The sequence below is a fragment of the Odontesthes bonariensis genome, chromosome 1, assembly GCF_027942865.1.
Source record: "Odontesthes bonariensis isolate fOdoBon6 chromosome 1, fOdoBon6.hap1, whole genome shotgun sequence".
NCBI lineage: Eukaryota > Metazoa > Chordata > Actinopteri > Atheriniformes > Atherinopsidae > Odontesthes > Odontesthes bonariensis.
The window spans coordinates 3765494-3837582 of NC_134506.1; the positions used below are offsets into that span (position 1 = coordinate 3765494).

The following is a 72089-nucleotide window of genomic DNA, read 5'->3' on the forward strand; positions in this document are numbered from 1 at the left end:
CACATATACTGGCCCTGCTCACTTTATTAATAACCCAATAATCAACACACATCATCAATTTTGTGACCATATTATCATGAGTGTGTGACCCAGATGTAGCATATGTATCACCAATACACACTTTTTACACTACTGGACCAGTTCTAGGTTCTAATGGATTGGGGTAACAAATAAAATTGAGCCAGAGACCAGGTACTTTAAATGCAATAACCTCTTTAGTGGAAATAAACAACAGTAAAACACATATGACATTTCAACAACCTGCAGGTATCAACAATAAATGTCTTTACTTTCATCTCTTTTTCCTCACCTCAGTTTTTTTCTAGGTTAGAGATAATTTAGTTCAGGTAAGCCACCGTAGTTAGATGGTTTATTTAGTTTAGATAGGTTAGTTATATTGGACCGGTCAGTAACTATCCTATTTGAGGTTAATCTATTTTAATTCAATATTCATCCTGAGTCAACTCTTCTCATTGACAAGAGAATGATCACACCTTAATCAATCAAATTGAAGCATAACTCTTATACTGCTAATCACAATCATGACAATCATGGAAAAACAAAATACAAAATGTAATACTTCAAGTTCAGTTCCTGAGTACTTCAGTTCAGAGTTCAGTTCAAAAGGAAAATATAATCCGACCATCGGCGGAGTTTGCGGGAGGGCAGGGAGCGCATTGCCCCCCCTGGTGGTCAAAGGAGTTAATTACTGTGTTCCCAAATTAATTTGAAAAAATACAATATAATGAAAAAATATATAAATATTTATAAGTGACATAAAGCACACACAGTGATAGTAAATATATCAGAATTCATTTGAACATTAAAAATATTAATTAATTTTTGGCGCTCAAGTCGTGACTATCGTCTTTCAATCATACGTCTCTCCTGCAGCCATTCTGCTAGCCTCGTCATAATGCAATAAGCAACTTCCTCTCAAGATGATCTCGGAGAAAAACAAGTTTCTCCCAAGCAGCCTGCTTTGTCCGAATTCCCCTCGAAACGTTTTGGTGACAATATCGAGTGGCTGTGCGTTTGTGTACAAGCATGTGTGTATGTGTGTGTGTGTGTGTGTGCGTACGTGCACGCAGTGCGCATGAGCGTGCGCTTGTGTTTAGATTAAGATTAAGATCCGATTTATTGGTCATGCATACACACAAAATTTGTCCTCCGCTTTTAACCCATCCAGGTTGGCACCTGTTTGACACACACATGCACATGCACATGCACATGCACAGGGTCACACACTCAGAGAGACAGATGCCAACCTGGAGCGGTGGGCAGCCATTCAGCGCCCGGGGAGCATGGGGGTACGGTGCCTTGCTCAAGGGCACCTCAGCTGTGACAAGGAGGTGGACGGACACCCCTCCAGCTATCAGTTCCACCAATCTTTTTTGAGTGACGAGAATGGGAATCGAACCGCCAACCTTCCGGTTATTGGACACAGAAATAAATCTGCACCATGATGTTACGCTATATATGAGTTGTAATGCCCTGCTATATATGCTTCACAGTGTGTGGTTGGCTCAGATCTCCAGACTGTCTATTGGACGGGTGTTTTTTTTGTTGTTGTTTTTTATGCCCTCCCTGGCAAGAATCTGAAACTCTGCCTATGAATCCGACACTCCTACCACTCTGGCAGAGTTTACCAACAGTCCTTCCCTGCGCAGTCTGGCTCGCCATCATGTGTCCTTGGCGCATGTGTAAGCCCCCTCACACATGCACGCACTCCACAGAAGAAACTCCAATCCCTGTTAGCTTCAACCGGGAACGATACCAAACAAAAAAACCTGACCAAAACCGTTGTGGTTTGATTAAATATGGCTCGTGGGAACTACCAACCACGTATCAAGTCTGAAATCGCTCTCTGGAAAAATATTCCTGCATTCATTTCTCTGCTTGTCTCTGCTTGCTTTTCTACTCTCCGATCTGCATACACGCTGTGTCAAAACAGGGCTACAGCGCAAACGACCATGGATCTCTTAAAGGGACGGTATTTTATATAGGCCCATTTTTAAACATTTCCATGAAATTATTATCACACCCTTTTTTAATTACTCTTATTTAATCAATTGTGACATTTTAACCATTTTACCTTATTTATGCATCTAATTTAATTGTTTGTATTTATTCATATTTTACTGTGGGTTACACACATATTAATTTTTCACTGTTACATCTCAACAGGAGCAATCTTACCAGCCGAAAGCGTACCTGGCAACAAGTGAAAGTAAAGTACAGGAACATATTTCAGAGTGGTAAGTAGCCTTTCAAGAAATGTGTTTGTCCAATAAAGAGACCAAGATAGCGAAACTCTTTTGGTCCATATCTGGCCCACACCTGACATGTTCATCCGGCCCACATACCACATGGAATGATGTCACTTGGGCGATCCGCTCCTGTTTGCCAAAAGTGGGCCACAATCAAGCCATCCCAATGCCAGATGTCACCAGAAACAGACCAAATAAACCAGCACTCAACCGATTGTGGGCAACTGCACATTTTTATTCTGGCCCACATACAACATGGAATGATGGTACTAGGGTGGTTAACAATTGTTTGCCAGAAGTGGGCCATAACTAAACCAACACACTGCCAAATGTCAGCCAAGAAGAGACCAAATAAACCAGCACTCACCCAAATGTGGGCCACTGTGCATTTTAATTCTGGCCCACCTACCAAATGGAATAATGACACTTGAGTGGGAGCCACAGTTAGCTCTCAGACTTACCCAGAACTGGTTTACACTCTATGACCTTGTCTAATCTGCACACTTAGGGAGTCACAACCATGATAAAATGGTATGTCAAATATGAAAACATAGAATAATGGTCTGAATTTGTGGCTACATGCCATTATGTTACTCCCAAATACTGTTTGAATGGTGGCATGTAGTGGTCCAGTCTTTTTGGGACTCATCTTGGGGTCTAAGATGAGGAAACCTACTGAAGAATTGAAGAAATGACCAAACACGAGAAACAGATGGTGAACAGTTTTTTATTTTTTGAACTTGTGCCTTAAAACAAAAGGCCAAACAAATTCAGGCCAAAGGAACACAGTAGTTGACCTACAAAAATGCAAACAAAATCCTGCCTGGCCCCAGCATCATGGCTCGTCTTGTGGCCCTTTAAGAAACGCACAACAGAACAAATGTAGTTGACTCAGTAAAGCATTACTGTGGTTACTGTATATGGTGGCAGTGAAGTGCAAAACACAAAACCTCATCAGGAGACCAAACAAAAAGGCCCTGTGAAATGATATAAAGTTATATATTATAATATTGTGTTTATCCATGGCACTACAGTATCAGTAACCTATTTGAGGTTTGGCAACTTGTGCAGCTCAGCAGCAGACTGTTATTCTGAAAAAGAAATAGGAGCAAGTATTAAACATTGATACATCATAGTATATCAGTACATGTATTTCACCAGAGCAGTTTACCTTTAATGTGTTCAATAATCTATATTTCCACCAGCAAATTTCTTAACAACAATAAGCACACTTATTGTAAAAATCATCATCATGACAATATAATACACTGTAATTGAAAAATACGGTTAGCTCTTGGAAGCTCTCACCCGTATGCACGGTTGGCTAATGTAGCCCTCACCCGTTGTTATTGGTTGGTAAAAGGATTCAAACACGCTCCGGGATGTCCAGCAAAAGACAGACACAGTTGAGTTGACTTGTTTATATAGAAGCTTCGTCACCTTCTACAAAATCCACACACTGTCACCAACAGAATGTCCAAAGTGCATTACTGAGTGTGGTTCTGAAATGAAAATAATAAACATTGCTGAATATCAGATAATAACTTCTGAATACGCAATAATTACAACTTTACCCATATGCACATTTAAATTAGAGCAATGTACAAATAATAAACCTTAATTTCCTCAATATTAAATGAACTTTGCATATTGATGCAAATAGAAAGTATAAGCCTACAACTCTCACACATTATTAAGGATGAGTGACAAGCTCCAGAAAAAACGTCATAAATGAACTAACAAAGTTTCACTCAATAAGACTGAAACTGACATACAATACCAATCCCATTCACACCTTGACGTAGCACTCATTAGCATAACAATAAACGAGTACTAGCAGAACATTTAAGCTAGCAAAACGTGGTCATTAACATAACAACAAATCCCGCGATTTACATGACAAACTACAGTAACAGTGCACACAAATGTCCTGAGTTCTTTACTCACAGTTTTCATGTACGCACAGCACTTTGACAAACTTTCAGCTTTCCAAATGTCTGTGAAAAGGCAGTCTGTGATCCGCGATCTGACTGAGAAACGGAGCAGCAGTGGGTGGGGACAGACAGCTAGGAGTGCAACGGGATTGGTTGACTATGACAATGACTGACAGCTAAATTAGCCAATGAAGAACTACTGACCAAAATAATAAGGATTATGTCAGGTAGATGAGCCTTTTTAACAGTAATTGAAAACACATAATGTAGTACAAGTAAATGTGTATTCTCCCTTCACAAAAATAAATTCATACAAACTGTTAACTCGATTCTTTCATTAGAAGCTCAAGAACAAGCTGGAGAAATCTTAAGTTAAACAAAGTATTTATTGGTGGTCACATGTGAAGTATGGACTCACAGGGACAGAGCTCTCGCAGGAAATCCGTCAGACCGAGCCCTGATATCCGGAAACATTTCATATTTATATTAACCTTTATCTCACAGTGGTTGGACTTACACTCGACAGAGTATAATTGGACAGTTGTTGGTGACATGAGCAGGCCATCCACCGTCTTCGTCATGTTCTTTGGATGTGATACATAATGTCTAAGAACAAAGCCAATTATAACATGCTCATCACAAACGAAATGTAGAGGGAGGTAGCTTCAGCTTGCTCTTCGTTCACCATTTTCTCGAATACCTGAGTTTGTTGAGAGTTTTGATGAGAACTAACAGGAGAGATCATATTTCTCCAGTTTTAGCTTCTCTTCATTGGCTCCCTGTTAAATTCAGAATAGAATTTAAGATTCTTCTCCTTACATATAAAGCTCTTAATGACCGAGCTCCATCATATCTTAAAGATCTCATTGTAAGATATTTTCCTAACAGAGCACTTCGTTCCCAAACTGCAGGTTTACTTGAGGTTCCCAGAGTTTCTAGAAGTAGAATGGGAGGCAGAGCCTTCAGTTATCAGGCCCCTCTATTGTGGAATTAACTGCCAGTAAATGTCCGGGAAGCAGACACCTTTCCACTTTTAAGACCAGGCTTAAAACTTTCCTTTTTTATAAAGCTTATAGTTAGGTCTGTTGAATCTGATAGTGTGTCTGCTTGTGTGTCTTGTCCTGCCTCCACCTCTGGCACCCTCTATACTTTCATTACCCCCTACCCGAACCAGGGTTTGAATCCCATTCCCGCCTATCTTACCTCTTTTATTTCTCCCCCTACCCGAACCAGGGTTTGCATCCCCACCCCGCTGTGACTGGTGTGCAGTTGGTGAGAGGCTGAGGTAGCTTGTGGCTGTAAAAAGATGGTTGTTGTGGTGTGAGGAGCAGATCTGTATAGGGAGTATAGGGAATTACTCACTGAGTCTGGTCCTTTATTTTATTATTTATTTTTTTCGTTAGCACAAGTTTCTTGTGTTTACCTTGAATAGGGATGGCTCAGGTAATCCTGAAACATCCCATAGTTAAGCTGCTATAGGCCTAGACTGCTGGGGGGCCTCATCTGTCACACCTTTCCTCACTTTACTCTCTTTATGTATATGTGACATTATTGTGGTCATTAACTTGTGTTTCCCTGTTCCAACAGATATCCTTTGAATGGTGTTACAGTGCCGCCGCCCCCGCCCCCGCCCCCCTTTCTGTCTTCTCAAACCCCAGCTGGTGGAGGCGGATGGCCACCCTTCCTGAGTCTGGTTCTGCCAGAGGTTTCTTCCTGTTCAAAGGGAGTCGTTTCTCTCCACAGTCGCCTCAGGCACGCTCAGGCCGGGAGATTGGACCGAAAAACAAAAAGTTTTCAGTGCAATCTGTTGGTTTTCTTAGCTAGGAAATTGTTTTTGAATTGGCTCTATATGAACGAATTGGATTATTTTATGAATTATGATTATTATTAATTAATTGAATTCCAATTGGCTTGAATTGGACTTACTATCTAAGTGCCTTGAGATGACATTTGTTGTATTTGGCGCTATATAAATAAAAATGAATTGAATTGAATTGTTGTTAATGTTGGTGGTGGTGAAGTGGTCAACCTCTATTAGCAATAGTTGAAATGGGTACAGCGCCACCTATCATATCGGAGTATGACATGCTTTGTTCCTATGATTCGATTCATTATATATCCAAGGATAATTACCCTTGCTCAAATAATGAGCAACTCAGTCTTATTGTAATTTAGCCAATAATCCGATCCTTTCAGTGCCATGTGACCCCACTGAGTGATGGTTAGTCATTAACCTCTACCCATACATAGCCAGCTACAGTGACAAGAATTAGGACCCCAGTTTTCTGATATATTTCTCTATTCTCTTGCCGTTACACAAAGCCATGAGTCATCTCCTATAATGTAATACCTACTTTACCTACAATAAAATTGTTATTGCACACGCTTTTCTGATTGAATTTCAATATTCATGTTTCTGTCTACTTAACCAGTCATGGTTGAATGTTTCTTTATGTAAAATTGGTCAATTCAAAGAAGAACTCATGGAGTAGCACTCTGAGACTGATTTAAGGTAATTTTGAAGAGAATTATCAAATAGAGTACATTTTTGGGATAAAATATTAATATTTCAGAGAAAAAACTATAGCTTGTCACAGAAAATACAGCACAGGCAAATGCCTTTTTAAACTAAGTGCAATTTTGTGCTGTTCCTGTCATTTTTTATGTTGAGAATCCATGTTGATTCAAGATGACTATATATATATAATTTATATGCAATACAGAATGATTACATGGGACTGCAAAGCACTGATAGAATGTTCCAAGTGCAAATACTCAGCAAACCTGAGGACCGCAGAATCATCTGCCTTCAATTACATTTGCAAGCAGAGCAGCAATCCAGTTGAAGATAGTTGTCAATAGTTGCATTCATGCTTGTGCTGAGGAGATGGATCTTTGAATGCATTTAGCCTTAGGTTACAGTGTGACAGAGTGCCTCCCTGTCTGAGAATGGCTTTAAATTGTGACGGACAGCAGTTTTGTCTTAATCATTTCACTGTCAACCTCATCCTTTTCAGGGTAACTCGACTCCTCTGCGTCAGCTGAGTGGGTTTCGTATTACTGCAGAAGCACACACCTAGCAGGAAAACAGTGACACACATATAATGATAATGATCTGCGGGGTTTATCTCAGTGTTCATTTTCACAGTGTTCTACAGTAAATAGGCCTCAGTGGAATTCATGTCAGAATGACATGACACAGTACTAACAGCAGCTTATTGTCATCTCAACAAATATCTGTGGATATTTAAGATAATACAGATACAGTGTCAATGCAAATGCCAGCTGACAGAAAAATATATGAACTCTTCTGATGTCCAAGCAGCCTGAGACTTCTCTTATTGCTTTTCACATGACGCAGAACCAAAATTAAGTGACAATCTAAGATCCTAAACAGTATGTATATCTGGTGACACTGAGTTCTCTGCCCTTACTGTCAAAAATTCACAGCCAACAGTGAATGCCTCTACTAACAAGAGCTTTTTGTGTGTCAAAGCCAGATATATCTCCTTCCTTTATGTCATAGAGCTCTATTGTTAGCTTTTGAAAATCAATTAATTAAACATTCCTTGATGTTTAAGCCAGTTAAAACTTTACCAAAAAAAAAAGAACCTTTTTGGCCCACTCACTCTTTTCAAATGACTCTTTTCTAACCCAAGGTAGAAAAATTTGTCGCCAAACCACAAATTTGTAACAATCATAAAAAAACATCTATAAATAAATCAATATGATATATATAAATATTATATTGAACTTCCGCAAAAGCTTAATTTCAGTAAGGACAGCTCACATAAAAGGTTGACACATTCTATGGTATACAAATAATCAGAATAAAACTTTGTTGTACAAGGAATTGGAATATTTTTGGCAGTTACATCAAGCGGAACATGACATGATGGTTGATAAGAAAGACCCCCAACAGAAATGCATACTTACAAGGAATTAAAAAATTCTAAGCTGGGGAAGTAAAGAGATGATACTAACAACACGCAAAAATAAAAAGGTTCCTGCGTTGAAAAGAGAGAGCATACCTGCATTAAGGCTGAGATAAGAGAGAGAGAAGGTGCCTGTGATAAGACTGAGAGGAGAAAAGAAAGCCAGCCTGCAATAAGGCTGAGAGAAGAGAACCAGCCAGCATTCAAGCTGAGAGGAGAGAACTTACCTCTTGACTATAATGAAAATCATTAAATCAGGTTTGACTAAGCTTATGATTTGAATGATTCATGAATTGACGAAAGAAATTAACACTGAGTTTGCAAAAGCTGTATATAACTTGATTAGAACTGTTGCCAACAGGGATAAGAGTTAGAATCAAACACAAGCTCGCATTCACTTGATTCACTAACAGAAGATTGGACATGCATGGGGCTTATAGTATGATTGATGGAACATCTAAGAAAAAGAGCAAAGAGGATGAACGAGCAGCTTGCACATTATGGCTAAAAGTAGCTTCGGTATCCTAGAAGCCTTTCAGCGTACAGCTCTGACACTAAATGAAGGCTGCCAAAATAAAATAGAATGTGTTAGTCAGGAGGTAGAGATTAAACATTTAAGCGATGGAAAAAAACTTGCATAAACAAAAACAAGGTTTTAAAGGGATACAACTTTAAAAGTGTTTGAGATAAATGGATACTTTAATGGGGAAAAATAATGACTGAGCCAAAGTTTATGAAGGTAGTAAATTTAATCACCTTACTTGTACGTTATGTACCACTGATGATGCCTTGGATCTACAACTTCTAATGAAAATTGGTTTAAACCATTTACGAATTGTTTTCTTTTCTTTTTTACCTTTGTGATGTCTAATCTTTTTTCGTGTTTTTTTTTTTTCATTTTAACCACACGCAACAATAGAGAATCTGTAAAACTAATGTATGTAAGAATCAGTAAAATGTATTTCAATCAAAGCTTGATTTTGGCTTCACTGTTTGAGTGGCCAAGAGCAGGTGTTCATATTTATCAGTTTAATTTGTTATTAGTGTCCAGAAATCATCAGTTAGAAAGAGGGACAACAACTCGATGGGCTCAGCATTTGTCAAATCCCTATCTCCTTAAAAGCCGATAGGCTCATCAAAGTGTCTAATACACCCTGTCATAAATACCACTGACACACTTGTTTCCAGCGCAGGTTAGACCACATGTGTTTCTCTTTATATTCTTTTATGTATTTTTAATGCTTCTTGCACTCCCTGCTGCAATGCTTTTATTTTATGTAAAGCACTTTGAACTGTTTGTACATGAAATGTGCTATATAAATAAATTTGATTTGATTTCCCCCAGTTATTATGATCTCGTTGAGCCATGCCTCCCTCACCATTGCAGGGCAACAGGATGAAATTACTGCCCTCTCCGATCCGTCATTCAAAGCATCACTCTCTTTGGGAAATTCCCACTATTTGAATCTTCATAGGCAAATACAGTATTTTAACCAAAACATCTTTTGTCAAATATTTATCATAAATTTTCTCAAAATTTCACACAGGCTAGAAAAAAAAAAATCTACTTAGCCTTATGTGATAATGCCTGTCACGATACAGCGTTCTATTTAATTCACTTTGACAAACTGCCAGTGGAGATTAAACTTTCACCAAATGGAGACATTTTTAAATCCAGGTTAAAAACATTTATGTTCTCATGTGTCTATGCATGAAATCTGCACGATATCTTTTAACTTATCTTGACTGTTGCTTGTTTTTAAATTCATTTAAATTATTCTATTTGTTTCTCTTTATATGTATTTTAATGCTTCTTCCACTCCCTGCTGCAATGCTTTTATTTTATGTAAAGCACTTTGAATTGTTTGTACATGAAATGTGCTATATAAATAAATTTGATTTGATTTGATTTGTCACTAATTTACTCGAAAATTTTCAATTCAATTCATTTTTATTCATATACCGCCAAATACAACAAATGTCATCTCAAGGCACTTAGATAATAAAGTCCAATTCAAGCCAATTGGAATTCAATTAATTGTAATGGCCCATGGCCCGAATGGGCCATGTTCCGTGCCTCCATTGTTGAGTCGGCCGACCGGAGCTGTGGCCGTAAGGTGGTCGGTGCCTGTCGTGGCGGCAACCCCCGAATCCGCTGGTGGACACCAGTGGTGAGGGAAGCTGTCAAGCTGAAGAAGGAGTCCTATCGGGCCTTTTTGGCCAGTGGGACTCTGGAAGCAGCTGATGGGTTCCGACAGGCCAAGCGGAACGCAGCCTCTGCGGTTGCTGAGGCCAAAACTCGGGCTTGGGAGGAGTTCGGGGAGGCCATGGAGAATGATTTCCAGACGGCCTCGAGGAGATTCTGGTCCACCATCCGGCGGCTCAGGGGGGGAAAGCGGTGCACCGTCAACACCGTGTATGGTGAGGGCGGGGCTCTGCTGACTTCAACTAGGGACGTCGTGAGTCGGTGGGGGGAATACTTCGAGGGCCTCCTCAATCCTACCGACAAGCCTTCCGATGAGGAAGCAGAGTTGGGGAGCTCGGACGTGGGGCCTCCCATTTCTGGGGCTGAGGTTGCCGAGGTGGTCAAAAAACTCCTCGGTGGCAAGGCCCCGGGGGTGGATGAGGTCCGTCCTGAGTTCCTCAAGGCTCTGGATGTTGTAGGGCTGTCTTGGTTGACACGCCTCTGCAGCATCGCGTGGACATCGGGGGCAGTGCCTCTGGACTGGCAGATCGGGGTGGTGGTCCCCCTCTTTAAAAAGGGGGACCGGAGGGTGTGTTCCAACTATAGGGGGATCACACTCCTCAGCCTCCCTGGCAAGGTCTATTCGGGGGTACTGGAGAGGAGGATCCGCCGGATAGTCGAATCTCGGATTCAGGAGGTGCAGTGTGGTTTTTGTCCTGGCCGTGGAACAGTGGACCAGCTCTATACCCTCGGCAGGATCCTGGAAGGTGCATGGGAGTTCGCCCAACCGGTCTACATGTGTTTTGTGGACTTGGAGAAGGCGTTCGACCGTGTCCCTCGGGGACTCTTGTGGGGGGTGCTCCGGGAGTATGGAGTGCCGGACTCCTTGATATGGGCTGTTCGGTCTCTGTATGACCGGTGTCAGAGTTTGGTCCGCATTGCCGGCAGTAAGTCGGACATGTTTCCTGTGAGGGTTGGACTCCGTCAGGGCTACCCTTTGTCACCGATTCTGTTCATAATTTTTATGGACAGAATTTCTAGGCGCAGCCAGGGCGTTGAGGGGGTCCGTTTTGGTGACCTCAGAATCAGGTCTCTGCTTTTTGCAGACGATGCGGTTCTGTTGGTGTCGTCGTGCCGTGACCTTCAGCTCTCACTGGAGCGGTTCGCAGCCCAGTGTGAAGCGGCTGGGATGAGAATCAGCGCCTCCAAATCTGAGACCATGGTCCTCAGCCAGAAAAGGGTGGAATGCCCTCTCCGGGTCGGGAATGAGATCCTTCCCCAAGTGGAGGACTTCAAGTATCTCGGGGTCTTGTTCACGAGTGAGGGACGAATGGAGCAGGAGATTGACAGACGGATCGGTGCGGCGTCTGCAGTGATGCGGGCTCTGCACCGGCCTGTCGTGGTGAAGAAGGAGCTGAGCCAGAAGGCGAAGCTCTCGATTTACCGCTCAATCTATGTTCCTACCCTCACCTATGGTCACGAGCTGTGGGTAGTGACCGAAAGAACGAGATCGCAAATACAAGCGGCCGAAATGAGTTTCCTCCGCAGGGTGTCTGGGCTCTCCCTTAGAGATAGGGTGAGAAGCTCGGTCATCTGGGAGGGGCTCGGAGTGGACGCCTCCCCGGTGAGGTGTTCCGGGCCCGTCCCACTGGGAGTAGGCCCCGGGGAAGACCCGGCACACGTTGGAGAGACTATGTTTCTCGGCTGGCCTGGGAACGCCTCGGGGTCCCCCCAGAAGAGCTGAAGGAAGTGGCCGGGGACAGGGACGTCTGGGTTTCTCTGCTTAAACTGCTGACCCGACCCCCGGAGAAGCGGAAGATGATGGATGGATGGTAATCATAATTATTCATAAAATAAAATAATTTCAGACACCTTAATTTGGGATTGTAATCCAAACAATACATGTCTGCCATCTAGTAGTAATTCAATTCAATTCAATTCATTTTTATTTATATTGCACCAAATACAACAAATGTCATCTCAAGGCACTTAGATAATAAAGTCCAATTCAAGCCAATTGGAATTCAATTAATTGTAATCATAATTATTCATAAAATAATCCAATTCGTTCATATAGTAGTGAGTAGAAACTAGATTCGATGCATTTTGTGGGACTTTCAACCTGTTTTAGTCAGTGTGGGGGATTGTTACAATTCTACAAAGGTGGAAGGTTAGGAAAAATCTAAGATAGCCAACTTGCCAAAAAACTCTAACTTGAACCCAAATCAGATGTTTCTCTGATTAGATAGTGAGAATTGAATTAGGAATGTTCCCATTTGCTGACCAATTCATATTGTTCTTATGGGGTTCAGAGAGACCCATTTTTTAATAAATGAAAATGCTGGTCTTCCAGTAGACATTATAGCCAGAGACAGGGAGGCAAGCAGCGGACATAATAAGAACTCAGATGATTAGGACGAAAATGCATATTATAATGATTATCTCAAATCATTACGAGTACAGGAGATGTTGAGAATAGCAGTGTTTGTTATATAGTCTTACTTTCACTTTACCTTTGAGACCTTTGAAATGTTGACATCCACTAGCAGACTGGAGAATACAAACGGTAGAATGAAATGAACAATGGGGAAGTGGAGGAAGCAGCTAAGGCGCCTGGCTGCCACGAATGAAAGGAGGTTGGCTGTTAAGTGTTTGTCATAGCCAATCTGAACCTCCCTGTGGACATAACAGTGGTTCTAGCCTTAAAGATCAAAGTGTAGTGATTGCTTTGACAGAAGCCTTTTTTTCTAAATATTTTTAACCTGAAAATATAATTGTCAGATAGATTCAACCATTTGATGTCTTAGGTGAAAGAAGATTATTAGAATGAGATGATACATTGAATATCAACATCTTACTTGATAGCAATTATCGTAGTCAAAATGCATTTGACGTAAAAATGCATTTGACGTAAAAATGTGGTTTGCGCATTGCCAGAAATGCACGCTCGTGAACGTTGATATAATAGAGAAATAATGGACCTATGGACTTAAGGAAATAAGTGGTCATCTTAAAGAAGGAGAAGTTGAGTTCCTCCTCAGTTTTGTGAAGAGTTGACTGCTGTGTTTTTTTGTTGCTGTTTTTTGTTTTAAATATAAACTATTGTGCAGAACCCGGAATTAGAAGCCTACAACATAAGATTGAATCAGTGTTATGGAAACTTTGCTAGCTGATAGTCAATTTAATACTTGCAGTGGGGCCAGCTTTGTAGAACTAAATGCACCAGACAGATTAAGTGAAACCACACAGTGATAAAGGGGATGAGAAAATTCCAGCAAGATTTTGACTAAATTTGCACAATCCGTGAGCAAGCAGGGAAGCACAGCTTGGATTTGATTAGAAAATCACTTGCAGACAATGTGTTGAATATGATGAATGCAGCTGCAGCACAACGTGAGCGATGTATGGTCTGAATGAGGAGGAAGAGGAGGCTGCTGGAGCGCACTTGTATTGTGAGTAAAAGCCGTGATTAATGCGTTGCTCGCATCATTTTGGACTTGTTGATGAATGGTACGGTTTGAAAGAAAAAAACAATGGATTTATAGCATTAAGAAACTGGTGGTGATCGCTTGAAAGAGAAGCCGGATCAATTTTCAGTTTTTGAGGACAGGAACAGGTTTTTTTTCCAGAATTGTTTGACTCCCTTAAAAAACCTGAAAAAAGAAGCTCACGTGAACACATTGAAGCAGGATTGCAGTAATGACGTAAGCTGAAAATATGAAAAAATATGATGACTCCAGGCTTAATGAACAATTGAATGCACCAAACTGAGGCATCAGGAAGCAATATGTGAGATGAGAAAATGACAATAAGATTTTAATTATATTTGCACAAACCATGAGCAAGCAAAGAAGCACAGCCTTGACATGGTTAGAATTATTGCTTGCGGACAATGCATTGAATATTATGATTGCAGCTGCAGCACTGCCTGTGCACAGATGTTCTAGAAGAAGAATGAGAGCAAAAGTGAGATTTAAAAGGATGGAGATAAGGCTCTTTGGCTGGCTGAGAAACGAAGCAGCAAGACTATTGGACCAAAGCAGTGATGTCATAACTGTAATGAGAAAGGTTTGACAGGGTGGAAAAGATGGAAGTGGCAAGGAAAGCAGAGGAAAAGAAAGAGTGAATGAAATGGATCAGATCTCTGTCATTGAAGCTTCATGTTTATTCTTTACTACTCACCAGACAACACTGCTCCAAAAAATAAAGGGAACATTAAAATAACGCATCCTAAATTTCAATGAATGAAATATTCCAGTTGAAAATCATTATTCATTACATAGTGGAATGTGTTGAGAACAAAATAACATAAAAATGATCAATGTGAATCAAAATGATTATCCCATGGAGGTCTGGATTTGGAATCCTACTCAAAATAAAAGTGGAAAATCACATGACAGGCTGATCCAACTCCAGTGGAAATTCCTCAAGACAAGTCAAAATGAGGCTCAGCAGTGTGTGCGGCCTCCACCTGCCTGTGTGGCCTCCACCTGCCTGTGACCTCCACCTGCCTGTGTGGCCTCCACCTGCCTGTATGACCTCCACCTGCCTGTGTGGCCTCCACCTGCCTGTGGCCTCCACCTGCCTGTGTGGCCTCCACCTGCCTGTGTGGCCTCCACCTGCCTGTGTGACCTCCACCTGCCTGTGGCCTCCACCTGCCTGTGTGGAGGCTTTGGGGGAAGAGGGAGAGTTCTGTATGAATGTGTGGAAGAAGCTACGGGACAGATACGTGAAGGCAAATAAGAGGGCAGAGACTCGAAGTGGTGATGCCGGGGGCTTCAGACCATCACCTCTTTTAACTGAATCGTCTTGGCTCACGAACTTCGTGAAACACAGAAACACACAAAGCATTTCATCTTCCAGATACTGCAGCAGTATCATTAATGACAGTGTTCCTGCTCTGGACAGCGGCATTGTTTTCTTCTCCACTTTCGTGGTTGTAGAGTAGCGGTAACCTTCACGGAGCAGCGACACCTCTGTGACGGAGAAAATTGCAACTACTGGCGCATCGACTCGCGCCACCGTATATAGCCGGCACGAAATCGTGACGTCATCAACACCGCTCGCGCTAACAGACGCGGCAACCATGCTAGAGGCTTTAAGAGGAGGGAGGAGAACAGGGAGGAGAAGCTGCCTCCACGACAACTTGTTTTCTTTTGTATTAACTCTGCTTCTTGTTCAAATCTGTATAAGCTCTAATGGGTTTTCATTTTTTCTATAAACACATGGACCAGATTCTCTGCACATTTAAACATGTAGGCCTGCATGAAAACTCATATGGATCTCTCTCTTGCTCACACACACACACACACACACACACACACACAAATTGTCATGAAAAAAAGGGTTAGAAGAGATGAAGATAGTTACACCATAGTTGTTGACTATAGTGGTTTCATACAATTTTTCAACTGAGCTGTATTTCCTTCTGGCCATATGAGTCTGTGTTTGTATGTGTTCTGTTTTTTTTTTTTTTGCCAATTTCAGACTTCTTCTTAGTCCATATACAGTGTTACAGGCCACACAGTGCTTCACACACTGATGGACACTTGGTAGGCAATGTGAGGTTCAGTGTATTGCCTATGGACCCTTTGTCAGGTGGTCTAGGGAAGCTGGGAATCAAACTGCTCTTCCTCTTGAGCAACCGCCACCCATTTGATGATCAAGTGGAGATGACAGAGAGAGCAGCCTGATGTTCGCCAAAGAACATCTTGACACTCTAAAACATTGCTTGATGAATGTCTTGGGACTTATGAAAATATGGAATTACTTGGGGAGAACACACATCTCTTATGAAAAAAGGCACTGCAGGTGTAGGCAGTGTCATAACTTATAGCAGCTTTGCTGTCTGTGGGTCTAAACACCATTCTTGATGAAATAATGAATTCACAAGTTTATTAAGTTGTTTCCTAAGATGATGTCTGTATGGCTGTCGCCTAAAGACCAGGACAAGTTGAGTGATGCAGCAGGCTCAAAAAAATGAGGAAAATCTACAGAAAGATTTCATACCATGAGAAATATGTTCAATACAGACAAAAGATTGATACTTTTTGTGTTATAGTAGCTGCGATCAGATTACATCTCATAGCTAAATCAAAGTCAAAGTCAAATTTATTTATATAGCACATTTCATGTACAAAACAATTCAAAGTGCTTTACATAAAATAAAAGCATTGCAGCAGGGAGTGGAAGAAGCATTAAAAATACATAAAAGAATATAAAGAGAAACAAATAAAATGAATTTAAAAACAAGCAACCGTCCAGATAAGTTCAAAGATATCGTGCAGATTTCATGCATAGACACATGAGAAAATAAATGTTTTTAACCTGGATTTAAAAATGTCTCCATTTGGTGAAAGTTTAATCTCCACTGGCAGTTTGTTCCACTTGTTTGCAGCATAACAGCTAAATGCTGCTTCTCCATGTTTAGTCTGGACTCTGGACTGGACCAGCTGACCTGAGTCCTTGGATCTAAGAGCTCTGCTGGCTTTATATTCTCTGAACATATCACAGATGTATTTGTGGCCTAAACCGTTCTGGGATTTGTAAACCATCAGCAGGCTTTTAAAATCTATTCTGTGACTGACTGGAAGCCAGAGTAAAGATTTTAAAACTGGTGTGATGTGTTCAGATCTCTTAGTCCGGGTTAAAACTCCAGCAGCAGCGTTCTGGATGAGCTGCAGATGTTTAATGCTCTTTTTGGGAAGTCCAGTTAAAAGAGCATTACAGTAATGGAGTCTACTGGAGATGAATGCATGGATGAGTTTCTCCTGGTCTGTTTGGGAGAGGAAACCAGTACGTCTGCTGGGCTGCAGTCGTCCGGTGACAGAGACACATAAAGTTGTGTATCGTCTGCATAACTGTGATAATTGATGTTAAGTTAAACAGAAGAGGTCCAAGAATTGACCCCTGGGGGACCTAGTTAGTTGATACAGAAACCAGAAAAAAGGATCCGCAGACTTTTTTCTTGCCATACTGAAAAATGTTTGTTTCATGGGATGAACTGAACTCTAAGCGGCTGAAAAAATTTAGATTGAGGCTCAGCAAAGTAGAAAAATAGAGAGATATTGAATTATGTGAACTGAAGCTAAACTGGTTCTGTAAATTCTGTTTGAAGATGCTGTGGAAATTGAACGTAAATAATTTGTTTTTTATTATTGATACTTTTTCAGATCAAAAGGAAATCTGCAACTCAAAGAAAGATTCTGTCTACATGCAGCGTTTTTCTAAGCAGAATAATGTCTGTGCAGAAGAGACAGCTGGAATAGAGAAAAGCAGAGATGGTAAGAGCAGCCAAGACCGACAGAGAGAGCAGAGACGTGAATGACATTATATCGAGGGGAGATGAATACACAAAGAATATACATCTGTTTTTACATGAAATTACTTTTCTTAACTTAAGAATATGTCCTTTTCTGTCAAGCCTTTTTCAGAGGAATTGATTAAGATGCTAGTGTGATTTAGCACAGAGATAATAACAATAATAACATTGACGAACCTGGTTAAGTTGTCCATACTTGGGATAATTAAAAAGACAAAAAGAATGTGTAATGCAATTTTCAGCTTATGGTAGTGCATAAAATATCAGTTCAGCCTAGCAATCTTAGAGATTTGTTGCTGTTGGTTCTGGTGGCTGCTACTTCACGTTCACTTTATCTACACTTCATTTTCTCCACACCCTGCAGCAGAGCTTAACTGAGTTTCCATAGTTTATCAATTGATTCCTCTTCTACTCTAACCCAAATACTTTTTTAATATCCGTTCCAATACTGTTTGCCAAATAATGCACCTGTTTTTCATTATTAGTTGGGAAACAGAAAAAACAATTAAGGAAGATGCAAAATGGAATATAGAAACAGCATCAACTCTAAATTAGATTCAATTCATTTGATATGAATTGACTTATGTAATGGAATTTAACTTGTTTACTTTCTCTGTTAAGTGCCTTGAGATGCTCTGTTGTGAGTTGGTGAAATATGATAAAAGTGAATTGAACTGAACAAAAGCATAATTTATTCCAAACTAAGGGATAAAGTTGATCAAATATATTTAAAGAATATTTAAATACTCAAACAAAAAGATAAGTGTTAAAATAAAACAAATGCTTACAATTCTCCTTCTATGCTGTTATTTGTATTTATATTTATGCTTATTTCACATTTTTATTGACTTTCTTGATTATATTGATTAGTCCCCGAACTTTTTTGCAGATTGTAGTTATGTAGTTTTACATAAACGGTTGAGCATCCTCTTCATGTAAATATAATCATATTCAATTATTCTTGTCAATTATGTAGCATTTGTTGATTGTGTCATTAGATCAAGAATACTGCTTTTTTTGCTTTTTCAAAATGAAGATGAGGAATTTTCTTGGAAACTCAAATGTCAGTAAGCCTGTCAAGTGCTTGACTACTGAGGCATGTAAAGCCACAGAACTAATTGTAATGACAATTATGACCTTTTATACGAACACCATCATCATCATCTTTGGTGTATTCATTTAATTCGACAGTTTTACAATACATGACTGTGACTCAGTCAAGTTGCTGGAGGAGCAGTATTTAAAAGTCTATTTGAGTTTAATCCAACCTTTCAGTTTCTTTTAAGTGTTGATTGATTGAGTGCCTTCCTATATTTTTTCCCTTATTTTTAGAGCGTCTCCTTTGTGTGGATAAGTAGAATCAGGCTGTTGCTCTCTGTTAAAAAAGCTTAAATCTAATCGGGAAACTTAATGAGCCCTATGTCAGTTGTATGAATGGAAAACTAATAAAAATCGATTTTTTATTTTTTTTTTTTTCTTAATCAGTTTCCTCTTTTGTAAAATAAGATACTTTTTCTTTTCTTTTTTTCACTAAAACATTAACAGACAAGGTAGTTGTGGCAGAATGAAATAACAGAAAATCAAATGGTGAAATATTCCTTATAGTCGCAAAAACATGGAACAAATGAGTGAGAAACCAGGACTAATGAGCACAGAAACACAACTCCAGATGCTTTTTCACAAGGCAAGAAGACTCCCTGTACTCCCTGAGTCATATGTCATGGCATTCACAGTCAACACATCTCAGTCCAAATGAACACCTCTGTTAGACAGCTCTCCACCTACATCATCACAACAAATAATGATCTCTCAGTGGAGAAAAACAGCTTCTTCCTGCAGGAGAGTTATAATACACGTGAAGTTACTCTGGAGGCTCATGGTGGAACAAAACACCAGTTTATCTGAACTGCTGAATTATGCATAGCTCACATTTCACTGTGATGCCAAAACATCTGACACAAAGCAACCCGACAAGAAAAGATCAATACACATTTACGTATGTGATTCATGACAACTTTTACAAATCAGCCACGTACCATCCGAATACTACTTTAAGTAAGAGACAAAAATATAAAGATGAGCATTATAATATTAATGTCATACTCCAACTGCTCTACCAACTCAAATGCTATAACAGCAGCACAAACCATGTTGCAGTTTTTTTTTTTGTCGTTCAAAAGCCTTTGTGCAAAAGATACAGCAAGAGAAAAGAGATACAGGTTGTTTTTATCGAAAACTTCACATAAACAAGCTTGTTCCACCAACACCCCAAGTTTATCGGAATGGCTTACCAGGATGCCTTTGGACGACAGAAAGGACGTTGAAGAGGGTGACATTGACTTCAGGTCTCAGTATTGTTACTTCATGTTGCATTTGGCAAATTAAATGAAAGAAAGAAAAGAAAAAAAAAAAATTCTTTCCTGAATGGAACAATGTAGTTGACCAACCAAAGGGTCCAGTTAAAGCACATGCTGTGTTTTATGAGGGAGAGAGAACGAACGATACCCTAATTATTCATAATGCTACAACATAGCAAACAACCTCCCAGCTATATTAGTAAATGTGAGGTGTCAAAGTGTTTGCATTTGCCATGTTTGATAGTGTAACTGATTGCAAAATCAGAGTTACCAACCTTGTGTTTTTCAATGATAAGTATATCCTTACAACAACTAAGAAAAAAATGAATCAAAATGAATTAAATCTAAGATGAATTAAGAAGTAACAACACATAACTGAACCGTTAATGACATGGATACTATTGCCTGTAGGTGATGTGCCCATCGTGTTTTGTTGGTGCTCTTGCAAATGATCACAGTTATTGATAAAAAGAGATTTTTTTTTGCTTAAGGATTTCATCCATAATACATGCTTTATAGCTGCTGCTCTAGCGTTTGTGCCACAGGGTCTGAGAGTTGGAATAGGAAAGAGTTGTGATTTTTACATACTCTTAAAAACTTATTCTTTCCTTTCTCTCCCTCTGACTTCTCTCGTGGTCCTTAAACAATGTGTTTCTTCACTTGCACTTTCAGGTGACTTAAAGAGGATAGTTTGCAAAAATAGTAGTTAGTAAGTTGTGTTTGTGTACACTTGGGGTCTTAGCCTCAGTGTCTAAGTATATTTATCTCTTTGTTTTAAACTACTCAAAACAGCAGCGGATATCACTCCATCAACAGAGACAGCTCAGTCTTACTAAAAACTAGGATGTACATGTACATTTGTCCAAATTTCCAATATGTAGCAGTTCTATAATTCATAGTTGTATATTTTGACATGGTAATGTATCCCTAAGCTATAGTTTTCTGTTAGGCAGCAGTCACACAGGAATTTGACACATCAATATAAAAATGTGTGCGTTGCAACTATGTAGATATTTGTGACTATCTAAATGTGTATTTCCTAACACGTAGACATGATAACGTATGTAAATTCTGGCCCTAACAATGTACTTTTAATGCATAAATCTATCAATTTGTGGGGAAAAGCACAATAGAAAAGTGAATGCGAGGGAAGTCTTAAAGTACAAGGACTTTTGAAAACATTGTACATAAACTCAAACAAACAATCCCGTGCACAAAGGTCTTCTGTGTCACAAAGGCCTGTGGTTCCGCACACTCTCCAACCACCTTATAGCTGTTTGTGGCCGAGCGTACACCAGCAAGACATGGAAAGTGGATCTTCAAGTTGGAACATGTATATAGATGTAAGACATCAACAAATCGAATCTTGAGTTTTATCTGTGCAGCTAAAGCCAGAAAAACATTGTAATCATACAATTCTTTAGCCTTTGGTGGGAAACTGCAACATTTAGTGCAGCTGACCAATGCAGGTCTTTTAGATTTTTTTCATGACACGAGGTTGACGAAAGATTTGAATATTTTTTTTATAGCGAAGGCAAGTGCTGTTGTTCTCCGGAAGGTGTTGTGGTTTCTTTATCCAGCAGATGGCGCCAGGGAGTCGGTGGGCTGAGTTTTTCCTTCCAACCAGGCACACCTGCGATCTATTATCCCTCATCAGGAAGGAGCATTTAAGGAGCATGCTGCCAGTCCTCCAGTGCCTGAGTGTTTACCATATCTGGTAACTTCCAGCCCCTACGTTTGCCTCTAGACAATCTCTTGCAAATTCTTACCTTTGTGCTTGTTTCCAAGGTTGCCTGAGTTCCATGCCTAGTTCCTGCCTGGTCCACAGAGTTCTGAAATCTAACCTACAAGGTCCCGTCAACCCCCAGCCCAAGTTCCTGACTGGCAGCTTCAGACTCCCTTTCCTCGCTTCTTGGTCAAGATTGAATCCTGTGCGCTCTCCACCGTGCTCCCAAGTAAGGCGCAAGACCACCTAAGAATCCACAGACCACCGGAAAAAGAAACCCCAGCAGCCCCCTTGGAGGATCACCCCAAAACTCCCAGTAAGCCACTTCAAAGAAATACTGGATCTGATTAACCACCTCCAAACTCACCCTGTTATGTGCTCTCTCCAAAGGACCCGTTCCTGTGTGGAATCCTGACCCGAGTCCCGGTAAAATGATCTTGCCGTATTTTCACTCTAACCTGTAGAATAAACCTTTTAAAACTTCCCTGAGTCTCCTGAGAGTATCTGCATGCGGGCCGGACAAACTGGTAAAACCATGACAAGTGCAAGGCATCGTTGTAACAGTAGGTCTTGATTAATAGCAGACTGAGAAACCTCAAAAGACTAAGAGGCTAATGGGGTCGGCTAGTGCTGAGCTGCCAATTAAGGCACTGCTAGAAAAGAGACATTTTCTCCAGAGCCTTTGTTTTTTTTTTAAATTACATTTGCTGCATTAAATCAATCAAACCTCTGCTGAAAAAGGACAATCTTGACAAGACACAAATGAACAACTACACGCCCATCTCAAATCTCCCATTTTTAAGTAAGATCATTGAAAAAGCGGTTTTTCAACAGCTTAATTACTTTTTAAAACAAAATAACTGCTATGACACCTTCCAGTCAGGTTTTAGACAGCACTGAGACTGCTCTGACCAAAGTGTTTAATGACATGTCTGAATACAGACGGTGGAAAAATGTCAGTCTTAGTTTTACTGGATCTCAGTGCTGCATTTGATACAGTTGACCACAATATATTACTCAAACGACTGGAGAACTGGGCAGGTCTTTCCGGAACTGTACTAAACTGGTTCAAAACATACTTGGAGAAGAGGAAGTACTTTGTGTCAATAGGTAACTTTACATCTGAGCAGACAAGAATCACATGTGGAGTTCCCCAAGGTTCCATCCTGGGACCTCTTCTGTTTAACATGCCTGCTTTCCCCACCGCAAACTCAGGACCTCTGCACCACAGCCAGCTACACCCCCCACTCTGCATGGACACCTACTTGGATTCTATAAGAGCCAACTCATCATCTGGATAAAGTCTCACACTCAGGGTCCAGCGAGCATGTAGTAGGATGGCTACATGTGAGAAGTTTAGACTCGCTGCTCTGTGAGAGGGGTGAATGAAGAAAATGATGCAGAAGGTATTTTGCATGCTGACTTACTGGCACCCTTGATCAGGGAAGGTGTGGGCAGTTCGGTAAACTGTTTGCTTATAGCTGCCACTTTATCAGTAAAAAACGAGGCAAAGGTGTCTGCCATTAGATTGGTAGCAGGTGGCGGGTTAGGGTTAAGTAGATTTTTGAAGGTGGAAAATAGTTTCCAGGTGTCAGTAGTACTGTGAAGCTTGCCAATGTAGAAATACTTTTTGGCAACAGTGACACTGGCTGAGAATGATGACAGTAGTGCCTGGAATTTAGTTAGATCTGCAGGATCTTTTGATTTGTGCCATTTCCTTTCGGCAGCTCTGAGGTTGGTGCGCAGCGACAGAGTATCATTGAGCCAAGTGCGGGACTGGGAGGATCGAGCAGGTTTGGTGGATAGAGGATATAGACCATTCCGACATGAGTTCAGTGTAGAGCAGAGGGACTCCGTGGCATCATTAACCTCAAGGGAGGAGAAAGAGTGGAGGCAACAAGGGAGGAGAAGTTGGTAGACGACAGGTTGCGGCAGAAAGAAACCATAGGGGTCGAAGCAGTTCATTTTCCCGGAAGACTCTGGTGAATAACATAGTGGTCAGAAAAGTGCAGAAAAGAGAGGGTCTCTGTGGCACAGCTTCTTGTGAAAATTAGATGTAGCTCTTTGCCAGCTTCATGAGTCGGAGGACTGGACCAGCTGAAGCTCAAATGAGTGCATTAATGTCCGAAAATCTGAAGAGTTCGAACTGTCAAGGTGGATATTCATATCACCAAGGATCATTATGGGACAGTCATGCTCAGGGATGGAAGAGAGCAAGGTGTCTAGTTCATCTAGAAAGTCACCGAGTTGTCCTGGTGGGCGATATACGACAACCATGTAGATTTTGTCCGGTGCGGTTTCCAAGATGGCATGGTATTCAAAGGTGTTGTATTTAGCATGAGATAGCAGCTGGTTGTATTTCCATTTGCTGGAAATGAGCAGGCCCGTTCCACCACCTCTCCCAGATGTACGAGAGGTGTGAGAGAATGTGTGGTTGCAGCCGGGGTAGCATTGTTTTCAGGCTTAATCCAGGTCTCAGTGGGAGCCAGGATGTCAAGTGACAGATGGTTGGTATAAGCCATAATGAAGTCTGCTTGGTTTACCGCCGATTGGCCACCGCCGCAGACAAGGGTGTCACAGAGTGAGGTATGTTTTAGAAAGTGGAGGTTATTAAGGTTGCGGTGCCCTTTGGTTGTGTGAAACCGTCTATGCGAGCCAGAGACAACCGGAGTGGGATTAAGGCACATTTTAAAACACGTGGTGAGGCCGGAGCGACACGGATGAGGCAAGTAGGACAGATTTGCCTTGTTCAGTGGTCTTGCTCACGCAGGTAGACGCGCAATCTTTACCCGAGAATCTCTTCAAACAAGGACTGATGCTCCAGCTGTTACCCCTTCATTTATGCTGTGCTCATAATAGGACACGGCAGTTGATGTTTTAATTAGTTGCACTTGGCTGAGACCACCCATCCATGGTTAACCAAGGAGTGGGGGGAGTGACTAGCTGTTCACAGCCCGTGATTACTCTGATTGATTGCTGATGGCCCAACCGAAGCTATTAGATAACAGGTTTCAGTCACTTGCTCAACAGCAGATATTGAATTAGCAAAAAAGCTTAGAAAAACTTCAACTAGCAGACACACATGTTCTTTCTGTGCAGTTTCGTTATCTTTCAATGTGCTGCTTTTTCATCTATTCTTATAATTCTACTTATGGCTACATGTGTATAATAAATCAAAGTAGAACCTGTTCAACACAGACAACATGAAAGGGTGCAGGCTCCATCTAGCCTGGCGACGCCATCCTACGTACTTCCGCCCAAAGATTTTGGCTCCGCACATAGTCTGGCCAAATCCCCCTACCTCGGTTCGCTCAGTGTTTTGCCAATCAGCAAACAGTTGCGAGTGGTGATGCAGAACTCACGCGCGGAGTCCATTGTAGTCCATATGATTGTAGTTCAACCGCAGCGGAAATAAACATGGCGACGGAAGAACGCTAGAAGCTATCCATGAAGTTGTCTCAACTCTGGAGAGCATTACACAATTAAAACAAGAGCAAGAGGAATGCCTCGTCAATTTTGTTAGTGGCAAGGATGTCGTAGCTCTCCTTCCAACTGGCTTTGGGAAAAGTTTGATTTATCAAATGGTACCGGTATAATGAAAGCGGATGTGGGAAGCGTGATTCGCGGGCTAGAGCCTCGCGAGAGTAAGCATGAACCTCGGCGCATAACCTACGTCCTTTCTAAACATTACTGATTGGTTAAGGGAACTCCAATGAATTTAAGTTGCTGAGTAAGGTCCCACCCTCCATGGAAACGGATTCCTCTTGGGTTTTTCCAGACTGTTTGATGGAGTCAACAGTCGGCTTTCGCCCAGGCTAGGCTCCATCTTAAAAGCTGCTACTTCTGGGGCGGTCGGTGGCGTAGTGGGTTAAGCAGCTGCCCCATGTTCAGAGGCTACAGTCCTCGCTGCAGCTGGCCCCGGTTCGAGTCCCGCACCGAGCGGCCCTTTGCTGCATGTCTCCCCCCCTCCCTCTCTCTGCCCCCTGCTTCCTGTCTCTTTCCAACTGTCCTATCATTAAAGGCATAAAAAGCTCAAAAAAGAAAAATATATATATATAAAAAAAAAAAAAATCTGCTACTTCTCTTCATGGACACCTAAGTGGTTCTCAGAGAACAGCTTGGTATTCAAATGGGGATTTAATGTGATATAAGTTTCAAACTGAGTCGCTCTTTAGATTATCTCGATATCATCAATTTAAAGTTAAACCGCATGCAGCTTTAGTCCACTTACTGACTCATTGTGAGTGTGCATTCATGGCTTAAATGAAAGAAAAGAAAACTATGTTTATTATTTAAAGGCCAGTGCGGTGGAGCAGTGAGGGGAGAAGACACTGTGCAGCGGGGATGGAGAGAGAGGCGCAGAGGGGGGAGGCTGTCCAGCTGCGACATCAGTCAGAGCGAAGGCGCGGACAAACGTCTGCTCTTCCCGGCGATTATCCCCGTCGGACAGCACCCGGGATAAACTGTCCTCGCGCCGCGGTCTCCAGTCCGGCACGCTGTCACACACACAAGCGCAGAGACGGGATTGGTTGTGTGAGAGGCGTTGGAGTGGAGCCAGAGAGAGCCCTTCCTTCGCCAGGGATGCGGGATGGAGATGGGGAGCAGCAAGTCTATTTCGCTCAGCGCAAAGTTGGTTTCCTTCTTGGAGGCATCGGGGAATAAAAGAGCCGCCTCTCCTAAAAGGGATTAAATTTTGCCCCCTGGTTGAACTATCCCGGTTCTGTTTCTGCGCTGAAATGCGGACTTAACCCTCGAGCTCAGCTCTGGATCGTTGTCTAACTACATGTTGCAGCTGATGCAGCTGCTCTGCTTCCATTGGGTTCTTTGCTGTTCATATTTGGATTTTATTTTTGAGCGATCGGCTAACAACTCATCTAGATAAAAAAACATGATCTTTTCATAGCCGTGCAGAGTGTGACTAGACTGTGACATGGAAAGGACAGGACTCTACAGCCTCCTCTATTATTTTATTCTCAACACGCCTTTTATCATTTGTGCAAATGGTAAGTCGAGTAAAAATAGATTAGGGCTTTTGACAACCTGTAGTTGCAAATAGCTATGCCACCCACGTTCAGCTTTAAACATGCCCTACTAATGTTTAAACTGCCTGCATATTTTACTGTACGTTTTTCCCTTAGAAGCGTATCAAAGCATAATATAAAGACAAGAAATAAGCTGATCATTTCCAGAAGTGATAGGGACTGATAAAGCAGAGGTCGATGTAAAATACAAAAGCCTGTTAATGAGAGTGCACAGTGTAATTCAAATACAGGAGGATGGTAGGCCAAGAGCAGAAACATTTTAGGTTTGTGGAAGGTAAAGAACTTAAGCTTGACATTACCATTAATGTATCTGGTGTTTTCCTTCATACACCAAAGCTGCATTTACTGAAGTCCCTAAAGATGCGAGTGTGGGGGAAGGAGAGGATGTGGAGATGCCCTGCGCCTTCAAGGCTGTCAGCTCAGCACCCATGTCTTTGGAGATTCAGTGGTGGTACCTGAAGGAGGATGGCCCTAAAGAACTGCCTCATGAGCTGCAGATTAATGCTCCAACAAACAGAGCAAAGGTACGTGGAGCTTACCTGTACCCCACATGTTCTACATCCTCTCAGCACTTTGTTACCCAGCAACTTAAAAGACATCCGTACATGTGCTGCACATCTGCTGTATATATCTGCCGAAAAAACTGAATACATTTACACAATCAATCTACTGGCTGTAATTACCTGTGAAGTGATTTTCAATTGGTTCAGTTTACCTACAATTACTTACAATCACCTGCTTCACCGTCTTTGCAGCAGTGGCTTGTGTAAGCTATAAATCCGCACATCATGCAATTTACCAGCTTGTCATAACGTCCTCGTGATAAGTGTCTGACCTTGGCTGTATTTGTTTGTGTTTACACTCACAAAAGAAGGACATAAGCATGTTTATTACTCAGGAAGATGGTGATGTCGCTCTAATGGCAGGAAGGGCACTTGTTGGCTATCAAACCATTACATTCTTCTCAGGTCCACTGCTTAAAGTCACCGTAAGAGGATATTGTGGCAGGACACAGTGGGAATGAGTTTTCCCTTCAGCGTGACAGATCAGTCTAAATTTTTTTTCAGCTGTCTGAGGAGTCGGGAACAATCACATCTGTGGTATTTCCTCTGCAAATCAAGCACATGCAGTGGGGGAAATGAGTGTAGAGGAGAAGACAAGGAGGGCCAGGAAGAGAGGCTATCAATGGTGTCTTTGAGACATGTACAGAAGCAGCTCTGCTCATACCATTCGCTCTCTCAGTTAGGAAAAGGAAAACCTTTTGTTGAAAGTGCATCTTTTACTGAAATAATTGATTGAATTTGATCTAATGTTGTTCATGTTATTCATGATGTTTTGTCATTTCAGGAAGGTTTGAGAGAAGCCACAAAAATAAGTGTAAGTGTCTACTTTCTATTCTGATTCAAAGGGTGTTCATCATACCTTTATTCCTTGAACGCCACAACTTGTAATCAATGATATTCCAATCTCTTTGACAAATAAGAATACTTTAGATAAAGAAGACATTTAATTCAATAATGAGAAATATGCATTTGATTTTGTTTTGTAAATAAGTTTTTGATTTGTGGCATCTGAAAATTTAAGCTGTGAAGAATCTCTTTTGCACATTTGTGTGCATTTTTCCAATCAGCCGCATCCCACCCAGTCATGTACGTTCCCACTTGCTGCACACATAATTGATCTCATAATGTTTTCAGACCTCTAAGATGGTGTCAGTGATACTCAAGCAGGTTCAGGTCATAATGTTACTTTTTAGTAAAGGTAAAGTGCTTCCTTATTAGAGATAATTGAGGCTTTATAAGAATGAATGTGTTGGTCTGCTGAACAGCTAACACACTGTCATGATTTGGTGCTGTTTTTTATGCCTGTACATTCACCTCTGTTCATAAAACATGAAGCCACCCTCATTAAGCTGATGATTAATGCATACTAAAACCAGCTGTAATTGAAACACTGCAATATGCCAGGTGTTCAGTGTTCTCTCTCTGCTTTGGCTTCAGACTGTGCGTGTTCAGGGCAACGCCATCTCCCACCGCCTCAGCTTATCTAAGGTAAAGAAGGAGGACGAGGGGGTGTATGAGTGCCGCGTGTCTGATCTGTGGGCTGAAGAGAATCAGGAATTTACCGTTCACGCCAGCCTGCATGTCATACCAGGTGGCGGCATGGTGGCCGAGGAGGCCGTATCGCACATCCAGAACCGCTTGTCCCTGAGGAATACCAACACGGCTCTGAGTGGGGGCTCTGCAGGAAGCGCCACCTCCAAGCCCGGCCAAGGGCTCACAGGAGGTGTGAGTTCAGAGCAGGGGAAGCGCCGGGGGCCTCAGAAGGCTCAGCCCAACCTCCTCACCTCCATCACATCCACAACCACCCCCTCCATCGCCAAGTCATCCGCCTCACCACTGCCAGGGACTGCAGCCATCTTTCGGCAGCAGCACAGCGCCGGTGAGTGAGTGAGTGTTGGAAAGGTGAAAGAGAACCACAGTGACCCCTAGTGGTTGTTTAAAAAGTCCCACCTGAGATGACCCCAAAACACACACACACACACACACACACACACACACACACACACATGCAGTTCAGCAGACAGTTTGGCTGCTTCTCTAGTCTGCATTTCACAGTCCAACTATCTTAGTCAATCCAATTTTAACAATGTGCTGTTGTTTCTCTTATGTGCCCTTTAGCTTTGAGCCATTGTGGAAGATTGGGAAGAGATGGAGAACTAGGTTTCACTCGCTTCCTCCTGTCACCATAATTTCAATATGTTTTACATTCTAGTCAAGTCCTGTCAGCCAGTCATATTGAACACGACTTACTTAACAACAAACCATGTATGTAAATCTTTATTTGGACATTTTTGGAAAGAGTGAGAGATTTTAGGTGCAAAAGAGTGTTCAATTTCTTTGGTATTTTTGGTTTGTTGATCACTTTCTTATCTTTTCATCAGGATTGATTTATCTTGGAAATTGAGAGATCATTACATTTATTGCAGTCATATGAGCGAGTAATTTGGTATTACTCCCTACATACACACTGTATGAATTCTCTAATAAGTGCCATCACGCCAACAAACCTCTTTCAGACATGGGACACTTATGTTGACTTGTTTATGGCTGTATAACGCCTATTTATATCTACCTCTGCCAGCAGCTTGGCAGATGTTATGGGCAGGGATGGGAGGGGTGGAGAGTTGTAATCTACCTCCTCATAGCTCTTCCCTTGCCCCAGTTCTGTTCAATGAAGCATGCTTATGAATAATTAAAACTGAACGCAGTCTTGTTGAGGCTTGTCGGGCATGCTGCTGATGGGGAGAGCATCCCGTCTGGACAGAATGACAGACTGTGTGCAGGACAGAAACATGCAAATACCATATGCTTATGTGACAGGCCTGTGCTTTGACTGACTCAAGTATTTTGCTTTCCATTTGTCTCCATCATGTTGCTTAAAAAGTGGGACTTGTTAGAGGTGTTGGAGACATTGTTTGTGTTCTCAGTCTGTTTGGAGGTTAGTTGTTTTTACTGTTCTTCCAACTTAAATCAGGCAATAAGAGGCTTGTCCCAGAAACAATGGATGGGATTTCTTTTAAATGTATTTTTTGCCCCAAAAAAGCAAACCAGCAATAATCAGGGACGTTGTGAAGCCAGGTGCCCATAATTAATTTATGTAACCTGCATCTGTTAGCTCTCGTCTGGATGATTACTGACACAGCATATAAATGCTGACAGCAACTAAATCTACTTTCATCACTGGACTGTGATGGATCTTATTGTTTTGGTCTTCTTGAAGAAGTTAAGTTATTAAGTTATCGACCAAATTGTGATGAAATATTGATCTCTGATCTCTTATTTTATCTCTTATATTTTGATTGCCTTTAGAAAGTTGCCTTTCTACAGTCATGTGAAAAAGAAAAGTCCACCCCTCTAACAGTCCATAAAACAGGTCTTCTGGTCCCTACCAGGTTTTTAAACTAAGGTCAATGCAACCTCAGATGGATAGCAGCACATGACATATTACCCGGTGTCATTATTTACTGAACAAAAACTAAGCCAAATATTAGAATCCTTTTTTGAACTTTTGTGAATCACCCCATGATTCAACAGCTTGTAGAACCAGCTTTTGCAGCAATAACTCCAAGTAACAGTTTTCTACAAAATGTTATCAGTCATACAGAAAATTAATTTTGGCCCACTCTAATCTTCTCTATGCTTTGTTTGGTTTTCACCAAAAATACTGCTGTGCATTTTGACTGGGGTTGCCAACCGTCCCTTGAAAAATGGAATCGTCCCGTATTTAGAAACAAAAGCGCCGTGATAAATATGGGACGATTCCATTTTTCAAGGGACGGTTGGCAACCCTAATTATGACATTCCAGAAGTCGTTCCAGAAGTTGTTCCAGAAGTCTTTAAGTCATGCTTTCTTCTGCAACCCTTCCAAACAAGCCATACTTGTTCAGTCTTTTTCTAATTGTGCTGTCATGAACTTTAACATTTAACATGCTAACTGAGGCTGGTAGAATCTGAATTGCAGTTCTTGGGTTTTTTACAGTTTCTCTGAGTGTCATGATCATGCTTTGCTGTGATGTTTGTTTGGATTTTGAGCCTTAGGTGGGGTTGAGCAGGTTCCAGGAAGTCTGCGACAGAGTTTGGTCAACTCCTGCTCTCACACCTGTTCCTTACCCTCCTGGAATCTATAGCCCCTTTCACACTGAGGAAGAACCCGCGTTTAATTCGCGAATTTAGTGTGTCTGCTGTTCCTTTCACACTGACGATCCGGGCTGGGGTGTCAACTCGATTCGCCATTTGACCCACGTCGGACCCTAGTCTCTTTGCCGAGCCGAATTTGATGTGAAAGCAATTGACGCGGGATGGACGTGGGCGTGGTGTGACGTGAGGAGTTTAAAAGACAGAATGGACAGCTGTCGTTGTCAGTCGTCCTCAAAACTGTTCAGAGCATTGGACCAAAACACCAACCCTTGTGGTCTTGCCATCTTCCACACTCTTCTTGCAGACACATGTGTGTTCAGAGCCATGACAGCTAAACGTCTTTGTCGATTGCGTCGACGCTGTTCGCGTTCTTCTGCTTCAAATTGTCGATGGATTTCCTCAACTTGGACATTATAGTGCTCTTGTATTCTCCGCACATGTTCTTCGGCGGCATCCCACATTGTGACCATCCACACCCCGTAAAATAACATCTCCATGAACTGCATATACACTTGCAAAAACAAGTCCTCAAGGTGTCCCGCCATCGTTGGTTTGAAAAAGTTGATGCAGACAGGTGTATTTAACCCTACCTCCGACGCATGGCTTGTGCCTACGTCATTGTACACGCCCAGCATTTTATGTGTTTCGTGTGACGCTCTGCCACTAGGCAACGCCCCCTGAACTCGGCTTCAGGCGACACGGGTCACCTAATATGCCAAGCTTTCACATTGCTCGACTCGGGATTAAGTGGCAATTTGGACCCACGATGGTAGCGGATCTCAGTGTGAAAACAGCTTATAAGAGCAACCTGAGCAGTTACCTGGATTTATCTCTCTCTCAAACATTACCAAATTATCTCCCTCGCCTCTCAGAGACTCCCGTTCACCAGGTCATCATTTGTTGATAAACCTTGTCTTTACTAAAGCTCAGTTGTCTCAGCACCTGCTGTTAGGTCGTTTTGTGAGACAATTAAGTTCTAGCTGACACAACTTGCAGGGGTGTCTGCTCCTGGGAGGATTGACAACTGTCTTTAATGTTTTTCACGAGGGATGCACAGATATATTGGCCTAACATCAGTGTTGGTCAATATTCAGCTTGTTGACTGCAATCGAGTCGAGGCACTTAACTGATATAGTCTAATTCAAGCCAATTAGAGTCCAATTCATAGTAATCCAATTAATTAAATAAAAAATTAGTCCAAGTCATACATATACAGAGCCAATTCAAAAAACAAAAAAATTCAGTCCAATCTCCCATCCTAAGCATGCATGAGGCGACTGTGGAGAGAAACAACTCCCTTTTAACAGGAAGAAAATCTCAGGAAGGGTGGCCATCTGCCTCGACCAGCTGGGGGTTGAGAGGACAGAAAAAAGGGGACAACAAACACCATTCAAAGGATACCTGCTGAGAAAGAGAAACACAAGTTAATGACAAAAATAATTCCAAATGTATATAATGTCATATGAGGAACTAAACAGGGGAAAAGGAGAGCCAAGTCATGCAATGTTGGTTCCACAAGAGAGGGGCCTGATAACTGAAGGCTCTGCCTCCCATTCTACTCTTAGAGACTCTGGGAACCTCAAGTAAACCTGAAGTTTGAGAAAGAATGTTGGGAAAATATCTAACAATCTTTAAGATATGTGTGAGAAGAAGAATCTTAAATTCTATTCTGAATTTAACAGGGAGCAAATGAAGAGAAGCTAAAACTGGAGAAATATCATCTCTGCTGTTAGTTCTCATCAGAACTCTGGCTGCAGCATTTTGGATCAACTGGAGGCTTTTCAGAGAATATGTGGGACAGCCCAATAATAAAGAATTACAGTTAGGGATGGGAATCGAGAACCGGTTCCCAGTGTTTCAATTCCTTGGAATCGTTTGGCAATTTTGCAAACGATTCCCTTATCGATTCCAGTGGGTGCGAATGACGTCCAGCGCAGCCAGCAGTCAACAGTAAACATGGCGCGGTACAAACGCTTGAAAGTTTGGTTACACATCCCTAAAAAAGACGACAACTGGGCAACTTGAAAAGTGAATATTTCACCAAAGGGAGGAAATACTACCAACATGCAATAACTATGAATGAATGTCGCGTTTTTTAATCTGCTCCGGACTAACGTTGGTGAATCTGAACCCAGCAACGTTAGCATGTCCTCGGCTAACACTGCAGGTAACTAACTAACAAACTAACTAACTAACAAACACTACCTATCATGTTAGCACCATTTGCCTCATTGTAAAAGCTGCTGTTAGTAACGGTTAAGGTTAAATGAATGCCTTCTCAGGCATTACATTTAGATGAAATCATGAGAGACAGAGCCTGACTGGCTCAGAGCCAGAGGCTGGTGGTACTACCCCCAGTTCACCTCTACCTCCAGCTTCTCCTTTCACCAGAGCAGGGAAGAGTTAAATTACTCAGGCCATGATAGACCAATGTGGACCTCAGCGTTGTTGGGTTTGTAAGGTCATGACTCGTGTTACTTCTAAACTAAACAAAGTTGATGCTTATCGACCGGTTTGTTACCAAATGAGAATCGATAAGGGAATCGATAAAGAACCGAATCGTTAAGCAGAATCGAAAATGGAATTGGAATTGTTAAAATCTTATCAATTCCTATTCCTAATTACAGTAGTCCAATCCTGAAGTAACAATGCATGGACCCGTTTTTCTACATTACCCTGAGACAGGATGGTCCTAATTTTAGCAATATGATGAAGGTGAAATCCTAGAAACATGTTTTATATGTGAGTCAAATGATAGATTCTGGTAAGAAAACCAAAAAACTCCAAGGTTCCTCACTGTTGTGCTAGAAGCCAAGTGAATACTATCTAGAGTAACAAAATAGCTAGACACTTTCTTTCTGAAGCGCTCAGGTCCAAAGATAACGACTTCAGTTTTGTCTGAATTTGGAAGCAGACAGTTTTGAGTGATCCAGGTCTGTATGTCTAGAAGACATGCTTATAGTCTGACCAACCTATTGGTTTCATCTGGTTTCATAGATAAGTACAGCTGAGTATCATCAGCATAGCAATGGAAATTTATGCCATGCCGTCTAAGAATGTATTAAGCATTTATAAAGTGAAAAGAATCGGTTGTTAGATGATATCATTGAAACTGGGATATTTCTTGTCAGCTAAAGCAATTTATTAACACAGTTGGTAATTGCTTTTTTACTATAAACCAAAATAAAAAATTAAAAAAAATTTTAAAAAAAATCGATGAATAAAAATAAATAGTAGGTGGTGTCAACTCCGATGCCCTGCCAGAAAAGTCTGATAACAGGTCTCTTTGTTGTAACAATTTCACGATAGAATATTGACTGCTCAAATAACTTTTCTATGAAATTACAAATTTGTGTGGCATTTTCAGGTAGTATAAGATGTGGTTCTTGTCGTAATACCCATTTTTCAAATTGCAAATATTTGAGTTTTGTTTAAGATTTAAACATTTTTACTAAGTATCTCCACATAAAATATTTAGATGTTGATTGTTTTTACATTCTTTGCTAGAAGAGAGATTTATATGATGAAGTCCCACATTTTAGACAAAGTTATTTGGCATGTTGAGGTGTTAAAAACAGTCATAAATATTTTATACAGACATATACTGTACTAAACAGGGCAAATCAGTGCAAGTAATCCAGAGAAATCAAAGAGGAGAGTGGAAAGTTCTGGTTTGGGTAATTTATTGAAAACACAGCTTGTTTCTTATAATCAGATCAAACACAATAAGCAGTGAGACTGAAGTGTGGGTTCCACCCCTGTGTTGGTGCCATTGCCATGCTGTGCTTACCTAGAAGGTAAAACCAGGAAGTCCATTTCAGCTTTATTAAATTAAAACCTCTCCATGTTATACAATTTCATGGCTTTTTAAAATTCATTTATTTTTATTTTGCCTTAGAGCATAATTGTTACGAAACAATAAAAGAAAACGTTTTATTGCTCTAAAACACATTTTGGTTATAATAAAAGCCTCTGACGCTGCTGTCCTACAATCACCCACTGATCAGAGCAGCCTCCGCTTTATCTATACTAACCTACTTTCTGTGTAAGCTGCATTTATGTGTATTCATGCAATTTTTTCTAGCTTCAGGTACCTTCACAGCTCAAGCTGCCTGTAGTGTCTTCTGAGCAGACATACTCAACCGCTGCAAACTCATCAAGTGCAAAGTTTGGTGTAGGGGGGATTATGTAGGGGAGCTGGGCTAGGCCCATTACTTCAAGTGAAAGGAACTCTGAATGCTTCAGCATACCAAGAGATTTTGGACAATTTCATGCTCCCAACTTTGTGGAAACAGTTTGGGGATGGCCCCTTCCTTTTCCAACATGACTGCGCACCAGTGCACAAAGCAAGCTCCAGTTTGGTGTGGAAGAACTTTACTGGCCTGCACAGAGTCCTGACCTCAACCTGATGGAACACCTTTGGGATGAATTAGAGCAGAGACTGTGAGCCAGGCCTTCTGTCCAACATCAGTGTCTGACCTCTCAAATGCGCTTCTGGAAGAATGATCAAAAACTCCCAGAAACACACTCCTAAAGCTTGTGGAAAGCTTTCCCAGAAGAGTTGAAGCTGTTATTGCTGCAAAGGGTGGGCCAACGTCATATTAAACCCTATTGATTAGGAATAGGATGTCACTTAAATTCATATGCGTGTAAAGTCAGATGCCAATACCTTTGGCAATATAGTACTGGACGGTTTTAGGTCCAGTTCCCTGAGCTGCTATTCATTATTCACTCGGAAAATACGACACAAGCAAGGCTGTCCCTGGTCCCTGATTTAAAGCAGCTGTTCATAGATTTTATCTCTGACAGTACAGGAAAATGCAGATAAACACTTGGTCGTTATTATACGTTTCACTCAGGAGCCGCGCTACATAACAGTGCTGAGAACCGTCTGCTCAACGTAAAGTGAGAGCATTACTTTTTTAGCCACAATGTTCAAGGAGTGACATATAAACCTGAATAACTACAGGTCTGGCTGATTCTGTTTTAGCAGTGTTCACAGGATGATGCCTCCCAACCATGATGCTTGCTCTGTTTGTTGTTATGCCAGTCATATTTGCAATATCTAAACAATTAGCTTGCAGAAAATCTATGACGAAATCTACAATCATTGCAGCATCCGTGCACAAAAGTTCGATCAGCCCCAGATAAGTGCTGACAAATCTCTTGTTTCTTTGATTGGTACTTTATTCTTATGCAGAGTAATTTGTTCACAGTGATGTCAGTTGTTTCTTCCAAGTAAAGTGAGTGCGACGAGCCACTGATGGCCTGTAAAAGCTACTCTCGAAAGTATGGTGCAAAAACAGACTTAATCGCAGCCGTACATTTGGTTCTGTGCGTTTGAAAGGCTCCAATCTCATCTTGCAGAATGTCAGACAAATCACCCAAAGCATTAAATGAAGTGTTGGAAGTGTCAATGCAGAGTTCACATTGTTTCTGGTCATCACAAATTCCAGTGTTCGCAATCCTCACTGATGCCACCATAAAATCTTTGACCATGGGGAGGCACCACATATTGTGTTACTTTGATTTGGTGTGGTCCTTCAGGTCTTTCAGGTGGGCCCATTTGTCCGGATTGCAAAAATTTGCTGTGGTCCTTGCTTTCATCAATTTTTGATGGCACTATGCACAATTTAGGGTCACTGTCACTTTTTCACTCTTTTCTGTAACTCTTCTTGTATTTTGCCCATTCAGCATCTTCCAGCTAAGTCTACTGAAGCAGCATGACTTGCTGCTAAAAATAGCATCATTAGGGCAATAGCCAATTGATACCAACAGGTCAGGGGGCATTTCTATCATCTAATCCTGATGACTGATTGGATGAAGTGTGTTTCAATATAATCTGTAGAAGGTTCACTTAAAAACTGCCTAATTGACTACAAACCCACCAAAATTATTATTGGGTGCCCAATCTGGTAACACTGTGGGAAAGCAGTCTCACTCCCAAAGGTTTTACTGAGTGGATCAGGGAGTAGGGCTACCTGGAAAGAAAGCCATGGACTAAAGTCCGGTTTACTTCACAGATTAATGAATTTAGTTGGTGATGTCCTTAAAGGGACACTTTGTAATTTCTTCCCCCATCTAGTGGTGCAATTTTATTTTGCAAAGTCGAATGAATTTGCTCTCTAGCGCCTCGCGTTTTCAAATGTGCGTTGCAACTTCTTGAACTACGGCAGGCGGTATGTGTCAAGATTCAAGAAGCTATAGCTTCAGACTCAAGGTCCATACAAACAAAAAGACATCAAGACACACAGTACAAAGAATTACATAACACACATACAATAACACTATAAATACAGATGACAGATAACATGTCAGATAACATAAGTTGACATAGCCTTTGGTGTGCAAGCAATGCAAGTAGTCATATTCCGGGAGTTACCGGAAGTGACGTCGACGCAGCAATAGCGTTAGCAGCGGTGTGTAGTTGCTATCTGGAAAGTGTTCTTTTAAATAAACTCCCGGTAAACTTACAAACTTTCTAATGCCTCGTTTTGTGAGTTAAGAGCCTATGTGTACTACGGCAGAAGTTTGGTAACAATCAATGCATTATTAGTGGGATAATTTACGAGATCAAATCTATTTACCATTAGCGCCAGTAATAAGCCATTTGGCGGACGTGACGTCAAAATGACGTCATTTCCGCTTACAGGCTTTGGGGAAAACGTGATTCGAAGTGCTTTATGTCCCTCTCAGCACTTCGTCGTTTTTCATAGAGCGGAAGGACATGGCAGCCTCCATAGAGCTTGCCCGCTCTATGTAGATACAGACAAGTTATTCTTCACTCAGGAGGATAATTGAGATTTTTGACAGAGATAATTTTACACCAATGAGGAATAATTTATGAATGAATATGTTGATTTGAGCTAATAAATGACTTAATTTATTACATAGTGTCCCTTTAACAATATATTTAACCTGGAAACAAGTTATTTAGCCTGAACTGATGCAGAGAGGAGTTTCTAATTCCTTAAACAACCATTTTGAAAGACACACCCTGAGGTCATGGTTCCTTTGTTTCAGAAAAGCCAAGTTATTGTTCTGCAAGCAAACAAAACAACAAAGGAGAAATCAGCAATACAGTGTTGACTGCAAACCTTAATTAATTTCATTGAACTACTGTTTTTCACCACATTTTGCAATCTGACAGATAGTGTATCTATGCAACAAATCACAGGTGCAAATGTCCACACCTTTCAGTGATAACTAATTCATGCACCTCTTCAGTAGGAAGCTGTAGCTCAGAACAGTTGTCCACCCATTAGAAGGTCGGTGGTTCGACTCCCGGCTTCCCAGCTCTTAATTTGGCTCTATATCTGAGAAATATCTGATCTCTCAGCTCTACTTTGACAGTTTCTGACAAGTCTAACTCATGTGATCCTATGCAATGGCTGTTTTAAAACCTACCATGTGATTTTACAAGATCTAACCCTTACGTGTGACTGCACTATATTCTATCCTTATGGTAAATGGAAAAAAGAATGCAATTGTGACTATGATACAGACATGAAACAAAAATTCTACTCATATTAAATCAGAAATACAGTGATTCTTGTTGAAATTGGTCAACTGAAAAGTGACCTGGTGTATGTTATTGGAGTCATTTTTCATACCTCATACCAAAAGACAGGGGCTACTCACGGAACATTTCTTTTCTGTGATCTTAATCCAGATGATCCTGTGTTGTTCTCTTTGCTCAACATAGTTTCTTATGGCTCATGAATCAGCTAGGTTCCGCTATTGCTGCTGGAGTATAAAAGATAGGTGTTAGGTTTGCCAGTGATGCTTTTTTTTTTAATAAAGTCCTCTGGCTTTGTCTTAAAAAGCCTCCTTTATATTAGACATATATTTTCAGTTTTTCTCAGCTTTTTTTTTAACCTCTGCCTTCTAAGCTTTGTCTCTTTGTCACATACTCTGTCTACCTGATAAAAACTCTGTCAGAATAACCGGTTCTGTAGTTTCCAGCATTTGGGTGAAATAAGTCGATGATATCAAACTCAAAACATTTTAATTTCTAATGGCAAAATAATTTGATAATTGAAATCCCCATCATCATCATTTACAGTAAAAATCTCTAGTTTGTCATGTGTACAAATTGTCTTCATTATGATGAAACTTAATTTTAAGAGTGAGCCATTAATAAACACATACATGAGATTTATCATGAACATGATGACACTGATGGTTGAGGCTGGTGTGGAGCGGTTAGATTGATGTTTATTAATTCACACTGTCAATGTTGTCCATGTTACAAGCAGCACTGCTGTGAATGAGGCAGTTGTTGAAAAGCATAGTGCAGAAAGCAGACAGGACTCCGCAAATAAAAGTGTATTCAGAGTGTTACCAGGACTAACATTTCATTAGGTGGAGTGGATTGGACTTAAGTTGGATACTACCACTGAAGAAATAAAGTGGTGAGTTCCTGAACTGACAGCCAGGAATGCTGCTCATGTCTGTTACACACTAAATCAAATACAGCTATAGTGGCTCTGTGACACTGTTAAATCCACACAGGGACCAGAAGAATCCATCCTCTGCATTTTTAAAAATGTTTTTTTAACCTTTTCCAGACAGCTCATGTCCTGGAAGCATTTGTCAGCAAATGAAGGTTAAAACGCAGAGCAGAGCTGAAAGATTACCTGTGTTGCCTTATTTTCAGTCATAACAGCCAAGGTAGTGAGCAGTAGTCACTTTTCTGCAATGTCATCTGGCTGAGTGACAGAAACAATTAATATGGGGTTGGGGGCGCTGCCGGAGGAGGGGAGAGATAAGCTGTCATATGCCTCAAATTGACTCTCATATTTTCATTTCTGCCCCAACGCTCCGTCACCATCCTGTGTATATTCACTGAGTCCTCAGCAGCTTGTAGGGTGGGCACACATCTCAAGCACGTTGTATTTACATGGTGTGTGTCTATCCAGGTGCACACAGTCACCTTCCCTGAGACATGTAGACATTTTTGAATAGAATGACAAACTTCAGGCTATTTGAGGACCATCCCTAATCCTTTTTTAAGAAGGAATGAAAATTGTCTAATAAATAATAACAACGACGATCATGTTGATGACAGGTTACATTGACATAAACAACTTTTGTGTACAGTACATGTCAGCAAACAGTGTGAAATGTGATAATCATTTGCAAGAGTGTCTGTGCATTTTCAGAATGCATTTAGTCTTTTTGGAATGTTGCACAATCCTCAGCAGTCAACTCTGAATGACTCTGTAATGTTTTCCGCTAAGCTGTAAGTGCAAAGCAGTTTTTCTCCCTCTAAAGTTGCCATGATTCAGATTCTATTCTTTCCTTAAGATTAGAGCTATTTTATATTAACATTTGCAATAACCTCACAGGCTGAATCCCAGAGGTCCTGATTCAAGCTTTTAAGTAACCTGCTTAAAAAATGATCTGATGGGGAAGCGAGGCAGATCTTCTCGTGTATGAAAATTAAGAGATTCAAAGGTGCATTCAAGGAGCTTGTTCTTGTTCTTGCCATCACACAACTGCATAAACTTTAAATAAGGCTGTATGTCCAGAAGGAGAGAAGGAACAAACAGGAGAAGGAAAGAAAAAGCAATGAAGAGTTTGGCTTCAATTATCAATGGGAATATTTCAATTTAACCACTAAACAATAAACCTCAAGAATTTGGAACACAGGGTCATTAAAGATAACATTAAATAGGGAATAAATAATATATATATATATATATATATATATATATAATTTATTTTAATAAAATTGAAACTAAGATTGCAGATAAAATTAGCGTTTGAAAAAAAAATACAAATAAAAGAGGAAGAACAAAAAGCTGGCTGGACCTTTTCCTCTAAAGGATTACAGAAAAATAAAACTGCCTAACACATAAATGTAGCCATATATGCTATATGTTATTCTGCTACGAGGAGTAAGGAATAAACCGAGACAAAATTGGACTGACACCAGCCTTCTTGTATGGGACAGCTGCTCCAGTCCCTTGTGTGCTTCCCCTGTATGTATGTATTATTTTCAGTTAATGTTAAAGGACACAACACAACTGTCTAAGATGATATAGTGATGCTTTGACATGCTCACTTGCATAGTTTATCTTAAATGCACTAAGAACTAATAACACTATTGTGAAGCATTGTGTACACGTGTCTGTATGAGAGAGCATCTGACAAGGTGACATTGTTGGTACTTAAGATTCAAATTCTGACATCTGTGTTGGTAACACACGCAGATTTACTAAGTATCTTATAATTAGTGAGCCTTCAGCTCTAAAACAACCCTGTGAACAGAGAGCTTCTGTAGTTGAATTGTGGAGGAATAAAATCTTTCTCAAGTCAAAGAAATGAACAAAGTCTGTTATGTACCCTGGTAGTTGATTTATTCGAAATACATGCTCATACAGAACATGGAGGGCTCTCCCGTTGCGGCGCGTCATACAAGCTTTTATACAGTGGTACAAACAAGTTACACAGAAAGGAGTTATTTCCTGTCTGGCGCACGAGGCGCGATCTCGTGAGGTGCATGATGTAGCTTAACGTAAATCAACAGGATCTTCTCACAGTAAGGCCTGCGCATCCCACGCATGAAACTTACAGATAAGGACACAGATGTTCGCAGGTTGCAAGTTGCAGGGCAGATTTTACTATTAATATCATGTTTTTGCAAAGCAGAGACAAAGTGCAATTAAAGTTCAGTGTCTGGTACAGCACACATTACATGAATATAAGATTGCCTGCAACATGGGTATATAAGATTACCTGTAACTATGAGTATATAAGACTACCTGTAACATAAGTATATAAAGTATATAAATTCTTTCACAAACTGAAAGATCACGAGATGCATTTCAGTTGGCCAACGTTACTTTCAAAAAGTCTGGTTGAGTTGTTACAGCTGTTAAATGTATCATGTAAGATGTACTTTTGCTCAAAATAGGACTTAAAATGTATATTTCAAACTTTTATAATCTACATAATGTTTCCTGAACACATCCATGAAAATGCTATTAGTAATGTAAAAAGACATTTTTCTCAGTTGCAGATTTGACTTTTTTTTTTGTTGGGCAAAGTTGACTGTTTCTTACGTTCCACATCCTGGACTTTAATGGGATCATTGTAAAAACATTCATGTCTGACACAGTAACACATCAAATCAACAGATCCTGAACAGATCGAAAAAACCAGTACATTTTCTCAAATGTGGACTGCGGTCCCAGTCTTTATTGTCAACTCAATTAGGTATTTTTTTATAAAATAATAACAATAACATTTAAAGGTTTTGTAAAGAATACTTAATTTGAGAGCATGTACAAAATACTGGTGAACAGTTCACACATATAATAAAATAACATGAAAATGAATACATTTTTAAATAAAATGTTAGCTTAGGTGTCATTCCAGACATTTGGAGAGCATCTTTGGCTACGTTCAGACTGCAGGCCTTGATGCTCAATTCTGATTTTTTTGTGAAATCTGATTTTTTTTTGTGAGGTCGTTCACATTGCAATTAAATACGACCTGTTTGTGGCCTGCTGTGTGAACGGCTTACCACCCCATACTATCCCGCATGAGCAGAAGAGCGTACGATGACGTCATACGCAGCGAGCGTGCCTAGTGTTTGCGGAAGTAAACATGGATGGTAAGAGTAGGAATGCATATATTGCGATTTTAAAGTAGTTGTCCAGCCGGACCCAGCACATTAATCACAGCATAATTTTAAAGAGGATATTAAAAAGAAAAAGAGCTAGGCTTTTGGCCCTGGCCTTTTGTGGGGCAGTGGCATCGTCTATCCAAAGACACATTTGGGTGCGTCGTCGTAGCCAGGAGTGGTGGGACTGTGATGTGAGCGGCTTTTCAGATGCGTAGGTCGGATAAATGCGCCCTGGCCGTTCAGACTGCAGTCGCATGGCAAAAGATCAGACACGTATCGGAATTAGGACCACATAAACAAGTGGCCTGGATCGGATTTGAAAAAATCCGATCTGTGCTGTTCAGACTGTCATGAAAAGATGAGATACAGGTCGCATAGAGCCAAAAAAAACGGATTTGGGTCACTTCAGTGTGGTGTCTGAACGTAGCCTTTGACTCTTTGGGGAATTATACTGATACTAATAGATACTAATACTGATGCCTGGGTGGGGGGAATGTTTGACAGAGCATCTACAAGGCATGCAAGGTGCACATCCAGGACCAAGAAAGTCCAACACTGGACCCTCAATGTCTCTGTTATGCCCTGTCTAGGGGTAACCAAGGCACAACATAAATTCTGACCCATTTTCCTCAACCCCCAAGAAACTACGGAGACATTTGGAATTTAACATGACAGTTTATTTATAATATATATATGAAATATAATGTGAACTTGGAGATATGACTAATAGGTTTTAGGATGGGCCAAAACAACAAACAAACAAAATTATCTTCAGGGAGGGAAACTGACCTATACAAAGCAACTTCAAAACTAAAGACAACCACTTCCTAGACTAACTAAACAGAACAAACTCAAGAAAATAATATGGCCACCCATCCCTACAGGCTCCAAGATGCAAGTTTGTTTACACATAAAAAAAAAGACTTCTGTGTGGCTGGTTGGGAGGAGAGGGAGATGAGTCCCCTTGATGTCGTCATCCCAGGTTTTTATTACGAAGTCCACTCCCAGGTAGCCAATCCTCTAAGGGCTTTTCAAGTGCTTGCCAATCAGAGCTTGGCACCTGCACATCGTAATTTACATAAAGTTAAAAAAAAAACAAAAAAAAAAACACAAGTCGTTACAGTTTCCCAGATCTGTGAGCCAATAAGAATGGAGGAGATATTCTGGATGTCATTAGCTTCTAAAGAATAAGAAAAACAGTCATGGGTTGTCTGAATGTTAAAAATCTGATGGAAGTAAAACAAATGTTCAAGAAAAACCCATAAGGAATTAAATGTTCAGGTTTTACTGTCCAGCCAGAACAAAAAAGGGATTTGTAAGGTTGGAAACAAAAAGACGTCATAAAAGTGCCATAAAAGTTAATTTAATTAAATTAAAAAAATTTTAATAGTGCCAAATCACAACAATGTCATCTCAAAACACTTCAAAGATACAGTCAAATTCAAGCCAATTGGAATCCTATTTATCCAAATATTATCATAATCCAATCAAATCGAATTAATTAAATTCCAAAATTGGTACAGAGCCAACAGAGCCAGTTAGAAAAAAGAAAAAGAAGTTAACTGGCTAAGGAAACCAACAGATTGCACTGAAACTTCACTTACGTGGGCGGCCGTGGCTCAGTGGCCGTGGCTCGGTTGTCCAATAACCAGAAGGTTGGCGGTTCAATTCCCACTCTCGGCACTCAAAAAAAGATTGGTGGAACTGATAGCTCACCTTGAGTGCCCCCATGCTCTGAATGCTCTAGGCACTGAATGGCTGCCCACCGCTCCAGGTTGGCATCTCTCTCTGAGTGCACGTGCACATGCATGTGCATCTTTATCCTGAGCATACAAGAGGCAACAGTGGAGGGAAAAAAACTCTTTAACAGGAAGAAACCTCCATCAGAACCAGACTCAGGGAAGGTGGCCATCTGCCTTGACTGGTGGGGGGGTTGAGAGGACGGGATAGAGGGAACAACAAGCTCCATGTTAACAGACCATGGTTGCTGAGAAAGTTTTAAGCCTGGTCTTAAAAGTGGAAAGGGTGTCTGCTTCCTGGACATTTACTGGCAGCTTATTCCACAAGAGAGGGGCCTGATAACTGAAGGCTCTGCCTCCCATTCTCCATCCATCCATCCATTATCTGCCGCTTGTCCGGGGATCGGGTTGCGGGGGCAGCAGCCTAAGCAGAGAAACCCAGACGTCCCTGTCCCCGGCCACTTCCTCCAGCTCTTCTGGGGGGACCCTGAGGCGTTCCCAGGCCAGCCGAGAGACATAGTCTCTCCAACGTGTCCTGGGTCTTCCCCGGGGCCTCCTCCCAGTGGGACGGGCCCGGAACACCTCACCGGGGAGGCGTCCAGGAGGCATTCTCACCAGATGCCCGAGCTACCTCATCTGACTCCTCTCGATGCGGAGGAGCAGCGGTTCTACTCCGAGCCCCTCCCGGATGACCGAGCTTCTCACCCTATCTCTAAGGGAGAGCCCAGGCACCCTGTGGAGGAAACTCATTTCGGCCGCTTGTATTCGCGATCTCGTTCTTTCGGTCACTACCCACAGCTCGTGACCATAGGTGAGGATAGGAACATAGATTGACCGGTAAATCGAGAGCTTCGCCTTCTGGCTCAGCTCCTTCTTCACCACGACGGGCCGGTGCAGAGCCCGCATCACTGCAGACGCCGCGCCGATCCGCCTGTCAATCTCCTGTTCCCTTCGTCCCTCACTTGTGAACAAGACCCCGAGATACTTGAACTCCTCCACTTGGGGAGCATTCCACCCTTTTCCGGCTGAGGACCATGGTCTCAGATTTGGAGGTGCTGATTCTCATCCCAGCCGCTTCACACTCGGCTGCGAACCGCTCCAGTGAGAGCTGAAGGTCACGGCCCGACGACACCAACGGAACCGCATCGTCTGCAAAAAGCAGAGACCCGGTTCTGAGGTCGCCAAAACGGACCCCCTCAACGCCCTGGCTGCGCCTAGAAATTCCGTCCATAAAAATTATGAACAGAATTGGTGACAAAGGGCAGCCCTGACAGGAAACATGTCCGACTTACTGCCGGCAATGCGGACCAAACTCTGACACCGGTCATACAGAAACCGAACAGCCCATATCAAGGAGTCTGGCACTCCATACTCCCGGAGCAACCCCCACAAGAGTCCCCGAGGGACACGGTCGAACGCCTTCTCCAAGTCCACAAAACACATGTAGACCGGTTGGGCGAACTCCCATGCACCCTCCAGGATCCTGCCGAGGGTATAGAGCTGGTCCACTGTTCCACGGCCAGGACGAAAACCACACTGCACCTCCTGAATCCGAGATTCGACTATCCGGTGGATCCTCCTCTCCAGTACCCCCGAATAGACCTTGCCAGGGAGGCTGAGGAGTGTGATCCCCCTATAGTTGGAACACACCCTCCGGTCCCCCTTTTTAAAGAGGGGGACCACCACCCCGATCTGCCAGTCCAGAGGCACTGCCCCCGATGTCCACGCAATGCTGCAGAGGCGTGTCAACCAAGACAGCCCTACAACATCCAGAGCCTTGAGGAACTCAGGACGGACCTCATCCACCCCCGGGGCCTTGCCACCGAGGAGTTTTTTAACCACCTCGGCAACCTCAGCCCCAGAAATGGGAGGCCCCACGTCTGAGCTCCCCAACTCTGCTTCCTCATCGGAAGGCGTGTCGGTAGGATTGAGGAGGCCCTCGAAGTACTCCCCCCACCAACTCACGACGTCCCCAGTTGAGGTCAGCAGAGCCCCGCCCTCACCATACACGGTGTTGACGGTGCACCACTTCCCCTCCCTGAGCCGCCGGATGGTGGACCAGAATCTCTTCGAGGCCGTCCGGAAGTCGTTCTCCATGGCCTCCCCGAACTCCTCCCAAGCCCGAGTTTTTGCCTCAGCAACCGCCGAGGCCGCGTTCCGCTTGGCCTTTCGGTACCCATCAGCTGCTTCCAGAGTCCCACTGGCCAAAAAGGCCCGATAGGACTCCTTCTTCAGCTTGACGGCTTCCCTCACCACTGGGGTCCACCAGCGGGTTCGGGGGTTGCCGCCACGACAGGCACCGACCACCTTACGGCCACAGCTCCGGTCGGCCGCCTCAACAATGGAGGCACGGAACATGGCCCATTCGGGCTCAATGTCCCCCACCTCCAACGGGACATGGCTGAAGCTCTGCCGGAGGTGGGAGTTGAAACTCCTCCTTACAGGGGATTCCGCCAGCCGTTCCCAACAGACCCTCACAATACGTTTGGGCCTGCCAGGTCTGACCGGCTTCCTCCCCCACCAGCGGAGCACACTCACCACCAGGTGGTGATCAGTTGACAGCTCCGCCCCTCTCTTCACCCGAGTGTCCAGGACATACGGCCGCAAGTCCGACGATACAACCACAAAGTCAATCATCGAGCTGCGGCCTAGGGCGTCCTGGTGCCAAGTGCACATATTGTAATTGTAATTAATTTAATGACCACACAGCCAAGCTGGTGGAATTTGTTTACAGTACAGCTCTTTGTACAGGATCCAATATAACATTGAACATATAGTATGACATACATACAAACAGACACATACATACGTCACACATAAATACATAAATACATAAGGGTCATACATAATTCATATCAACAACAGTCCTCAGCGACAGCAAAAAATAGACAGTCCTCAATGTTTGGAGTTCAGAAGAGTTATTGCTATGGGAATGAAACTGTTTTTTAAGCGGGTTGTTCTGGAAGTGACTATTCTGGAAGTGACTGTCCTGTAACGCCTCCCAGAGGGCAGTAGCTGGACGGCGTAGTGTGCGGGGTGAGTGATGTCGGAAATGATCTTGTGCGCCCTGCGTAGTGTCCGTTTGTGGTGGAGTGATTCAAGGGATGGAAGGGGTGAACCGATGATTTTGGATGCTCTGTTGATGATGCGTTGTAGTTTCTTCCGGGAAAGTGTATCGAGACTGCCGAACCAGACTGTGATGGATGTGGTGAGGATGCTTTCAACGATGGCTGTGTAGAAACGGAGCAGGAGATGGGACCTTACTCTGAACTTCTTGAGCTGTCGGAGATGGAAGAGTCTTTGCTGGGCTTTTTTGTAGATGTGGTCTGAGTTGATTTTCCATTTGAGGTTATTGCTGATGTGGGTCCCAAGGAGTTTGAATGTGTCAGTGATGGAGATGGGCTCACCTTCAATGAACACAGGAGTTTTGGGGGATGGCTGGCGTCTGAAGTCGACAATGAGTTCTTTTGTTTTTGATGTGTTGAGTAGGAGGTTGTGGTCTGTGCACCAGGTCACTGCTTGGTTGATCTGTGCACGGTATTCGGTTTCTTGGTTGTTGGTGATGAGTCCTATGATGGTTGTATCGTCCGCATATTTGTACAGGTTGACAGAACTGTGATGTGATGTGAGCTGGTTGGTGTAGAGGGAGAATAGCCATGGTGAAAGTACACAGCCTTGGGGTGCGCCTGTGCTGAGGGACAGAGGGGAGGATGTGATGTTGTTGATCTTCACCTTCTGTTGTCTGTTCCAGAGAAAATTGTGAATCCAGTGACAGATGCATGGGTCGATGTTCATGTCCAGTAATATATTGAGCAGTTTTTCCAGGTTTATTGTATTGAAGGCAGAACTGAAGTCCATGAACAGGATGCGGGCATATGTGTTTGTGGACTCTAGGTGGTTCAGTATGTGATGGATTGCTAAATTGACAGTGTCCTCAACTGATCTGTTGACTCTGTATGCAAATTGGAATGGGTCCATGAGGGGGGTGGTGATGGTTTTTAGGTGATTGAGTATGATGCGCTCAAATGATTTCATGACTGCTGATGTCAAGGCAATAGGTCTGTAGTCATTGAGGCAGGAGATGTTCTTGGTCTTGGGAACCGGGATGATGATGGATTCTTTGAAGCACTTGGGTACTGAGATTTGACAGAGGGAGGTATTAAAGATGTCGGCAAAGACCCCAGCCAGCTCTGCAGCACAGTGGTGGAGAACGGTGGGGGTGATGTTGTCTGGGCCGGGGGCTTTATACCTTTTCAGTCCCCTGAAGGTGCTCCTCACCTCCTCCTCATAGATGGTGAAGGGGGGGAGGGGAGGGGGGGAGGGGGTAGATGGTGGAGGGACCGGTGCCTGCTCAAACCTCCCATAAAAAAGGTTGAGTGTGTCAGGAAGCTGATTGTCACTGTCAGGTGTGGGGGTGGATTTCTTTTTGTAATTTGTCATACTTTGGAGTTTTTTCCAGATAGAACGTGTATCGTTAGTTGTGATTTGTTCTTCTAGTTTGGTGGCATAGTCGGATTTGGCTCTTCTTATTGCAGATCTTAATTTGTATTTGGCAGCCATATACTGTTCTTTGTTTCCTGTCAGATGAGCTACATTTTTATCTTTTCTTAACTGTTTAATGTCCTTGTTAAACCACGGTTTGTTGTTGTTGTATTGTTTGACTTTTTTGAGTGGTATACACAGGTCCACGCAGTAATTGATGTATGACGTTGTTACATCAGTGACGTCACGGAGATCGCCTGCAGCATGGAAAACTTCCCAGTCGGTGCATGCGAAACAGCCACGAAGTTTTTCGATGGCTTCCGGGGACCAGCACTGGACGAGTTTTGTTGGTGACTTGGAGGATTTAACTTTTTGTCTGTATTGTGGAATTAGCAGCAGTATTGCGTGGTCGGACCTACCCAGCGGAGCCCTCGGGAAAGCACGGTAAGCCTCTTTGATGGTGGTGTAGCAATGGTCCAGCATGTTGGTCCCTCTGCTAGGGCAGGTTACCTGCTGATGGTAGCCGGGGAGCTCGGATGATAAATTAGTCTGGTTAAAGTCACCGAGGACGATGACTGCTGTGTCCGGGTGTGAATTTTCCACCGAGGAGACATAGTTGGCTAACTCGGCTATGGTGGTGATAGCATTAGCCTCAGGTGGGATGTGCACACAGATCATAATTACTGATGCAAACTCCCGTGGGAGGAATGATGGTCTGCATTTGACAGTGAGGTATTCCAGGTGAGGGGAGCATACATGTGTGAGTTCTGTTGAATTTGTACACCAGCGTTCATTGATCATAATGCAAATGCCACCGCCTTTAGACTTGTGCGATACTTTGGGTGATCTATCGGCACGGTGTAATGTGAAACCTGGAGGTGTTACCACTTGGTCAGGTACAGATGGATCCAGCCAGGTCTCTGTCAGGCAGATGGCAGAGCAGTCACTGTAGTCTTTGTTGGTTTGAATCATAAGTTGGAGTTCATCCATTTTGTGCCGGAGCGATCTTACGTTTGACAGCAGAAGGGCAGGGAGTGGTGGTCGGTAAGGGCGTCTCCTGAACCTGGCGAGGGTGCCTGAACGGCGGCCTTTTTTGGTCGGCAGCCGTGGTGTTGAGTGGCTTGAGATGTTTAATACCCGTAATTTCTGCTCCAGCAGGGACGTAGATGGACCCAGATCGCTGTGAGGGCTGGATCTGAGGTTTAGGAGCTCCGATCGCGTGTTTTGGATTAAGCACAACACTTCACAGACAAGTAACGCAGACACTAACATGACAGACAGGAACACTGCTCGTACTGTGGCAAGCCTCACGGCCGCCATTTTGACTAGGACTATGGACACCCTTATGCCTGAACATGGTGTTTGTTATGGACAGTCCGTGATGAGCACAGAAGTCCAATAACAAAACACCACTCTGATTCAGATCGGGGGGGCCGTTCCTCCCAATCACGCCCCTCCAGGTCTCACTGTCATTGCCCACGTGAGCATTGAAGTCCCCCAGCAGGACGAGGGAGTCTCCCGGAGGAGCACTCTCCAGTGCCTCCTCCAGGGACTCCAAAAAGGGTGGGTACTCTGAACTGCTGTTCGGTGCATAAGCACAAACAACAGTCAGGACCCGTCCCCCCACCCTAAGGCGGAGGGAGGCTACCCTCTCGTCTACCGGGGTAAACCCCAATGTACAGGCGCACAGCCGGGGGGCAATAAGTATGCCCACACCTGCTCTACGCCTCTCACCGCGGGCAACTCCAGAGTGGAAGAGAGTCCAACCCCTCTCGAGGAGGCTGGTTCCGGAGCCCAAGCCATGCGTCGAGGTGAGTCCGACTATATCTAGCCGGAACCGCTCAGCCTCGCGAACCAGCTCAGGCTCCTTCCCCAGCAGAGAGGTGACGTTCCACATCCCAAGAGCCAGCTTCAGTAGCCGAGGATCAGACCGCCAAGGTCTCTGCCTTTGGCTGCTGATGCCCAGCTCACAAAGCACCCGACCCCCATGGCCCCTCCCACGGGTGGTGAGCCCGTCAGAAGGGGGACCCGTGTAGTTTCTTCGGGCTGTGCCCGACCGAGCCCCACGGGCACAGACCCGGCCACCAGGCGCTCGCCGGCGGGCACCACCCCTGGGCCTGGCTCCAGGGGGAGGCCCCGGTAACCCACGTCCGGGCGAAGGTACACGTTCTCCAAAAATCTTCTTCATCATGGGGGTTTTATGAGCTGTTCTTTGTCTGGTCCTCATCTAGGATCTGTTTGCCATGGGTGACCCTACCAGGGGCTTAAAGCCCCAGACAACATAGCTCCCAGACTCATTGGGGCACGCAAACCCCCCCACCACGGTAAGGTGACAGCTCATGGGGGGGCCTCCCATTCTACTTTTAGAAACTCTGGGAACCTCAAGTAAACCTGCAGTCTGAGAGCAAAGTGCTCTGTTGGGAAAATATCTAACTATGGGATCTTTAAGATATGATGGAGCTCGGTCATTAAGAGCCTTATATGTGAGGAGAAGAATATTAAATTCTATTCTGAATTTAACAGGGACCCAATGAAGAGAAGCTAAAACTGGAGAAATATGATCTCTCCTGTTAGTTCTCATCAGAACTCTGGCTGCAGCATTTTGGATCAGCTGGAGGCTTTTCAGAGAATATGTGGGACAGCCCAATAATAAAGAATTACAGTAGTCCAATCTTGAAGTAACAAATACATGGAGCAGTTTTTCTGCATCACTCTGAGACAAGATGTTCCTGATTTTAACAATATTACGAAGATGAAAGAAGGCAGTCCTAGAAACCTGTTTTATATGTGCGTCATTGGATAAATTCTGGTCAAAAATAACTCCAAGGTTCCTCGCTGTAGTAGTAGAAGCTAAGGAAATACAATCTAGTGTAATTGTACAGCAAGACCATGCTCTCCATGAAGCACTCAGGTCCAAAGACAATAACTTCAGTTTTGAGAAGCAGAAAATTCAGAGGTCCAGGTTTTTATGTATTTGAAACATGCTTGTAGTTTAGCCAACTGATGGGTTTAATCTAGTTTTATAGATAAGTAGAGCTGAGTATCATCAGCATAGCAATGGAAATTTATGCCATGCTGTTGAATAATGTTACCTAATGGAAGCATGTATAAAGTGAAAAGAATCGGTCCAAGCACAGAACCCTGAGGAACTCCATGACTTACTCTGGTGTGTGAGGAAGATTCTTCATTTACAAGAACAAACTGAAATCTATCAGATAAATGTGACTTAAACCAGCCTAATGTAGTTCCTTTAATCCCAATAACAATTTTTTTTTTAGGTTTTCTGGATTCGCTCCTCTTGTGTTTATTGATTTATTTAATTTGGGTGGTCTGGAGCAGACACAGTCATATGGTTTTTGGGGGGTAGCAGCAGGTGGGAAGCTGGAGAGAAGTGTGTAAGACTACAACTCTGCATCCTGGTCTCAACCCTAGGTTTTTGGATAACTAATGAATTTATCCATATATCTAGAAATGAGAGCTGCTCTCTCCTAATCAGACCAGGTTTTCTCCAGAAAGACCTATATAGCCCTCGTTGTTTGCCGGACACCGTCTAGACAACCAGCGATTGAAGGGGGACATGCGGCTATACATGTCATCACTGGTCAGATTTGGCAGGGGTCCAGAGAAAACTACGGAGTCCCACATTGTTTTGACAAAATTACACACCGATGTAACATCAATTATAGTGACCTCTGATTGGCGTAACCGGGTGTCATTACTGCCGACGTGATTAACCATTTTTCTGTATTTACATTTATCCTTAGCCAGCAGTTTTAAATAGGATTCTACGTCGCCCGCTCTGGCCCCTGGAATGCATTTGACTATGGTTGCTGGTGTCTCTAAAGGCTGATATATGGTCACCTACGGAGAGCCCTCTCCGGCTCTCCGTCGCTTGCGTGCGTCGGCCAAAATTCCTATCTATCCGTCGAGGCGACAGAGACCGCAAGGGTTGTGATTGGTCGGCTAACAACATAATTTCCGGAATCACTTTTCCGGCTTAGCTCCTTCCTCTCAGAATAACAAAACCGCCATTTTTGAAAGAGTTTACTGTGTGCAGGTCAACATTAGGTCAAAATTATTTGCATTTCAAAATCAACAAGCTCCAACTCTAACAACAGTCTTTCTCTCTCGGTCGCCATCGAAAACTGTGAGGAGTGAAGCGGAGCCAGAAGGTGAACAATCAATCAATGACTTTCACGATAGACGTCGCGAGATTGGGTCGTTTAACGTGGCTACGCCTACTGATCGGGAGGTGAACTGCCTTGCGTATCCGACAGCCCGACGGAGAACTTCGAAAGGACGAAGAGCTGACAGATAGCAACGGAGAAGCATACTGAGGCCTTTATGCCACATTTCTGACTATAGAGCTGCCAATTAACAGGGTTTTTTTCCTCACGGGGTGTGCCATTGAGTGGGGGAAATCTGTTTGAAATGTAGACAGGTTGATGGTGAACCATGGGCTTGACTTTAGGGCTGTGCCTCTTCTTCCTGACAGTCATCCAGCGTGGGGTCCTGGCTGCTCAGGTTCTGCTAAGGGGCGGCTAATGGGATTAGCTATGCTAGGTATGCTGGATGGCCGATTTAAGGGACCTGGCTAGCTATCAGTTTTCAACAGTGCAAAGCCGAGCTTCCAATTCAGTTAACCTCACCTCCAAAACTACTAAGACTACATTGTTACACGTACCATTATCGCTAAAGGAGGCAGAGGAGTAACTGAACATTTGACACACAGAGCAGGTTAAAGCAGGAGATGGAGGGAGAGAACTGGTAGTCATGCTAAGCTAGAGAACCAGAAAAATATGCAAAAATGTGTAACTTATAAGAAATTAAGAATTAATTTCTTAATTAATTTCTTTCTGTTGTGCAAACACACTTTTAACATCAGCATTTTTATGTCGTTTTTGTGTAGAAGCCTCGCTCCACTGTCTGTTTCCTTAAATGGCTTGCTGGTATCAATTGTGCGTTTTGCCTTTAAGTGATATTTTATGGCGCTTTTCCACTAGCTCGCTTCGGCGCGCTATTGCGTGTTTCCACTAGCACGCCATACCTGCAACCGGCACTATTTTTCGTACCACCTCAGCCCTGGTTTCAAGCGGGCCGAAGCGTTACTAAAACGTGACGTCAGCTGACTGCCTTCCACTGATTGGGTGATGAGTTTCGTCACTGGAAGCGTCATAACGCGTATAATAAAAGCTAGCGTTAGCAACCGTTAGCTTACCTCCAAACGTCGTCTTTTTGAAGCTCGTAACAAAACTCTCAGGTACTTTTCAATACTGTTTTGTCAGCGGCCAGGAGTCTTCTCTGGCTCTCTTCTCTTGCCTTCAGTGCGACAAAAAACCTCAGGGTGAGCAGCAACACTTTTACTTTGTTTACTTGAACATTTAGTTCTACGGTGTTGATGTGGCCTTAATAAACATCTGTGAAAAGAACCGGAGTCTCGCATCCAATCAATGGGCAGCATATTGGCAGTGTTTATAGATGACTTTGGTCCTGTCGACTCCACCTTCTGGAAGAACTTTAAAATGAAAATGGCCAAGTAAAAGTTCCGTACCCTTCTCCATGTTTGGTGGATCCGCCTATTACTTTCTTTTCCGGTTCCGCAGCAGAAAGCAACAGACTTTTACTAAATAAAAGCCTGTGAGCAACACTTTTACAATAATAAAATAAATAATAAAACCTGCGTTAATGCGCAAAAAGATATTTATCAGCGTTGAATAATTAATGAGTTAACGGGATAATAACGAGTAACTCGCCCAGCCCTAGTATTAAACCAGTCTACTCCAATTTTATATGTAAAGAAGCTCATGAAGTCATCACTACAGAGAATTACATACACACATGGAATACCTGGCTCAACAGAGCTCGGACTCTTCGTCAGCCTGGCTGCAGTGCTGAAAAGAAACCTGGGATTATATGATGATATAGTGCTGTGTGATTATATAGATTGTATTATGATATTCATCAATGAAGAATAGTAAGCAGTTCCAGCTTTGCAAAGGGCTTTTTTACGTGTTATTAAAATACATTTCCATACTATTTGACATTTCTTTAAGTTATTGGAATGCCATTTAGGATCATTCATTGACATTTTGCTGTTCCATGAAAAATATTATGTTGAATTTCGAAGCAACATAACTTGTCAAAAGAGTTACAATGAGGACAACAGATTGTCTCTCTCTCTCTCAGAGAGAGTATGTATAAAATGCATAAGCACAGGTCCAGTGTGTGCTGATGGATAACTATTAGTGTGATTGGTGCTATAAAACACTGTTCTAATTGGTTTTTCTCATTTCCTTGTCTTTATTTTTCATCCAGACTGCATCATGAGTACGATGGACCACTTCCTCTACATCACGCTCCTCTTCCTGCATAAGCTTCTCCCTTTAATGTTGGCCCACTAAAGACACTTTAGCCAAAGCTGTGACAGCCTCTAAGTCCTCACTTCTATACCAAATAGAAACCAAGGAGCAGTCAGTGCCCTCCAGAGAGAGAGGGTCATATTTAATAGATTTATGCGGTTGCAGCACATCAGTGCGAGGAGCTAAAGCAATGCAACACTGGATGCAGTAGCTGGAATGTGAGAATAGATTCAAAGGAGGAAGAGGACACTTCTCAGACAGGACATGTGACTGATGACTGAGCAGAATGAGGACCAGAATTTGAGCCTACGGTGAATGAAGAGAGAACGATTACTGATCCACACACAGCCTGTGCAGTGTGGCCATATGCAGCGCTGCCATTGCTCTGCCTCACACGCTCCCCTCCTCAAGTTTAGTCATACTTTTTTTTGCAGCAATTTAACTGTGAGTTCTGTTCTGCTATTCATTGGAAAATAGTCACTGTTGTTTCTTGTATTGAAGTCATGTGACCACCATGTCTTTTGTTTTTGTGTCTTTTGGAGGAAGAAGTTTGACCTGTTAGTCACTGACATATTTCTCTGTAGCTATGTCAGGCCTTCTCGTTATACAGTTACTGTTCAAAACATCTGTTGGTCAAATGTCCATTCACTCCTCTACACACTTTTCACACACGCTTTTGCTCCCTTAACTGATCCATAATGAAAACTAGTAATAAGTTGATATATTTTGGAATAAGGCAAACCTTACCACCGTTGTTGTTAATCATTTCTGATAATGTTTATTTTTGTTAAATGTCTTGTGATCAAAGTGACGCATTTTATTTCTACGACACAAAAAGATTTATTGGTAACTTCCAACAGCAGTTGAGATGAAGGTTTATTGTTTTTATAATAAACAGTAGATTACAAAGGTGTTTCATGTCTATTATTCCTTTTACCTCAATTTTTGTAACCCTTGTTTTTTATTTTTAACAGCTACTTTGAGGAGAAGCAATAAAAGCAGCTGCATATCAAAGTTTGAAGAGAAAAAATAATTAATTTTGGCAAATAGCTAAATTTGCAGGTAAGCAAAAATCAGCCGGTCCAAAAGAACAAGATAAAGGCCATGAAACAAAGTCAAGCAAAAGAAACCACAGGCAAGCAGAGACAAAACAATGCAAACGGATCTATGGAGAGCACTATGCTGATGTATGTACTGCGGGACCACAGAGATAAGGATAGGCGTGAGGGACTTGGGTGACTGATAATGGTATGCACCAGACGTAAGGCCGCCTCTGGTCAGGTGAGGAATGACAAGAATAGGAGCAATGTCTCAAATAGAGAATGACGTGGTGCAAATAAGAGCGTTTTCTTGATCTTTCTGCTCTCTCCATCTCACTCTGTCCCTAGCATTCTCCTCCGTCACACCAACTCTCTGCATATCCTCCTTCACTACATCCTCTGAGGTTGACCTCTTTTCATCCTGCCTGACAGCTCCATCTTCAACATTCTTTGTCGAATATATTCGCTATCCCTCCTCTGCACATGTCCAAACCATCTCAACCTTGCCTCTCAAACTTCAAAGAAGAGATTAGTAATGGAAAAATGTGTGTTTGTTGTTGACAAATTCAAATCAGCAGCTAAAGAATTCACTTAAAAATATATATACCTTTAATTTGTCCATCGTTCATCACCCATCCATTTTCTATACCCGCTTAATCCAATTTAGGTTGCAGGGGGGCTGGAGCCTATCCCAACTGTCATTGGGCGAGAGGCCGGGTACACCCTGGAAAGGTCGCCATTCCATCACAGGGCCAAACAGAGACAAACGAGACACACAACCACGCACGCTCACACTCACTCCTAGGGACAATTTAGGGTCACCAATTAACCTAACATGCATGTTTTCGGACAGTGGGAGGAAGTACCTGGAGAAAACCTATGGATACATGTGGAGAAGGGATCAGTGCCAAACTGTATACAAGGAGTTTGTAAACGGTTTGGTGTGTGGTAGTGTGAGCTCTAAAGTTTGGTACTGCATGCTTTCTAATGATATAACATGCTTCGAAAATGTTGTCATCTTGTGAAAATAATGTATATAATCAGTACATGTCTCCTTGAATATAAAAGGGAGACAAATTAATATAAAGTCAACTTTGTGATCATTTCCACAGAAATAATCTGTTTGAAGAGTTTCAGTCAGGATTCAGAGTGCATCCATAGCACATAAACTGCACTGCTGAAAGTTACCAATGATCTCCTCTTAGCCTCTGATAGCGGACTTGTGTCTGTGCTTGTCCTGTTGGATCTCAGTGCTGATTTGATACAATCGATCACAGTATTCTGTTACAGAGACTTGAACATGTTATCGGGATTAAAGGAACTGCACTCAGCTGGTTTAAGTCATATTTATCTGATAGATTTCAGTTTGTTCTTGTAAACGAAGAATCTTCCTCGCACACCAAAGTAAGTCATTTAGTTCCTCAGGGTTCTGTGCTTAGACTGATTATTTTCACTTTATACATGTTTCCATTAGGTAACATTATTAGACAGCATGGCATAATGTCCATTGCTTTGCTGATGATACTTAAAGCATGTCTTAAAGACATAAAGACCTGGATGACTCAGAACTGTCTGCTTCTAAATTCAGACAAAACTGAAGTCGTTATCTTTGGACCTGAGCGCTTCAGGGAGAAATTATCAGCTATTTTTAACAAGTCCATGCATTTGACAATCAGCTGAAGGCTTTTCAGAGAATATGTGGGACAGCCCAATAATAAAGAATTACAGTAGTCCAATCTTGAAGTAACAAATGCATGGACTAGTTTTTCTGCATCACTCTGAGACAAGATGTTCCTGATTTTAACAATATTACGAAGATGAAAGAAGGCAGTCCTAGAAACCTGTTTTATATGTGAGTCAAATGATAAGTTCTGGTCAAAAATAACTCCAAGGTTCCTCACTGTAGAACTAGAAGCCAAGAAAATACCATCTAGAGCAGGGGTCTCCAACACGTTGCTCGTGAGCTATCAGTAGCTCGCCGCCCCTTTCCAAGTAGCTCGCCAAAGGGCCAATGAAAAATTCACAGTGTTTGAATTTGCTCCCGGGCTGGTGTAGTCAGTTGTGGTCGTTTTGCGAGGCTGAAATCGAAACTTAATCAGGCCAATCAAATCGTGAGGAGCGGGGTCGGAGGCCGGGCTACCTAGTGACGACAGAGGTGCTCTGTTTGGTTGTTGCGCAACAACCAATCAGAGCGTCGTTAAGACAACTGTTTATGCTAGCCAGCGTCAATAAAAAGCTGTACAGGTCTGGCTTGCTAGGCTAGTGAGAAGGAGTTTACGATGGCGACAACAAGTGGACAAACCAACAAGCGGATTAAAACGTACCATTTTCACCAAGAGTGGGAGACAGAATTTTGTTTTACCAACGTTAGCGACAGGTGTGTGTGTCTGATCTGCGGTGCCAGCTTGTCGGTCGGTAAAAGGTGTAATGTGGAGCGCCATTTCACCAAAGTCCACGGCAACTTTTCATGGGACTTTCCTGCGGGTAGCAGTCTACGAAAAGACAAAATAACGGAGCTGAAGACAACGCTTCAACGGCAACAGTCTCTGTTCACCAAACCGACAAAGAAAGCCAATTCAGCAACAGAGGCTTCGTTTAAAGTGGTGCACATTTTAACAAAGCGCAAAAAGCCGTTCACCGATGGCGGGATCGTGAAGGAGGCCATGACCGCGGTGGCTGAAACGTTATTCAGGGACCATAAAAATAAGGAGGACATTTTGTCTGCTATTGCCGATGTACAGCTTGGCGCCAATACCATGGCAAGGAGTGTCTGCGCTGTCTGCGGATGCGGCAAAACAGCTTGAATCGGACATTAACACGTGCAAATGGTTCTCCATTCAGTGCGATGAGTCTGTGGACCGCAGTGATACAGCCCAGCTAGCTGTGTTCATTCGGATGGTGTTTGACAGCTTTTCCACAAAAGAGGAGTTTTTGACCTTACTCCCATTGAAAACAACAACCAGGGGAGTTGATATTTATAATGCAGTAAAGGATTACTTTGTGGAAAAAAAGATCCCTATTGAAATGCTGGTGTCTGTAACAACTGACGGAGCACCTGCAATGAAAGGTCGTCACTCCGGATTTATTGCGCACTGCAAAGCGGACACGGACTTTCCAAAGTTTTTGAACTATCATTGCATCATTCATCAGCAGGCTTCATGCGCAAAAGTGATGGGATTTGACCATGTCATGACGCCTGTTATCAGGATCATCAATTCCATTCGAGCAAAGGCAAAGCAACACCGGAGCTTCAAGCTGTTCCTAGAGGAATGCTCTGCGGAGTATGGGGATCTCCTCCTTCACACCGAGGTCAGATGGCTAAGTCGGGGCAAGATACTACAGCGCTTTCTTTCCTTGCTGGCTGAAATCAAGGCATTCATGGAAACGAGGGAGGAGGACACCACCCTATTATCTGATGCAGAGTGGCTACTTGATCTTGCTTTCCTGACCGATGTAACTGAGAAAATTAACCACCTGAACCTACAGTTACAAGGCAAAGGTAAAAATATATGTGACATGATCAGTGCTGTCAAGGCGTTCAGTGCAAAACTCTCATTGTACATTCAGCAAGTGAAAAGGGGAAGATTTCAGCACTTCCCCTCTATCTCAAAGATGCTGGACAGTCACACAGGTGCAGCCAGCGTTTTAAATGTGTCCAAGTATTGTGACCTCTTATCAAGGCTTGGACAGGAGTTTGCTGACAGATTCAGTGACTTTGAGAAACTTGAGCCCTGTGTGACATTTATGGCCAACCCTTTCATGAATGTGGACGTAAGTGAGATTTCAGGACAGATGGCTGAACATTTCTGTGTTGATCCTGTGGAAATGGAAATGGAGGTTATAAACCTTCAAAACAATGTGCAGTTAAAGTCGCAGCAGCATTCACAGCATTTCTGGAGCTTGGTAGAGCCATATGATTATGAAAATCTTCACCAAGCAGCTCTGAAAATGTCTGCTTTGTTTGGGTCTACATACCTCTGTGAGTCAGCTTTTTCTGACATGAATGTCGTGAAATCAAAGCTCAGAACGAGACTGAGTGATGAACATTTAAATGACTCCATAAGAGTGAACTTAAGTGGATACACTCCAGCATACACCTCTCTTGTTGACTCCTTGCAGTGTCAGTCATCTCACTGGCTAAAAAGGCTGAACTTCTGAACACATTCACACACACACACACACATCTTCACTGCTCAATATTGAACTGAACTAAATGTTTTTTATTGTGAATGCATTTTTTGTTCTTTATTTTTGATGTTTTAATACAGAATGTGAGATGTGGACGCTAACATATTGTAAATGTTCAGAAAAGAAGGCTTATTGAGTTTGTTTGTTCAAAATGAGCGATGATAATAAATGTTACAAAACACGAGTAGCTCTCGGCCTTTTTTATTTTGTTAAAGTAGCTCTCGGAGGGAAAAAGGTTGGAGACCCCTGATCTAGAGTAACTATATAGCTAGACAGTTTCTCCCTGAAGCACTCAGGTCCAAAGACAACGACTTCAGTTTGTCTGAATTTTGAAGCAGACAGTTCTGAGTCATCCAGGTCTTTATGTCTTTAAGACATGCTTGTAGTCTGACCAACCTATCATTGGTAACTTTCAGCAGTGCTGTTTCTGTGCTATGATGCACTCTGAATCCTTACTGAAACTCTTCAAACAGATTAGAACAGAATAGAATTTAAGATTCTTCTCCTTACATATAAAGCTCTTAAAGGACTTATGAAACGAATTTTAATTGTTGGAATTTCACAGTTTTTGCTGCTGATTCTAAAGGTTCCAAGCCTTGCGATTAAAATGAGATATTGTCTGGATAATAATTTATCCGGGAAGTCATGTTAAAACGGGCTCAAAAGGAGCCACACTTTGTCTTTTTGTGCGAATTAATTTTTTTATGCGTGACGTCATAGGGTTGACACAGAAGTTCTAGTAGTCTAACTGTAATGGCGGCGTCTATGGCTAAGACATCAAAGCACGGTGGAAAATATTGTGTTGCTGGAGGGCCAAATGGTGTTAGTTGCAAAAATAGCAGCTTCACTGAAGGCATCTCTCTGCACATGTTTCACAAACTAAAAAATACTGGAACTGAGGCTGACAAGGAGAAGGCAAAGACAAGAGCACGGTGGATACAGTTTGTACGGAGGCATCGTCGTGATTTTGAAGTGTCCTCAACATCCGTGTTCTGCTCCGTACATTTCCATCACAACTGTTTCACTAAAAATGTGGAGATCGCGGGAATGGTTGGGAATAGGAGACGTCTTTTAGCTGAAGCTGTTCCAACTATTGACATCGCTGGACCTGGTGTGCCGACGGAGACTGTCCCTGCTAGAACTACTGCTCGGGCGCGAAGACAGGTGAGTCTGACCGCCACATTACCAGAGATGACAGTAGGCTATTTAGATTCTATTCCTCTTCTAAACTCTCTGACATTACCTTGTAGTCTAGCACCCTAGTACTAAGCCTAGCTGTACAGTGTGTCAGATGGAAAATGTCAAACAATCGTAGCAAACACGAAATTTGAGTTTATCTTTGTTTAGCTTGGAAAGGTAGTGTGTACATCTGATAGCCATATTTGCACGGCATAGCCCCACTGATCCCGAAATCAAGTAGCATACCGGATCCATATCACTCTGCTAAATGGCCTATGATCTATTCGTCCCGATACTATAGACCCTGAAGCGGATTGTGTTTAGAGATTAGTGTCGTTTACAGCGATGAGACTGCCCTAGACTGTATTTGAGTGTTAGTAGCTGTATTTACCAATTGGCAATCTATTTAGCTGCTAATCGGAGCATACAGTGATTGATTTGGTAGCAGGGAGGAGGCGGGTGTAAACAGACGCTGTGTGAGCAAATGGGGATAACGCCATTGTTTATTAAGCTTACATTAAAACCATGTTATTATCACATACGTTTTTTTTAAGTGGCTGGATTTCAAAGTGCCACTTCGTTAGGTTTCAACGTGTCAAAGACAGCGCAGCAGAATGCCATATCTGCGAAACCGGCATGTTCAAATCTTTTCCAGTTTACAACAGCAAACATACACTATTGTGTCATTTGATTGATAACATCTTAATAATAATCAGCGTGTAGTAGGAGCGATGGCTGTTTTGTGCCCGCCGATCCTGTGCTGAAAATGGTAACTTTCTCTAATTTCCATTACCCATACGGGAGTGCAGAGAGCCTCTACAATATAGATATTAAATCGATTTGTGTGGCTTAAATTCAACGAAAGTTTTTCCACATAATGTTAGAGGTGTGTTCTTTCGACCTGCTGATGTTTGTATCAGAATTTTGGTTCCTTTATGAGATATAGGTCCATCAAATGTATGTTGTTTTCGCAGCCAGCCATACTAGCAAATAAGGGAGTCAACCCTATGACGTCACGGTCACGTGGCCAATTTCGCACCAAAGGCCACACAATTCACACTTTTAAATGGCCGTTTTAACAAGTTATGCCCGGAAAATTTAGTTCAAGTTGGATTGATGGTTTTAGAAAAAGACAAAAATTTCATGTAAATGATAGATGAACATTCGTTTCAGTTCATCTTTAATGACCAAGCTCCATCATATCTTAAAGATCTCATTATAAGATATTTTCCTAACAGAGCACTTTGCTCTCAGACTGCAGATTTACTTGTGGTTCCCAGAGTTTCTAAAAGTAGAATGGGAGGCAGAGCCTTCAGTTATCAGGCCCCTCTCTTGTGGAATAAGCTGCCAGTAAATGTCCGGGAAGCAGACACCCTTTCCACTTTTAAGACTAGGCTTAAAACTTTCCTTTCTGATAAAGCTTATAGTTAGGGATGGCTCAGGTGATCCTGAAACATCCCATTGTTAACTCTTTCGGTGCCATTGACGTCTATAGACGTCAATTTAAAAAAAAAAGTTCACTGCCAAAGACGTCTATAGACGTCAATTGCGTTTTTTAACGGAGCGGGCTGGGGGACAATCTAGCGGAGTTCGTCACTAAATCTTAGGCTGGTAAACACTAAACAGAGAATATACTGGCAAAATTACCCGCTAGGTGGCAGCAGTGCCACTGCACAAAAAAAAAAGAGCTCGTTTTCTCCATTTTCTGGGTCAAACAGCTGTTTTTGGTGAAACCAACCAATGTTCTACTGTCTATTACTAAAAGACTGAAAATGGTAGAAACAAACTTTTTTTCCTGATCAAAGAAGAGAGTCTACTCGTTCTTTTGGTAATTTCGGCGTGTACATAGTCATAAGACACACTTTTCTGTGGGTCTTGGAAAATCAGTCAAAATACTGAAAAACACTTGGCAGTATGGGTGTCTGTTGTGGTTCCAACAGATATCCTTTGAATGGTGTTACAGTGCCCCCTCCTCTTTCTGTCTTCTCAAACCCCAGCTGGTGGAGGCAGATGGCCACCCTTCCTGAGTCTGGTTCTGCCAGAGGTTTCTTCCTGTTAAAAGGGAGTCGTTTCTCTCCACAGTCGCCTCAGGCATGCTCAGGACGGGAGATTGGACCGAAAAAGAAAAAAGTTTCAGTGCAATCTGTTGGTTTCCTTAGCTAGGAAATTGTTTTTGAATTGGCTCTATATGAATGAATTGGATTATTTTATTAATAATTATGATTACAATGAATTGAATTCCAATTGGCTTGAATTGGACTTTATCATCTAAGTGCCTTGAGATGACATTTGTTGTATTTGGCGCTATATAAATAAAACTGAATTGAATTGAATTATTTCTGTGTAAATGATCACAAAGCTGAGCTGCAAATATTTTTTCAAGAACTTTAGACATAAAAGGGAGATTGGATATAGGTCTATAATTAGCTAACACTTATGTCTAGGGTAGGTTTTTTAAGTAAAGGTTTAATTACAGCAACCTTAAAAGGTTGAGGTACATATCCTGTCAACAAAGACAGATTGATCAAATCCAATATGGAAGTGTCAATTAATGGGAAAACCTCCTTGAACAGTCTGGTTGGGATTGGGTCTAAAACACAAGTTGATGGTTTAGAAGAGACTATTGCTGTTGTTAGTTCAGAGAGATCAACTGGGCAGAAGCCGTCTAAATACAAATCAGGTTCTAAAGATATTTCTAAAACTGCTGTACTTGATGATACATTGCACTGAAAAACAAAAAGTTTTCAGTGCAATCTGTTGGTTTTCTTAGCTAGGAAATTGTTTTTGAATTGGCTCTATATGAACGAATTGGATTATTTTATGAATTATGATTATTATTAATTGATTGAATTCCAATTGGCTTGAATTGGACTTACTATCTAAGTGCCTTGAGATGACATTTGTTGTATTTGGCGCTATATAAATAAAAATGAATTGAATTGAATTGAATTGATAATAGTGGGAAGGACTCCATCAATCTTCTCTCTAATAGAAACAATTTTATTGATAAAGAAGCTCATGAAATCATCACTGCTGAGAGTTAAAGGAATACCTGGCTCAGCAGAGCTCGGACTCTTTGTCAGACTGGCTATAGTGCTGATAAGAAACCTGGGATTGTTCTTATTCTCTTCTATCAATGATGAATAATAAGCAGTTCTAGCTTTACGAAGGGCTTTCTTATTTGTTTTTTTAAACTATCTTTCCAGACTAATCGAGACTTTTCTAGATTAGAGGAACACCACTGTCTCTCCAGCTTTCTTGCAGTCTGCTTTAAAGCAGCTGTGAATTCTACCAGAGCGCCAACCTTTCACCAGTGCTGTTTACCCAGTGGAAAAGAAAATTCAAAAAGAGATCTCAACAATGTTTCATTTACTTCTCCTAGACAACTATGAGATCTGTGTGACACCAGTTTTGGAAGAGATCTCAACAAGCTCTAATATAATTCTCAGAGTTTCTCAACTTTTGTGTCTCTCTGTGATCTCATGCAGAGAAATTAGAGAGCTCTCTCTATAAACTCAATCTATTCTCATCCCAGCTTCAGTTTATCTATCTCATACTAAGTTCAGAAAGAACAAATGAAGAGCTCTCCACAAGCACTCATTGATTTCTCAGACTTAGATCAATGTTTTGGTTGTTGTTAATCACGTAGACTTTATTGTAAACCACATGATTTTTTTTAAATGATGTATTACTGTACTCAGAATGAATGGATTGAAAATTTATGATTTTAGGCTGCAAAGACCTTCTGTTTTTATATCAATTATATTTTCTATGAATAATTTTAAGTATTCCAATGCACGTAATTCAGGTTTTTTTCATGAACCAAATAAATCGTAAAATAAAAACGACAGTAATTTATTGGTAATTTGAGAGCAATAAAGTGACTATTTCAACAAAGTCCATTATCAGAATATAGCACCTTTTATCACTTGAAAAAAACACTACTACCACTACCATTACCTCCAATAGCAAACACATTTGTGAAAATAGTTAGGAAAATAACTATCAAAACAGTAAACAGAAAGTCACACTTTTGACATTTGCATTGAGGGAATTTATTTTACAAGATGCCAACAAAAACAATTATAACAATATGTTTCACTGGACATCTCAAAATCAATAATCTAACAAAATTAGTACATGGAACATTGCACTTATCACAGTCTTTCAAGATCATAAAAGCAGCATTTAGCTGTTATGCTGCAAACAAGTGGAACAAACTGCCAGTGGAGATTAAACTTTCACCAAATGGAGACATTTTTAAATCCAGGTTAAAGACATTTCTGTTCTCATGTGTCAATGCATGAAATATCTTTTAACTTATCTAGGCTGTTGCTTGTTTTTAAATTCATTTAAATTATTTTATTTGTTTCTCTTTATATTCTTTTATGTATTTTTAATGCTTCTTACACTCCCTGCTGCAATGCTTTTATTTTATGTAAAGCACTTTGAAGTGTTTGTACATGAAATGTGCTATATAAATAAATTTGATTTGATTTGATTTGATAAAACTATATTAGCATCCAATGATGTAGCTTTTAAGACCAAGAAAATATGTTTCGGCTGTATCAAAGTTTAACTGCCAAAAACTCAGAGCATTAGTGGTGTGTGTCAATGTAGTATATTCAGATGTCTGTATCTTCTCATGTTAAGCCCCAAAGTGACCTATTTGTGTTGCAATAGATTAATAAAACGGTTGAGATCACTGACATATGTCTTAATATGGCATCAAAATACTATCTGCCCATCAACTTGAGACTTTACATTTTCAGTAAGGAATTTCTACTAGTTGGAAAAATCATGGGGTCCTCTGTTCACAAAAAGATCATGTCTTTGAGTTCATAATGTTTAGTCCCTTTCAAGTTTGTTAGGGAAATGTGCAGCAAACACAATACCAGGCATTGAGGACAAATCAATGAACATCAACTTTCCCAAAATACTTTCAAGTCCAACTACTGTCCTTTTTACAGGAACTTCCAAGAGGCTCAAAATATGGAAACATGTCTCACCTGTCAAAGTGTCCCTTAGAAGATTTATGCCTGCAACTGCAAATTCATTCACAAATACAAGATTCATCTCAGTTTGACCTTCACTGGTTTCTTTGTAGGAACACAATAATTCAATCTGGCCATATTTGATCTGCATACCATCACAAAATAAGACTGTGGAATTGTTCCGTCTTTTGGCTTTGACATACTGCTTTGGAAGTGTAAACTGTTTTCCCTGTTTGAGCTCTGTTATATGCCTTGACAACATTAGTATATAAACCCTGACCAAGAAACTGTTCCAGATAAGACATATCATCAGTTTCAAGACATCTGTTGAATGATGCCCCTATCATGGCCACACTATTGACAACATTACTAGCTTGATAACTAATGCCATTTGTCATTTTGGCCAAAACCTCGGTAGCTACTGTGTTCAGCTTTATGTTTTGTGTGATGCTAGGGAGAGATTGTATAGTCTTTACAGCATTAACTATTTGGACAGGTATATTCTGGGTCCCTTGTATAAGACTGTGGAGGGGGGCGTGGTGCATCAGGTGCAGAGGAGAGGTGGGAAGGGCTCAGAGGACAGTGGGAGGGGAGATGATTGGCACACCTGTACATCGTCGGCTAATCATTCTCCCCTTATCAGTAGCGTGCTGGTCCAGGCGGGGGAGAAAGGAGGATCGAGAACGAGAGCCAGAGGACTGGAGGAGTAGCAGACGAGCAGGACAGAGGGACCGACGATCGTCTGCTGCCGTTCACTGGGAACCTCGATCATTGTGTTGAGAATAAAAAAACCATTAAGAATTCAGAAACGGTCTCTGAGTGTGTGTTGGGTGAACCCGCGGTGGCAACATACATGCCACACTGGCGCCCAACTAACCCCGACACACAGGATGACAGAGCCGGAACAGCCTGTGAACGTGTTGGCAGGAATGCTAACAGAGATCGCGAGGATGAGCCAGGACCAAGCCGCCGCGAACAGGCAGCACCTGGCAGCGCTGCACACGGAGGCGGGGAAGCAGACGCGGCTGCTGGAGGCGATGCTGTCCCGGGCGGGGACGAGCACACCGGGCCCCTCGCTCTCAGGAATGACTGTGCACAAAATGACAGCAGAGGACGATGCACAGTCATTCATGGACATGTTTGAGGCGACAGCGACGGCGTGTGGCTGGCCCGCGGCGGAGTTGGCGGTGCGGCTGCTACCACTGCTGTCAGGGGAGGCACAGACGGCGGCGCTCTGCCTGCCAGCCTCCAGCCGAGGGCGGTACCGGGACGTGAGGCGGGCTGTTCTGGATCGCCTCGGCTTCTCCACAGAGGACCACCGGCGGAGATTCCGGGGGACAAAGCTGGGGCCCAACGACCGGCCGTTTATGTACGCCCAGCAGCTACAGGACGCAGCAACCAGGTGGCTGCAGCCTGGGGGGTCGGCGGGAGAGGAGCTGATGCTGGAGAAGGTGGTAATGGAGCAGTTCACTGAGGGGCTCCCAAGCGGCACCTCAGCCTGGGTACGGTGTCATCGCCCAGCGGACCTGGCGACGGCCATCACGCTGGCGGAGGACCACCTGGCTGTCCACGCCCGTGACCTAGCGCAGGAGGTTCGGCCGACGCCGTTCGCCCGTCCCACACCAGCACCCCGCAGGAGGCCTCCGCAGCCACCCGGACCACCGTTCAGCTCAGCCACCCGACCCACCCCGCTTCCTCGGTCTAACCAGCTGTCTCCTTTTCTCCCGCCACAGGGCCAGCGCGCTGCGGACACTGTCCTCAGCCCACAGACGGTCCCTCAAGCGGCAGTGCAGGAGTGCTGGAGGTGTGGACGACCCGGACAGTGCCCACTCATGGAGGTCGGTCAGGTGATCCGGGTTGTCGGCCCTGCAGCACCCTCCGCCGGTCCGGGAGGGACGTACAGCGTTCCGGTAAGGATTCAGGGGGGTACACATCAGGCGATGGTGGATTCGGGCTGCATGCAGTCCATGGTTCACCAGAATCTGATTCGACCCGGGGCTTTGATAGAGGCGAGCTGGGTGGATATTAAATGTGTGCATGGGGATATTCACAGATACCCTATTGCGTCAGTGGAAATTCGTTATAAGGGGAAAAAGCATAGTGTGAAGGCGGCGGTTAGCTCCCGCCTGGCGCACCCTCTTATTCTGGGTACTGATTGGCCGGGGTTTGACAAGCTAGTGGGGCAGTGTGTGGGGGTGCGCTCACGACCAACAGGGACATGGGATATGTGCGCTGTGCTCAGCGGTGACGCGAGGTTGTCCGACACTGATGACGGGGAGGGGGAGCCGGCAGCGCCTCCTCAGGAGGCGCCGCAGGTTCCCGTGTTTGACTCCATGGAAGATTTTCCACTTGAACAGTCTCGTGATGATACTCTACGCTTTGCCTTTGACCAAGTGATACAAATTGATGGTCATATGGTGCGCCCTGACGCAGCGGTATCATATCGACACTTTTCATTACGGAGGGACAGGTTATACCGAGTGAGTCGTGACACTCAGACTGAGGAGATAATTACCCAGTTGCTGGTACCGAAAAGCCGCCGGGAAATGGTTTTCCAGGCGGCTCACTACAACCCAATGGCTGGGCATATGGGGTACAAAAAAACACTGAACCGGGTAATGGCCCGTTTCTATTGGCCTGGCATTAGAGCGGACGTTCACCGCTGGTGTGCGTCCTGCGCTGAATGCCAGTTGGTTAACCAACCGGCCATCCCGAGAGCGCCGTTGCGCCCGCTACCACTGATCGAGGTCCCGTTTGAACGGATCGGGATGGACCTCATCGGGCCATTTCACCGGAGCACACGTGGATACCGATTTGTGTTAGTCCTCGTGGATTACGCAACTCGATATCCAGAGGCAGTGCCGCTGCGTAGCATATCTGCAAAGAGTGTGGCGCAAGCGCTGTTTCAGGTTATCTCCCGAGTCGGGATCCCGAAAGAGATCCTGACTGACCAAGGCACCCAGTTTATGTCACGAACACTGAGGGAACTTTACGGATTATTGGGCATCAAGTCTATTCGAACCAGTGTTTACCACCCGCAAACTGACGGCCTCGTCGAGCGCCTGAATAAGACTTTGAAGTCCATGATCCGTAAGTTTGTACACGATGATAAGCCAAATTGGGATAAATGGCTAGATCCTCTGCTGTTTGCAGTACGCAAGGTGCCCCAGGCCTCCACGGGATTTTCTCCCTTTGAACTGCTGTTTGGCAGGAAACCACGCGGGGTTTTGGACCTGGTAAAAGAAAGCTGGGAGGAAGGTCCAAGCCCCAGTAAAAATGAAGTTCAGTACGTCCTAGACCTGAGAGCAAAACTCCACACACTGGGTCAGTTATCACGTGAGAATTTGCTCCGGGCCCAGGAACGCCAGCAGCGGCTGTACAACAGAGGATCTAGGCTGAGACAATTTACACCGGGAGATAAAGTACTTGTATTACTCCCATCTCGTAACTCTAAATTACTCGCCAAGTGGCAAGGGCCCTTTGTGGTCACACGGCAAGTGGGTGACGTTGACTATGAGCTTGTGCGATCTGACAGGGGAGGTGCGACACAGATTTACCACCTCAACCTCCTTAAAGCATGGAGGGAGGCAGAGCCTGTTTCACTGGTGACGACAATTGCAGAGAGAGATGAGTTGGGGCCCGAGGTGCCAAAATCGACCAATCCGGCCTCGCTCCTTTGTGAAAACCACCTCTCTCCGTCACAGAAAGCAGACATAGCCAAGTTGCAGCAGCGGTACGCTGATGTGTTCTCCCCCCTGCCAGGACGCACAAGCCTTATTCAACACCACGTGGAGACTCACCCGGGCGTGACAGTGCGTTCACGACCCTATCGGTTGCCTGAACACAAAAGAAAGGTGGTACAGGCAGAATTAAAGGCCATGTTGGAAATGGGCGTGATAGAAGAGTCCAACAGTGCCTGGTGTAGTCCCATTGTTCTTGTAGTCAAGAAGGATGGGTCTATCCGGTTCTGTGTGGACTATCGCAAGGTGAATGATGTTTCACGGTTTGACGCCTATCCTATGCCCCGGGTCGACGAGCTCCTGGATCGCCTTGGCACAGCTCGATTTTTTACGACGCTGGATTTGACCAAAGGCTACTGGCAAATTCCCCTATCTCCAGAGTCTAAGGAAAAATCGGCCTTCGCCACTCCGTACGGTTTGTACCAATTTGTGACACTTCCGTTCGGGTTGTTCGGGGCCCCAGCCACGTTCCAACGCCTCATGGACCGGGTGCTGCGGCCGCATGCTGCATATGCTGCCGCCTACCTGGATGATGTTATCATCCATAGCAACAGCTGGGCGGAGCATGTGCAGCAGGTGGCCGCGGTGCTCGAGTCACTGAGGCAGGCGGGGCTCACGGCCAACCCGAAGAAGTGTGCAGTTGGACGGAGGGAGGTACGGTATCTGGGGTACCACTTGGGCGGAGGGCAGGTGCGTCCACAGGTCGACAAGACAGCAGCGATTGCAGCCTGCCCGAGGCCCAAGACAAAAAAGGAGGTGAGGCGGTTTTTGGGGCTGGCCGGTTACTACCGGCGTTTTATTCCCAACTTCGCCGAGCTGACCAGCCCCTTGACCGACCTCACCCGAAAGGGTGCCTCAGATCCGGTCCAGTGGACGGAGCGGTGCCAGGTGTCGCTTGAGAGGGTAAAACAGGCCCTCTGCGGGGAGCCTCTTCTCCACACCCCTAACTTCTCTCTCCCGTTTACTCTGCAGACTGATGCATCGAACAGAGGGCTGGGGGCCGTGCTGTCCCAGCAGGTGCGGGGTGTCGACCGCCCGGTGCTCTACATCAGCAGGAAACTGTCCGAGAGGGAGGCCAGGTACAGCACGGTGGAGAAGGAGTGCCTGGCCATCCGGTGGGCGGTCGATGCTCTGCGGTACTACCTGCTGGGACGCCCATTCACCCTCTGTTCGGACCATGCTCCCCTCCAGTGGCTCCACCGCATGAAGGATACTAATGCCCGGATCACCCGCTGGTATCTGGCTTTGCAGCCATTCAAATTC

General features: G+C 42.9%; 1 protein-coding gene across 1 annotated transcript; it reads left to right on the forward strand.

The window, feature by feature from the left end:
• The first annotated feature begins 26081 nt into the window (after positions 1-26081).
• On the forward strand, positions 26082-56565 carry vstm2b (V-set and transmembrane domain containing 2B). Its single transcript, XM_075470036.1, has 5 exons — positions 26082-26731; positions 27107-27294; positions 28118-28147; positions 28771-29212; positions 55642-56565. Exons 1-5 carry the CDS (start codon positions 26659-26661, stop codon positions 55725-55727), a joined length of 819 nt encoding a protein of 272 aa, XP_075326151.1. The 5' UTR covers positions 26082-26658; the 3' UTR covers positions 55728-56565.
• Positions 56566-72089: the final 15524 nt, after the last annotated feature.

Bases quoted from the DNA above. Each gene is read 5' to 3' on its own strand.
- vstm2b (XM_075470036.1), top strand. From the start codon at position 26,659: ATGGAAAGGACAGGACTCTACAGCCTCCTCTATTATTTTATTCTCAAC. The intron at 28,148-28,770 runs GTAAGTGTCTAC...CTTTGGCTTCAG, and splicing joins GAGAAGCCACAAAAATAAGT to ACTGTGCGTGTTCAGGGCAA. The intron at 29,213-55,641 runs GTGAGTGAGTGA...TTTTTCATCCAG, and splicing joins TCGGCAGCAGCACAGCGCCG to ACTGCATCATGAGTACGATG.